The 70,635-nt window shown below is 53.7% G+C and overlaps 1 protein-coding gene across 3 annotated transcripts; it reads right to left on the bottom strand.

The window, feature by feature from the left end:
• Positions 1-15,535: 15,535 nt before the first annotated feature.
• On the bottom strand, positions 15,536-66,037 carry THBS2 (thrombospondin 2). Of its 3 annotated transcripts, none has more exons than XM_075554258.1 (22): positions 65,925-66,037; positions 60,679-60,738; positions 55,461-56,017; positions 53,584-53,668; positions 45,550-45,746; positions 43,007-43,147; positions 42,343-42,439; positions 39,993-40,163; positions 39,431-39,607; positions 38,213-38,386; positions 36,731-36,858; positions 36,486-36,638; positions 35,042-35,260; positions 29,943-30,050; positions 29,099-29,258; positions 26,519-26,637; positions 25,394-25,628; positions 23,119-23,346; positions 22,432-22,703; positions 21,826-21,923; positions 19,360-19,499; positions 15,536-17,612 (listed from the first exon to the last, which is right to left on the bottom strand). In XM_075554258.1, exons 2-22 carry the CDS (start codon positions 60,728-60,730, stop codon positions 17,605-17,607), a joined length of 3,519 nt encoding a protein of 1,172 aa, XP_075410373.1. In that variant the 5' UTR covers positions 60,731-60,738; positions 65,925-66,037; the 3' UTR covers positions 15,536-17,604. The 3 variants fall into 3 exon arrangements, with proteins under 3 accessions (XP_075410373.1, XP_075410372.1, XP_075410371.1); XM_075554257.1 differs by lacking the exon at positions 65,925-66,037 and adding an exon at positions 65,056-65,242 and having other exon boundaries at positions 45,550-45,743; XM_075554256.1 differs by lacking the exon at positions 65,925-66,037 and adding an exon at positions 65,056-65,241.
• Positions 66,038-70,635: the final 4,598 nt, after the last annotated feature.

The raw sequence follows: 70,635 nt of genomic DNA, 5'->3' as shown, positions 1-70,635 counted from the left end.
ACACGATGAATCAATAAATGATAGCTAGATGAATCAATAATGAAAAGATCAGAATTGACCTAGAGAGGGACAGCCTGGAGATGGGGGCATGTACGCCAAAGACCATAAGGAATCAGAGAATGCCTGGGGTTATGATGAGGAAAGAGCCAGTGTCCTAAGATCCAGATCGGCGCTTTTATCCTCAGGACGAAGACAGTGAATTTCAGGTTTTCCCAAGCCACTCCCCGCGGTGCTTGTGTTGCAGAAGCACTAGCTAAGCCCCCACTGCTCACCGCCCCGACTTGTTTGTGCTGAGCGTTGCTAGGAGCTTCTCACGCTCTTCTCTGCGAGAGCACAGAAGCCTGAGTTGTCTTCTTCTATCGTCTGGGTGATGATAACATCTTTGAGGAATGACTAGACTCAGTGAGCATGCCGGACACCTTCAGGATGTGTTGTGAGAGCATCTTTCCCCTCCTTGCTTTCTGGCTAGGCCCAAGGAGCAGCAAGGTGACGCCAAGGACAAGAAAGGCATCTCCTAAACCCTTTGTCTACCCAGCTGGAATGTGCCTTCTGTCTTCCGACTTTGATCCTCAGACCATGGTGCCCTCCACCCCTCATATGTACTTCTTCGTGGAGTTGGCTGACACAGCTGCTTTCAGTGTCCCTTGGAAGTTTAGTGAGAGTTTGATGTGAGGATCCACCATCACCCACTGCCACCCAACCAACTGGGACGCACCACCACCTTCAAGGGCACTCTGCCCAGGCCTCCTGAGGTTGTAAAGTTCTACAGGAACAGACAGCCCCCTCTTTCGCACATGGAGCCACTGATGATCCTGCGCAGTGAATACCCCAAACATCCCCCTACCCCATGGGAGTCCCAGGGCAATGAAACAGAGCCTTGGGTGCAGTGTCAGGCATAACTATTACTATGGCCTGAAGTCAGCCCCGCCCCCTTACCCTGGCTTCTCTCAGCAAACACTACATAACCTGTCTAAGAGTTGAGCAGCCCCTTTGAAGAACAGATTCTGCACAAAGGGACTGCCCTGTCGAACATAAAAGTCTAGCTTGGACCCGGGCTGTAAGGCCCTCAGAAGACTTTCCCAAGTTGAGTTATCAGCCAGAGACCAGCCCTTATGGATGAGTGGCGGTGGCTACTGCACAACACTGCCTGTCATGGTTGAGCTATGGAATGACATGATAGATGTATTGACCCCCAATTAATAATTAACATTTTAAAATAAATAATATTTAAATTAATATTTAAATAATATTTAAATGACTAGTGTCTGTTTGTTTATTTATTTAAAAGGTCAGAGGACACAGTTGGCATTTCCGTGTCACCACTGAAGTTGTTGAGAATTAATCAGCATTAAAAGGGAAGGGCATAAGACCAGGAGGCAGGTCCACTGGTTTGTACACTACTGCCAAGTGGTAAGAACATACATGCAGTGATAGAGAAATAAATTAAAAAGTAGATAGGTAGGTAGGTAAGTAGATGATAGATGCTCAAACGATTGATAGATCATAGGTAGATAGATCAATGATAGATATATTCTAGATAACTACATAATGAAATGGATAGATAGATAAATGATAGACAGATGATAGAGAGATATATATCATAGGTAGATCATTGGTAGATAGACCTGTGGTAGATAGAGAGATAGATAGATAGTCTTTGTGGACTAGAGAAACAAATTCATAGACACTTATATAACAAAGAGCTTTATATACAAGAGCAATTAAATATTGAGAAAACATCCCAGCCCAGTCTAGATCAAGTCCATAAGTCCAATATTAGCCCATATATCTGATACTAATCTATAAATTCCTCTTCAGACTCATGAAACACATGTAATGATGCTGAATGCATGTGTTAGTCTAGATACTTTAGAGAAACAAATCCACAGAAACTCATGTATAAGAGAGAGTTTTATATAAAGGTTAAGTATGCATAATACTTAACCCAGCCCAGTGCGGCCCCAGCCCACAAGTCCAACATTAACCCATTAACCTATATGTCCAGCACCAATCCACAAAGTCCTCCTCCCTCTCACAAAACAGATGCAATGATCCCGACTGCAGGAGGAAAGCTGAGTCAGTGAATGTGTAAAACTCTCAGTGCTGGAAGGGGTCTCCACACGGGTGCTCCAGCACCCAGGACTGCATCGGGGTAGGTCCACATGGCTTCTCCTCAGGGATGTCTTTCAGGAAGTGAGCCTTGCCAGTTAAAGCAAGGAACTGCCTAAGGCACCCTGGTCTGACCTTCAGAAAGCAAGAGACCTGAGAAGTAGAAAGGCGAGGCTCACTGAGCCATTTATCCCTCCGCCCTTCAATTAACCCCACATGTGTTTATCGGCCAGGTTGGCACAATAAACTAACTACCTCAATGCAGGAAGATCACAGGCCAGTGGGTGGAAATTCTTGTGGATCCGGTAGCTGTAGAGGCATCTCAGTGCTGGCAGGAGTCTCACATGGTTCCTTAGCTCCAAGGCTCGAGTGTAGCTCCATGTGTCTTGTCTGCAAGTATGCCTTTCAGGGAGTGAGCATGTGTCCCACTCCAGCGAGCTATTGATCTCCTTAGCGCCTCCAAATGAGGTCATCAGGCTGTGACCTGATTGACAGGCTACCCTCCACCCCTTCACTCTTAATTCTCAAATTGACAACAGATGATGTAACTACCATAGATAGATAGATACATAGATGAAAGACAGATCAATAAGCACAGGCAACCCATAGCACATGCTGTCAGTTTGCTGTGTCAGGCCCCGCACACAGCTCTGACTTGAGCAGAAGACAGGGAGGTGGGCACCCTCAGTGCCCTCCAACTCCTCCCCCAGCTGCTCCTCTCAGCTTTTCTGCCCCAGGTATTCTTGCCCTCACCTGGAGGCAGGTGGAGGGGGAGCTGCGGGCAGGTGTGCAGTCCAGGATGATGAGGCGATTGAAGACACAGGTAGGTGGGAGTCAATGTACCAATAACTGCACACCCCTTCTCACTGGCAGTCATTCCTCGTGGTTCCTCAGAAGGACCCCGGGTAACGAGGACTCCAGGTGCCCTCAGGATGGCACTGGGTGGCTCTCCGAGGCCCCTGCTTCTTCAGCCCAGTCTCTAGCCTCTCCTCCAAAATGAATGGTCCCAACTCCATGTCCTTCTTCTGCTGTGAGGGCACCAAGCTTAAACAAATCCCCGTGTCCACCAAAGTGTCGAGGCTAGCAGAGGAACCACACAAAGGGATTCACTGGGCTGTCATAAAAGGACATAATCACCCAAGTTTGACAAGAAACCCACTATGACCTCTGGTCACCCAAGCATGACCCCGTCTTGGGGCTCCCTCCTGATGAGGAGGTGCTTCCCTCCCTGCCAAAAATTGCACCCAGCCCCTCTTTTTCCTAAGCTTCAGGACTGACTATCCCTCTTCTTCTTCTCTTTAAAATGTCTTCTTTCAGCAAATCGGCCCACAGTGCAATGCATTTGAGCTATTAAAATACAGCCCCTTGGGAAGTTACACCCACATCTTTTTGATCAAGAGTTTGGCTGTTCCTTCAAGTCATCATCCCCATCCGGGTACTCCTGGAGGGCTCCCCTGGGTGGTGGCTGCTCTCGCACCTTCCTCTCCTGACTTCATCGCAGGCTCCCGCCTTGGCGCCCGTTGGCTACAGGGCCCGCGCCACTGGTCGCACGTGTCAGCCTTACCGGGCATCTGGCACCCAGCGGGAGGGTGGGCATGTCTGCTGACTGCAGGCATAGATAGGGAGCTGAGTTCTGGATGCTGAAACAGACGCCACAAACCTTCCAGGGTGCCCTTGTTCCGCAGTACTCCTGCGGCCACTTCGTAGACGCCGTTGGCGAAGTCTTTGTCCGAGAGCAGCACGGAGCAAGCCACAGGGACGCGCACATCTGGGGAGGCGTCCCAAGAAGCCCGAGCAGCTTGAGAGAGAGCTTTGATTCACAAGCTGTTTGCTTAGTTCTTTTAGACGCTCCATCTGAAGAGCTTGAAATTCGAGTTGATGCTCTTCAATAAAAGTGTCCCTCAGGCTTCATAAGCACGTGTGTGTTTGTGCTTGTGTGCACACACGGGGATAATGCTGACGTGGTCCAGACAGAGAGGGTTTTGTGACCACTGCTCTGAGCAGCACAGTGGGGATGGGACTCGAGTACCCCTGGCCAGGCCTGCAGCGCTGTTTATGAATCACTAAATCCAGGTGTTGGGCGTCTGTGATCCACACAATTATTTTTTACTATTATTAATTTTAAGAGATCACTTTATTGGGGCTTTTACAGCTCTTATAACCATCCATATATCAATTGTGTCAAGCACATTTGTACATATGCTTCCATCATCATTTTCAAAATATTTTCTTTCTACTTGAGCCCTTGGTATCAGCTCCTCTTTGCCCCCTCCCACCCTCCCATCCTCAAGAGCCCTCGATAATTTATAAATTACTTTTATTTTCATATTTTACACCATCCACTGTCTCTCTTCACCCACGTTTCTGTTGTTCATCCCCCTGGCAGGGGTGAGGGGATACGCCTATCATTGCGATCCGTTCCCCTTTCTCCTGCTTCTCCCCCCAACCTTCCCCCTACCGTCATGGCATCACCACTCTCATTGTTCCCGAGGGCTATCTGATCTGGATTCCCCGTGTCGAGAGCTCTTGTCTGCACCAGTGTACCTGCTCCGGTCTAGCCAGATGTGTAAGATAGAAATGCGGTCAGGATAGCTGGACTGATGGGCGTGGGGGGGGGGGGGCATTGAAGAGCTCGCTGCTGTGGGTTTCATCGGTGCTGTACGCACAGCTTCTGTGCCTGGGCCTTCTGTTTTCCTGTGGATCAGATGGCTTTCTTATGGGCACCCTGTGGGTGGCAAAGCAGATGCCAAGAATGACAAGGTTGGATGTCTGTCCCTTCCCACCACTTTGGGATGTGTGTCCGCTTTCTCCTCCACTCGCTCGCATCCTCACGGACACTGGACGGCCCTGTTTCTAACAGACGTGCAAACGAAAGGAACATGATGACGGCAGCCTCTATGCGAATGTGCCAACACAGTGGGTGGGTGGATCGTGAAAAGAGCTGCACGAGCCCCTATAAGATGATAAAAGGGAAAAAGGAACACCTGACCATCGAATGTGATCAATTCTTCATCATCCACGCCCATGCATTCACCACAGGCTCAGGTCACGGGTGCGCTCCAAAACCTCGGGTCTGCCTTGTGCCCTCTGTCTGGCTTCACCTTCACAGCAGAGTCCCATCAGTACCCTCCCAGGCCAGAGAGAGCCTCGCCGCCTTCCCAGTGCTGTGGAGAAGAGTGCATTACTGAGCAGGGAGCAGTGGGGTGGGGCCGGTCCGGGTCACAGGATGAGCGCTCCCTGTGGGACTTTGTCTATTTTATTTCTAGGTGGTGGGGTGGATGCAGCAATATATAAGGCAGGTAACGGCCCTCGTGAAACCCAGAGACGTTTGTCCATGGGAGCACTTCTCAACAAAGAGAAGAAACAACCAATCGACTGGGAAGAAAAAATGGGGAGTCATTTTGCCGATAACAATGCAACATATATTTTTTAAAGTCTACAATTCAGCCATGGTAGCGTTTTCAAATAACAAAGCCACCTGTGAACGGTTGCTCAATACCCTGAGCCATGAGGGCAATGCAAATCAAGGCTGTCATGGGTGACCATGTCACTCTCCTCAAGAACACCCCTGGGTGAGGGGCGGGGCTGAGGAGGAGGCAGAGGAACTGCCTGCGGGAAGGCAGGAGATCAAGCCAGTGGCCCGCAGCGTGGCGGTGAGCTTGACCGCGGAATCACCACACGACTCTCTCGCTGCCATCAGTCAATTCCGGCTCAGTGACCCTGTAGGAACTGGCCCTTGGGGCTTCTGAGACCATAACTCTTGAGGGGTGTAGAAAGCCTCATCTTTCTCCTGAGGAGTGGTTGGCCACTTCCAAGTGTTGACCTTGAGGTTAGCAGCCCAACAAGGACCGCCACGCCCCACATGAATAGCACCCCGACCTTAGACACCCACTGAAAATAACAGAGGGCAGGGACGCAAACGGGAAGCCTGTCGGTGTTACTTGAGACACTGCACACTCGCCAGGAGACATGGTGAAGACAGTGGCTTCCCACCAGCCCACGAGTGAGCGCGCAAACGGCATGCATTCAAGCTCAACAGCAAACGCACTGCCATGGAGGCAGTTCCAACTCCCAGCGACTCTGCAGGACAGGGTAGAACTGCCCCTGGGGTTCCTCTAGGGCAGGAGGGGGAGTGGCCGGTCCTTTCAACTGGCTCACCTTGTGGTAGCAGTCAATGTGTGCCCTGAACTACAAAGAGACAATCCTGACACCCACCACCACGTGGCTGGTCCTTGAAGACATGATGCTGAGCAAAATCAACTGATATACAAAGGAAATATCTAGAAGCCACAGCTCATTAAGGTTACCAGGAGTGGGAGACGCACCTGTGAATGGCCATGGGCTAATTGGGGAAAAGGTGGAGGACAGAGGTGGACACAGATGAATGATGAACAGGGAAAAGATGAAGGGGTGGAACAAGAAAAAGGGGGGATTCAAGCTGGTGATGCATGCAAGCTGGAGGGGGAGAACGAGAAGAAGGCGGAGGCTGGCACTCAAGACCAAGACGTGAGGCAGGACCATCTTCACTCTCCCTCTACCCTAGAGTTGGCTCTGATTCTTCGTGACCCTACAGGACAAGATAGAACTGTCTCCGTGGGTTTCTGAGGCTGTAAACTTTTACTCACCCAAGGAATGGCTGAGGGGTTGAACTGTTGACCTTGCAGTCAGCAGCCCAGCACAAACCCCCTGGGCATCAGCACTGGAGCATGGATATGTGATGGATGCAAGGATTCAGGACGACGTGTGGAGGATGAACTGGACACGGCGGCTGGATTCCAGATGGCTGCTGGACAATGCGAGAGAGTGAAGCTTGCTGTGGGGTTTGTCTGACTTCGGGGGATCCTGTGTGTGCCCACATACAACCGCTCCACTGGGTTTTTCTTGGCCACATCTTTACACCCATGGGCAGTCTTCTGTGAAGTCTATGGGTGGATTCAGATCTCCAACCTCCCTGGTCCACACAGGCTGTTGGTGCCACCAGGCACTGGACTTTCAATAATTATATGATAAGCAGTCACCAGCTTTAACCCATTTCTTGCTCAAATGATTACTGAACAGAGGGGGCTAAGCTGCTGAACTGTAGGAGATCCAATAACACCTACACATGCCCAGAATCCCAGGTAAGGAAGGAACCTTCTTCCCAGAGGGCAGGGTGCGGTGCCCCAGAGGAGGCATTGCCCATGATCCCGAGCATGCAGGACAGATGTGTGGGACAGAGGGTAAAGCCATCAAACAGTTCTATGGTGCAGATTTCCAAGCCCCCCCCACATAACCCGCCCCCCTGCCACCCATCCCACCTCCCAGCTGTGTCCTTAATCACAGGGTCCTAAATCAAGCAGAGGCTTATTCTGGCAGGAAACTGCAGTCTCCAAACCCAAATTGGCAATACAATGGAATTTCTTAGAAGATTCCAAATGACGCTTGTGCTTGCCCTCGGCACGTCTGGTCTGCTGTGCTGGATGCAGACAGAGAGAGCATCTGCAGTGAGGTCCAGAATGCACGCACTGTCTGTGCTATCAAACAGCCATTGACCTTGGATCAGTTCGTCCATCCTCTGAGCCCTAGAGGCTCCACACGTCCAAAGAAAACAGATGCTCAGAGCCACAGGGTTCTTCCAGGAATGCCTGTCCCCATGCTGTGCTCTCACGCACACTCACCGCCCACACATGCGCATGTCCACATGGTGTCTCAGGAAACACTCTGGGCAGAGGTTTTCAACATTTTAAGACAAGACGGTGGACCCCTCTAAAGACCACGAGTTCACAGCCTTGCTGGTTCAGGAAAGCGCACACGTGCACAAAAGTCAGGAATAGAAAGCCCCCAGCAACACAAGCAGCCCCGTAGCCCGGAACAGGAGAGGCGTGGGCAGGAGATGCTGTGGGTACTGTGTGGGGAGGCAATGAAAGACTTTCCCAAGTACTGCGCCCAAATGAACACCCAAGTCTGTGGACTGTAGACTCTCTGTACCTTCTTCACTGACAGCCTTTCACACCAGGTGTCCCCTGAGGTCACCACCTCCCCTCTCCATCCTCTGCCTCACCTGCTCCCTCCCCTCCACTGACCTCCATCTTCCTTAGACATCACGGCAGAGTGGAGGGACAGGAACACTTCCCTACAAGGGTGTTCGCACCAGAGGACCACGGTGCAATGGTACAGAGTCGTGGTGGGTCTGGGTGACACCGCCTGCCAGGGATGGACTTAGAAGACCACAGGCATAGTGAATAAGGTCAACATCAAAAGAGTGACTGTCATAGGAGACACGTATAAAAAGTGAGGAAAGAGTTTTCCGAAGAGCCAGATGGTACCCAGAGTCCACTACCAACTCCTCTGAAAGTAATCCAGTTGGAAGGTCATGGACAGAGTGGGAGAAATATGAGGAACTGAAATCAAAGCCATCCACAAGACCAGAGTGACTGGTCAGATAGAGATCAGTGGGATCCCCGGGACGGGGGCCCTCCGTCACCTATCAGGTCTGGAAACCAGCTCACTCCTCAGCTCAACTGCCAGCCAAGCAACAGGCCCACTAGAGGGACCTGCTGAGCCTAAGTGAGAAACACACTCCTTAGAACAATCAACCACTTGAGAACCACCCCAAGGGCAGCATTGACCCACGGATGAAGAAGGAGGAGCACAGGGAGGAAGGGGATAAGTGATGTCACGTCGAGGGAGCTGCAATCAGTGACATGAAACAAAATGTGTATCATTCACCAGATGGAAAACGGACTTGCTCTGCCAATTCCCACCTGATTCACAATACTGTTTTAAAGGGTTTTCATGCTCAGAGACACGTTCACTTAGGGTTCCCAGAGGGTGGAAGGGTTAGTGAGGGGAGTCACTAACTAGAGGACAGACACCTATTCTCTCGGGTGAAGAGAAGACACCAGAACCTGTTGGGTGGCTGCGTGCCTGACACGGGCATGCATGTACACACTCCCATCGAGTGCACGGAAGCTCGGGCAGGCTGCTGATTCTCTGTCCCATTTTATAGATGAGGACATTGAGGCTCAGGGAACCTGCACTACTGATGCAGTGAATCCTGGCAGAGCTAAAGTCAAACAAAGATGTCACCGACTCCAGAATCTGTGTTCCACCCAGATGCACGTCTCTGCTTTCCGCCCAGGGAGCATCCCCATGGAGACTGGGAGGACTGAGACATGGACGGGATGGGAGGAAATGGAGTCAAAAACCAGAGTCATGAAGCAGAATGTAGGGAGTTAGAAACTTCTTTATGGCTTCTTTTTTTTTTTGTCCTGAATCAGTATTTCAAATCTTGACAAAGCAAAACTGTCTTACCCTCGATGTTATCAGTCTCGATACTTGCTGAGTGTGTATGTGTGTTCGTTATGGTAGCGTTTTATCCTATTTTTCTTCTCTTATAAACATGAAATTCCACACACATAAAATTAAACTTTTTTCTTTATGGTGCATGGTTCGGTGGCATTCAGTACGTTCACAATACTGGGCGATGACCACCTCAATCTATTTCTGAGACATGTCCATCTTCACGGACAGGTACCCTGCTCACATGAAGCCATCACACTCCCCTGTGAACACCAGTCTGTCCTCTGTCTTGGTGGATTTCCCTGCGAGGAGTGTGTCAGCCACCACTCCTTTGTCTGTCTGTCCTACTTGGTTGGCCTGCATGCGGCTGTGATGCTACTGATATTTCAAACAGCAGCAGGGGATCCCCAGCACGAGCAGATCTCAGGAGAGCTTCCAGACTAAAACAGGCTAGAAAGAGGGCACAGGCTTTCCACTCCGAGGAACTAGCCACTGAGAATCTGTGAGCAGCGGCAGAAAACTATCTGATAAAAATCACAACCGAATAAACACACAGCACCATGAGACCCAGAGGAAAGTTAGAAGTTGTCAAGGATTTGGTTGAACTTGTATCAACAATCAATGTTTGTAGACCAGCAGGCATGATATCAAAGAACTGCATAGGCCTGTGAAAGCTGCAAGATGAATAAGGAAGACAGGAGTCGAACTGATGCTCTCGATCATGGTGCTGGTGCTCTATGGGATTCCAGAAGAACCAACAACCGGAAAGAAGCACAGCACGATGGCTCCTTAGAAGCGGTGATGGGGAGACTTGGTGTCATGTCCTTCGGGCAGGACCTCTGGAGAGACCAGTAAAGGTCGGTGACAATGAAGACCACCGTCAACGAACTGGATTGACACAGTAGCTGCAACAAGGGGCGCAGGCAGCACGGCTCGCGGGGTGGCACCGGTGGGTCAGTGTTCTGCTCTGTCGTACAGGGAGGGGTTGCTACCAGTTGAGCTGGAACACATTCAGTGGCCCCTACCAGCAGCAAACACCTGTGGCCGTTACACTGTCTCCTGTCAACTTGCGAAGGCGTGGAGTCTGTGGAGTCTAGCCTGTAATCAGGCTGGGTGACCTCATTTGGAGGCACCCTGGAAGCAAATAGCTCAATGGATGCCTAGCTCAATGGATGCCAGATAGACTCTCTCTCTGCTTCATATTCCTGATGACTAGACACAGGGGGCTGCTCTAGAGCCCTGGAGCCGGAGGAGCCACGTGCAGACCCCTGCCAGCGCTGAGATGCCTCTGTCGTCACTGCATCCACAAGATTTTCCACTCGCTGGTCTGTGATCTTCCTGCATTTGGTGTCATTGCATGTGTTTCATGAATCTGAAGAGGAATTTATAGATTGGTATCAGATATATAGGCTAATATCGAACTTATGGACTTGATTTGGACTGGCCTGGGATGTTTTCTTAATAAACAATGTCTCTTTGATATAAAGTTCTCTCTTGCACACATATGAGTGTCTATGAATGTGTTTCTCTAGTTCACCCAGACTCACACACTTCGCAATGAAATCCTAAGATAAGTACTTGTGTGTCTGTCTTCTTTCGCGTCCTGTAGTTTTGAAGTTTGCCGGTGCTGCAGCAATCGTCAGGACCTGGCTTCTCTTTGTGGTTGAGACCCTACTGAAGTTCTGTGCCACATCCTGTCTGTTCATCCATCCACCCGCCGTGCACAATTGAGCGGTTTTCTCCTTTGGGCAATTGCCGGGATAGTACTACGGTGAGCGCATCTGTTTGAATCCCTAGTTCAAATTGTTGGCTCTATCCCTGGTTCATATGGTCATTTCCACTTAGCTGTGTAGCTGATCACTTTCCACAATGGTTGCACCATGTTCACATTCCCTCCAGCCGTGAGCAAGAACTCCAGGTTCTCCACCTCCTGACCACACCCATTATTTCACCCACGTTAGCCTCTTACTCTTGGCTGCTTCGTGATGGCCTGAACCAGCTCTGATTCAGAGGAACATTTCACGAACAATGGGACAAAACCCCGTCTGAGCCATCCTACATTTGGTGTGTTGTTTGCACCCACGGCCACAGCCACAGTGTCCATCCATCTTGCCAAGAGCCCTCCTCTTTCCCTCTGACGCTTCATGTACCTGAGTATGAACACCTCCAAAGTAATTGCAGGGCAGTCTCTGCTGCCTTGCTCCCAACGAGCGCCTGGTCCTGCCTCCAAGTCAGGTTTGTTTGCTTTCCTGGCAGTGCATGGACTTTCGCTATTCTCTGTCAACACACTCATGACAACGCACCAGCTCTGGTTCTAGATTGATCCTTGTGATCAATTCCCCCTCCTACCCCCCACCCTCCCCTAATCCTCTACTCTCATTGTTGGCCCTGCGGGGTTTATCTATCCTGGATTCCCTGTGTTGTGGGCTCTTATCTGTAGCAGTTTGCATGTTCTGGTCTAATCTGATTTGTAAGGTAGAATTGAGGTCATGATAGTGGGGGGAAGAAAGCACCAAAGAGCTGGAGGAAAGTTGTGTGTTTCATTGGTGCTATACTGCTCCCTGACTGACTCATCTCTTCCCTGTGACCCCTCTGTGAGGGGATGTCCAATTGCCTACAGATGGGCATTGGGTCTCCACTCCATGCACTCCCCCCTTCACCTTGGTATGGTTTTGTTCTGGGTTTTAGATGCCTGATAACGTGATCCCATGAACACCTCATGATGACACAGGCTGGTGTGCTTCTTCCATATGGTTTTGTTGCGTCTGAGGTAGATGGCTGCTTATCTTTAACTCTTTAAGACCCCAGACACTATATCTTTTGATAGCCGGGCACCATCAGTTTTCTTCACCACATTTGCTTATGCACCCATTTTGTCTTCAGCAATCCTGTCAGGAAGGTGAGCATCACAGAATGCTGGATTATTAGAACAAAGTGTTCTTGTGTTAAAGGAGTACTTGAGTTGAGGCCCAATGTACATTTACAATCTTAATTCTTAACATATAGATATCAGACTCCTGAAAACACTCATAAAAGCCACACACAAAAAACCATACCTGGAACTATTTATAGGCTTTTCCATTTTGGTCAGTGGTTTTATTTTTGTTATTGTTATTTTGTTCTTGCTTTCTGCTGTTGTTATTGTTTGGTTGGTTTTGACTTCCTTTGTTGTTTTATTTGGCTTTGCCTGGTTTTGCACTTACTAATATATCTGCATGTCTATCTAGATAAGACAGGCAGGATAAATAATTCGGAGAGGAAAAGAACAGGACCAATGCTTCCAGGGGGATACGTGGGAAGGGGAGGTGGGAGAAAGGGAGGGGGGTGGGGAGAACCAGCCCAGAGACAAGGGAACAACAAGTGAACTAAAATCAATGGAAAGAAGGTTGTAGGATGCCTAGTGGGACTCAAACAAGGGCAATGTAGTGGTGAGGAATTATTAAATCCGAATGAAGTCCGAACATGATGGTGGGACAAGAGGGGAGTAAAAGGAAATAGAGGAAAGAACCAGGAGGCAAAGGACATTTATAGAGACCTAAATACAGGTATGTACATATGCAAATACACATACAACGAGAGGGGAATAGAACTATGTAACCGCACTTTGTTAATAACGCTTTCCCCCATCCTGATGACCTGCCCTTCACATAGTCAGCTTCTCGGGTGGTTTGCTCAGCACACAGGTCAAATAAGTGTGGCGAAGGAAGGCTATTACCCTGATGCACACCTTTCCTGAGTTGAAACTATGCATTATGACCTTGTTCTGTTGCGGTGACTGCCTCTTGGTCCATGTACAGGTTCCACACAAGCAGATGGAAGGTGTTCTTAGCAAACCAAACTCACTGCCATCACATCGGCTCTAACCCACAGCGACTCTCTATAGCTCTTTATGGGGGCAGGGAGCCCCATCTTTCTCCTGTGGCGTGGACGATGGCTTCAAAGTGCTGACCTTGCCGTGAACAGCCCAGCATGTGACCACTTTGCTACCAGGACTCCTCACTTAGCAGACACACATGCCTGACCCCGCATCCAGCAGGGGCACTGGCTGACCTCCACCTCGATGCTCTTTAATCATCGAGGCTGCTCCTTCCACTCTGGCTGCACCAGTGTCACCAGCACTGGTGTGGCTGTGTTTGCAGCCAGGATGTCCTTCTAGGGGCTAGTCTCCGCAGACAACGGAGCGGCGATCCAACACACAGCATCAGGGCTGCGGCTGCCGCCGGGCATCCACGCAGGCACGGTTGGATGTAAGCCTGTTGCTGTGATCTGGGATGGCGCTGTTATGTGTTACATGCTTTAGTTATAAATTAGTGTGTGCTGTTACATGCCAAATGCTTTATGAGCTGGGAAGCGTTGTTGCGTGGAAAACATTGAATCTGTAAATTGGCAGTTGCTGTTACATGGTGAGTGTTGCATTTGTGAGCTGAGATGCATTGTTACACATTAAATGCTTTATTTGTGAACTGGCGTACACAGTCATATGTTAGACATGTTATTGTGAGCTGGGATATACTGCTACACATTAATCATGTGTAATATGTGAGTGGAGAGGAAATGTTTCATGTTAAACATTTTATTGGCATGTGTCGTTACATGGTAGACTTTTTATTTGTAAGCTGGAATACTTCATTACATGTTAAATGTTTCACTTGTGAGCTTGGATACACGGGTACATGTCACATGTTTTATTTTTAAGTTGGAATACACTGTTACATGCTACATGTTTTATTTGTGAGCTGTGACACATGGATACACATGATTTACTTGTGAGCAGAGATGTGTTACTACATGGTAAGCATTGTCATTTTAAACCGGTATGTGCTGTTACCTGGCAGACATTTTATTTGTAAGCTGGAATACACGGCTACATGTTAGACATTTTAGCTGTGAGCGAGGTTACAAGGACACATGTTACATGTTCATCTGTAAGCTGGGATGCATCGTTACAATGTAACCATTTTACTTGCAAGCTGGGTAAGTTGACATTAAAAAGATGGTCGAGAGGACAGGACAGTATTGCATAAGCCAGGTGCACTGGTGTTCCCAAGGACTCCCGGGATGCCTACACTGTGGGTCTGTACACCCTGGACTGCACAGGATGCACCTGTCACCTGTGGGAGGACGCTGCCCCACCACATCTGGCTCCATCACTCTGCTGTTCCCTCATCAGGACTCCTCCACGGAGTTACTGCCTCAAGGGACCATGGTAAAAATGCAGCCGCACATTGCCCAAATGGACCCTGTGTGATGGGTGACTGCATGTTTCTCCTCAGAAAGACGTACATCGGAGCTGCTTCCAGCGGTTACCCACTGCCGGCCAGATCCCCTCCTCTTGGCGTCTGTCACCAAACTTTCCCAAGTCAGCCTGGCTCCACGTGTGGCTACAGCCCTCCCCCCACATTTCTGCAGCCTGGCCCCCTCTGCACTGCTGGGCTGGGGCCAGGGCGGGCCTTGCGCTCACTCTGTCACCTCAACCGGTCTTCCCTCTGTCTCACTGCCTCGACAGCTGCCTTCCCTCCTCTCTCCTCCAGCTTGGCCAGATGTGCTCTCTTTCTCTGTGGGCCTCGTCTCACGCAAGCACAGTCCTCCCCTTCTCTCTCTTCCTCTGCTGCTCTCCAGTACTGCCCTGTCCCCACTTCCCCTCCATGGGATTGCACTGCAACCTCAGGAACTGCAGACCACGCTTGGGGTGAGGGGAGACAGGGCTAGGGAGATGCCAGCCCTCTGTGCTGCGTGCTCATCGTGAAGGAGGGGCTTGCTCTGCCCGACCCCCCCCCTAGCTAGGAGTGGGGTCCTGGGAAGCACAGCTTGCTGCTGTCAGTGGGAGGTGCCCCTCCTGCTGTTCCCTCTTTCGGGGTCCATCCCAGGATCCCAGCCAAACTCATGCAGAGGCTGCTCCCTGTCTGATGGTGGGAATGCTGATTCATCAGCCTGGGCTGAGAGCTGGGTGAAGCAGAGCTTCTCAAGGCCCAAAGCCAAGGGCATCCTGAGCCTGCCCTCCAGCCCGAGTGGCCAGCAGAAAACTCTGACCGAGCCGCGGGTTTGCGCACGTGTCAGGAAGCCCCGGGATCATGCCCCATTTGGGTTCACTCCTTCCCCCAGCAGAAACCCTGCCGATTCTCTTTAAAAAAGGGAGAGAGATCCGTTTATAGACACCTTTTTACAGTTTATTTCCTGTGATTGATCCTTGGAGTGTGAAAAGGAAGTTCTAGCTAGAGTTGCCGGGCCTCGTGTTGTGAGGAGGACCATGAGAACAAATAAATTACATTTACAGTCTTCAGTAAACAAACGAGGTTTCAGCCACTTATAGGAGAAGCTTGCTTTAAAAAAACATAAATAATTTACAGGAAAATTATGGTACAGTCTAAACATTAACAGCATGATCTGCTCAGCACTGTATCATTGGCCCAAACCACTCATCTGTTCGGTGGTTTCCCTGAAGGGTGGCTCCCAGTCCTGCGCTGATCTTAGGACTGCAGCTAGAGCAACACACAGAGATGCAGCCACACAGAACAACAACAGCCCCCAAAGTCACTCTCAATAGAAGCAATAGCAATTATCGAAACGAAAATGGAATGTGTCATCGAAACCAATCCAGCAGATCCTTCCCACCCGGCATGGAAGGGAGACCACAGACATGGGGCCTCGCTCCGTCAGACAGGCGTGGGCCCTACCTGGAGCAGGGCTCACCATAATTTCTTGCAGCGAGACCAAGCAACTTAGAGCCAACAGGAAATCGAGTGTGTGTCTGTTACTGCGTGACTGATGGATTGGTGTGTACAGTGAAAGTGAATGTTGGCATTTCTTCAATATCATGTATTTTTAGAAAAAGGACATCCTATATACAGCAGATAGATAACAGAACACCACATTATATTAAAACCGCTGACAAGAATATATATTAAGATTCCATTTATAAACTCTCCATCATTATTTATTCATTCTGCGACATCTCACGGTGCGCTTGACCATGCCAACACACTGTCAGGAGGATTTACAGTTGGTAAGCATCTCTCCGGCTGTAACCATATCTATGCATCATGATACACTTGCTAAAAGATTGTTTCTAGACGTGATCTTCCCCCCAGAGGGCTTGACATGCTTAGAGTAAGTTACTGGCGAGTGGAGTGGAGCCCAAAACTCAGTCAATAAATACTAACAACATGTTGATAACTGGAACCTTACTGAAACGTCTGCACACACTGGGTATTAACAGCTCCCCCCTCGTTTCCAAGTGTCCGGCAGGAGCATCACGGCAGAGTGCGTCTGTTTGCAAGGAGGCTGCGAGGCTCCCTGGGCTCAGAGGTGGGAAAGACGCCCAGGCAGAAATGGCAGCGCTCAGAGAGCACAGCAGTGAGTGGCCGAGGCTGACTCAACGCCAGCACAGCAGAACAGACCCGCCCACCCTAGGGCGCTCCGTGTGACATCCACTCACATGAAATTAGACTTTGCCAGCCCCCCGCTCATGCCTGTGTCACAAGGCACCTGCTCCCTGGATTCAGCCACATCTCGGCAGAATCAGAGGGTTTCATGGGAGGAGGAGAGGAGACGGTGGGGGGAGGACACGTGCTAACTTTAGAAATGATCTTTTTGTGGTCCAAGTGGATCACTGCGGTCATACACCAGTTGAGATCAGGTGATCCTTTAACGTGACTATTGTCTTCTGCCCCCTTTACTAGGGCATCACTTGCAGCGCAGGGGGACCCTGTTGTCTAATCGGCCTCGTGGGATTCTGTGTTCCCGCCTGCTGCTATCGCACTATGACTGAAAACTACTGAGAACTGGAAGCAACGACAGAGGTGGAGCAAAGCTCTTCCTGCTGAATTTATGACAATGGGATATGCACCACATTCCCATATACACAACTCCATATACACATACATACAATAAGTCATTACACTTTATATGTAAACGTCATTCTTGTCAAACACACGAGAGGAAACCACGCGTGCCAAGCTCAGTGCTCACTGCATCGTCTCACACGGGGTCTGACTGTCTTCTTGGGGTGGCGTGGATGGTCCCGCAGGGTCTCTTTCACGTGAACCCTCGAAAGGTTCTTGGACTCAATTGGATGGAGGGAGGTTTGTAGCCACTCAGAGCTAAGGGCTGGGAGCAGGATGTGCGACTGAGAGAGAGAAGCGGCAAGTACCAGGATGAACTGAGGTGTGGGGAACAGCATGTACAGTACGTGGTTGGAAATGCAGCAAAGCTTGATTAGACATCTAAAAGAAAAGGAGAGTGAATTAGCATGACCAAACTATGGATTTTGTTTATTTAACTATAACTTAAAAGTCACTATTTTAATTTAAACATTACATCTATTACGATATGGAGAGACAGATGGATGGATGGATGGATGGATGGATGGATGGATGGATGGATGGGCACATGGATGGATGGATGGATGGATGGGTGGATGGATGGGTGGATGGATGGATGGATGGATGGATGGATGGATGGATGGGCACATGGATGGATGGATGGATGGGTGGATGGGTGGGCACATGGATGAATGGATGGGTGGATGAATGGGCGGGTGGATGAATGGATAGGTGGTTAGATGGTTGGCTAGATGGGTGCATATCCGTGTGGATGGATGGGTAGGTGAATGAATGGTTAGGCTGGAAAGGAGGCTAAGTGAGTAGATAGATTATTGGATAAGTGTATGGATGTGTGGATGGAGGGATAAATGGATGAATAGGATGGTAGGTGGGTGGGCTGATGAATGGGTGGGTGGATGGATAGGTTGGTGGATGTATGGATGGATAAATAGATGAATGGTTGGGTGTCTGGTTGGATAGGTAGATGGATGAATAGATGGATTACTGAATGGATGAAAACACAAAATGTCTCAATAAGCTACCTAACATAGAAAAAGGGAAATGCTGCATCTAAAAGAGAAGTCAAGGAATTATTTTTCTTCCAACACTTTTTTTATCTGTGTGCTTGTCAATGTATGACCTTAAGACACATCTATGAATTCTGCTCGTTTCTATGTGAAGGCAGAGCATTGGACTGGCGCATTCCAAGTTCTCTCAGGTGTGTAGCAGTATGACAAAGATATTCTCTTGAGAAATAATTAAAGAGAAGCCCCTACCTCTTTTCCTCCTTACTTGTCTCCTCCCTTTCTTAACCCTCCCTCCGCTTTGCTCCATTCCCCTTTTTCTCATTTTTCTCAAGAACAGCAATCTACATGTGAGGTGGTTAAGGTTTATTGTGCCAACCTTGCCGATAAACACGTGTGGGGTTAAGTAATGGGCAGAGAGATAAATGGCTCCGTGAGCCTTGCCTTTCTACTTCTGGGGTCTCTTGCTTTGTGATGATTGGACCAGGGTGCAGCTGCCTTAGCTAGTTCCCTGCTTCAGCTGGCAAGGCTCACTTCCTGCCAGACATCACTGAGGAGAAGACACATGGACATATCCCGATGCAGTCCTGGGTGCTGGAGCAGCCGTGTGGAGACCCCTGCCAGGCCTGAGATGCTTACACGTTCACTGATTCGGCTTTCCTCCTGCAGTTGGTGTCATTGCATGTGTTTTGTGAGACTGAGGAGGACTTTGTGGATTGGTGTCAGACATATGGGCTAATGTTGGACTTGTGGGCTTGAGCAGCATTGGGTTGGGATGTTTTCTTGATGTGTACTTAACCTTTATATAAAACTCTCTCTATACATATAAGTTTCTGTGGATTTGTTTCCCTAGTTTACCCAGACTAACACAACATGCCCTTAAGGGCCCAGCAGGGAAGAGAATAGGGCTCTGTAGGATACAATGAACAATGTATACTGGTGGGCCAAGGCACCCAGATCTGATTTAAACAATTAAAAACAAGACAGACAGGCTTGCCAAACAAAACACCTTTCAGAATGGGCTCCCAGTTTATCCTTCCAATGGATAGCTTCTGGGAAAGCAAGCGTAAGCCTGCGACCCATCCCCTCTCACAAGTGGACGGATGTGGCGACAGCACACCTACCTCTGCATTCATATCTGAGGTCCGAGAAATAGACCATCTCTTGAGAGAAGACAAACAGGCCCAGCCTTCCGCCTGCATAGGTGAGGTCGTAGACAGGCCCTGAGTCTGCCATGATCTGCTTCCCTTCATGCACTAACACTCTGCAAAGGTAGAGAAGGGAGGCCGGGAGACAGGTGAGCTCGGAGAAGCAGACTCACAGGGTGTTAGTCATGGTAACAGCTGGAGACACCGCTGGGTGAGAGTCTCCATTCGGAGATGCAGTAAAGCCTTGGTGGGTCGGGCTGCTGAATGTCTCCTTTCACCCACAGGCAGTGGTCCTCTGTGTCTACGCAGCGCTCTCGTCTTAGATAGACCACCATTAACCATGGCCTAGCCATCACCTCTGGAGGGGCTGATCAGTCTTCACGTCTGAGACCTCACAGAGCATGCTGTGGCGGGAAGCCTTTCCTGGTGTCACAGGTGGGCCAGGTGTATCCTTTTAATCAGCCCACCACCATGGTATTCACACACAGGTATGTTTCCTGGGCCTTCCCCTTGTACAAAAACCCAGTGAACTTCTCCCACCAGGAGGAGCTCTTGACAACAGGGACAGGCGCTCCCCAAAGTGGCTCAGCTGAGCCATGATCCTTGCTCCCCCGAGGCCCCGAGACTCCTGCCTGTGCACACCCACACTCCACAGCCTGGGTCCCGTCTTGGAGCAGTGGGACACTACCTGGGATACTGCGAGGAAGCGCACACCCCTACATCACCCGGCCCCCAACCTGTGCAGGTGTCTTTGGACCTACGACGGATGAGTACATTCCAGCATCCATAGAGAGTCCAATAAGTTGTTGTTTCTAAGTGCCTTCAAGTCAGCTCTGACTCACAACGACCCTCTGTACAAGGAATGGAACCCTGCCCCTTCCTCCCGTGCCCCCACCACTATCTGTATGTCTGAGCCATGGCTGCAGCCGCTGTGTCCATCCTTCTTGCTGAGGTCCTCCCCCTGTGCTGCCCTTCTACTTTACCAAGCATGATGTCCACCTCCCCCTCCCCGCCAGGACTGGTCTGTCCTGGCAATATTTCCAAAGTCCATGAAATGATTTCCTGCTATCCAGCCAGGTAAGTAAGTGAAACTTTGCACAAGGAGAATCTCAGTCATCCACATTTCTGTTCTGTTAAACTTGATTACAAATGCCATTGAGCTAAGGGTGCAGCCCATGAGGCTGGTATCGGAGACTGGTTGAAGCTCGAACACTCTGCAACATCAGGACTAGACATGAGAGAGAGAGACTCCCAAGCAGCGCACATGAGCTCATCGCAGAACGGGGGCTGTTTTCCGTGCCCTTCCTCACCCAGCCCGGGTCATGGTGAGGAGAAGACCCCCTGCACCCCACCAGGCGAATCCCCAAATTTCCTTCCCAACCATCTTCTTGCACAGAGCAGAGATGTGGGGCCGAATAGAGAAAGGGGTTCAAAGTGAGGAATCTGGGGGAGAAGAGGCATGTCGGGGGCGGGGGTGTGTGACCACGCCAGAATCCCACCTCTGAGACCCGCCCGGGGAGCAAGGTGCTGCTGGGGGACACACAGGGTCTCGTGTCTCAGAGCCAGTTCAAGGGTGGATGTGCTTTTTCTGTGTGTTCATTCGCAACTCCAGAGCCCTGGCGGGGCGCTGTGTTACAGACTGGCCTGCTGACCACAAGGCCGGCAGTTTGAAACTGGAAGAGGAAGGCTTCGGGTCCTGGAAAGAGTTACAGATCAGCAGGTGCGATGCGTCGCACTGGGTAAATCTGCAGCACGTGAGCTCTTTAACGTGCTGCAAGGCACAGAGCTTGCTTTGAGGGCTAAAGCACACCTGACTCACGCCCCGGTGTTTTCAGTTGCCTCGTATGCAGGTAAAAGCAGGACATTGAATAAGGAAGACCGGGGAACACATCGATGCATCTGAAATACGGTGCTGGCTAACTCTACTGAAAGGATCACAGATGGCCCAAGGAGCACCCAGATCTGTCTCTGAAGAATCACGACCAGAGGGTGCCTTCGAGGCGAGGCTGGAGAGACCTCATCTCACTTTCCTTGCACATGTTGTCAGGACAGACCAGTCCCTGAAGAAGGACATCATGCTTGGTAAACAGGGCCAGTGAAAGAGAGGAAGGGCCTCGAGGAGATGGATGGACGCAGGGCTGCCACCCTGAGCTCCGACAGAAGCAGCACTGTGGGCTCGGAGCAGGACCGGGCAGGGTTCCGTCCCGCCGTGCACAGCGTGACCCCAGGTGGGAGCCTACTGCCAACACAGAGCGCCGTCTCGGCCACCCTCAGGGGCAGGGCTTCTGTCCTGTGTGGTCGCCAGGAGCCGGCACCGGCTCCACGGCCGTGACAGAAAATGACAGGAGGGTCAAACCAGCTGTCAAGGGGGACGAAGGTTCTGGCGTGGGACCCTCTGATGGACACACGGAAGGACCGCCCGACTGAGCGAGATGTCCTCACCTTATGTAACCGGTCTTCGGCCGGTGAGTCAGGTGCCACCGGTAGGCAGTGTAGTCTTTCCAGCCAATGTTCTTGGGGTCGTGCCACAAGGTCCGCACCTGAGGAGGAGGGAGGGAACCATGACTGAGAGCAGCGGGCACCTAAAGTCCAGCAGGGGCACAAAGTCCCCTGCAAATGCATGCTAAGGTGCCTGTCACCACCAACCGCCTCTCTCTCCATTGCCTTTCAGAAAGCAGACAGCACCCTAAGTGCACCCAACACCTGGGGTCGAGGGGCCCCAGCTGTCCCCCTCCTACCTCCCTGGGGATAGCCTGGAAACCCAAGGGGCGACCTGTGCCTCACCGGGAGAGGCTTCCCCCCAGGGGCCCAGATGCAGCAGGCCAGGCCCTCCAAGACCCAGGCCCCCGGGGAAGGGAAGGACACTGAGTGCTGCGGGCTCGGACTTGCCACCCGCCATGAAGATATCTGCTCCTGGGTCACGCTGGCTGCATTGGAGTGAACTAAGGACTGCTAACAACAGAGTGGCGGTGGAGATGGGGGAAACGCCGTGGTACATTCAGGGGCTGGGGTGGCTGTCCTCCGTCCGTCCGTCCGTCCTGCTCTCACCTGTCCCTCTGTGTTCCCCGTGTGCCACAGAGCGTTGCGCAGGTGCTCGCCCGTGCCCGTCGTGGAGTTGACCACTTTGAGGGACACGCCCGAGTAGCCGTAGGCACGGGTGGGCTTGTCCTCCCAGTAGGTCTGCGTGACTTGCTTCCACATCACCACGTAGAACCTGCTGCTGGACTGATAGCCGAAGACAAAGCCGGCGTAATCGTCGTCCCGGTCGGTGTTGACGTAAAACGTGCCGCTGAAGTCGACAGACCCAAACTCATCAAAACCTGCATCACAGGGGAGGCATTAGAAAGCGGGATCGCAGGGTCCCCGGCCTGGGCTCTCCCTCCAACCAGCACGTGGTCAGCGGCTGGGACTTTCAGGCCTGGTTCCATGTGGATTTGGGGGTGGGGGTCGGTTCCATTTCCCAAGTTAGGGGCGCATCCGTGGGATGTGTCCAGAAAGCAATATGCGTGGGGTCACCCCAGGTCAGAGTGGGCTTTGCAAGGGCAAACTCTTGTGTCTGCAAGACCCCCTCCCAGAACTATTTCTGTGGCTGGTTCTTTGCAGCACCAGTGGACGGAGGCTCCCAGAGGGACCACCCTCAACCCATGTCCCCAAGTTTAAGAAGCAGCCTGTGTCCCTGGGGCCACCAGTCCCCAGGGAGGACCCGTGTCCCACTCCAGCCCCTGAGGAGCTCACCCACGGCGATGCCCGGGTCCGAGTTGGCCGTCTGGACGAGCTCCTTGCCTTGGTGACGGATCACCCAGTTGGGGTCGATCTGGGTGGTGCCTTTGGGGTCCAGGGGGACCATCTGGAAGTTCCTGAAGTCAGTCTCGCTGATGGCGTTGTTCTCGGGGCACACGTCGTCAATGTCTGGGACACTGTCGTTGTCAAAGTCGTCCTTGCAGGCATCGCCCCGCCCATCACCTGTCACGGGGGCCAAGCAGAGACCGTAAATCAGAGGGGGTCCACCTTCCCGGCCTAGCCGTGCCCAAGAAAAGTGCTGAAGGTCCAGTGCCTGGTGGCGTCCTGTGGGTCAATGCCCCAGGCTTCGGGACCCACTGCACAGCGAGGAGGGGCTGTGGTGGACGCATTGCATGGTGGACTCATTTCAGCAGGCTCAGATCCCACCTGAGAGATTCCTCACTAGGTTCAGCCACCAGGGAGAACAAGCTCCGTGTCCACAGCTTTCCCTCAGCTTCCCTGGGATGCCCACCCTGACCTTTCTCAGCCATCTCTGCCCCGTCCTGGACATGTATTTCCTGGGAAGATACAGACTTCCTTCCCGTCCTGGACATGTATTTCCTGGGAAGATACAGACTTCCTTCCTTGCAAACTTCTCAAATGTTCAGGGGGGGTCAGGGGCCAGGAGTGCCAAGCTAAGCAGCCTGTGGACTGTCCTGGAAGATGAGAGATGACCCCATCCCTCCGTGGCTGCCTCGCCCCCGGTCCCCAGAGCAGCCTCTCCGAGGGCCTGATCCCCTGAGGGTGCGGCACGAGTCTCCTTGAGCTTCCCATCATGCTCCGTCAACTGCTTTTCAGTAACAAGCCTGCAGACCCACGGAGCGGCAAGCTCCTCGCCTTGCTCACGGGAGCCCTAGACACACCCACCGAGACGCTGCCCGCCACGGGGACTTCTTGCCGATCCGTCCCCGCCTCCCTGGCTGAAGGGCTCAGGGTCTGCTCCCCTGCTGGCAAGCCCACCTGCCTCCACAAGCACCCATCTGCATCCCTATCACCAAACAGCCTCCCGCCTCCTGTCAATTCCCAGGGGGCCCTCTGGGCTGCCCTGTGGATCCTTATGTTTCCCCACATCCTCCGTAGCCCCACCACAGTCCACTAACAGCAGTCCCAGGAGAGCGCTGGAGGCGGCCAGGGAGGCCGGCTGAGATGCTGCAAAGCTCCAACCAGGAGCCACACAGCCCAGGGCCAACCACCCGTCTGCCCTCGTTTGTGACTGAGCGGTGGCATGAAGAGCCACAGCACGTGGTGGTGTTGTCCCCTCGAGCCCCTGTGTTGCTAGGAACCCCTGGCCCTGCTCCGCCCCACGCAGCCTGTTTTCCCACTTCCTCTGAGTGGACCCTTACAAGACAGAGCGCCCAGTGACCTCGCCAGAGCAAAGTTTGACGACGAGCATGGGGCTGGTGGAAATGGCCTCACCCAAACTCACACCAGCAGACCCCAGCCTCTCGCCCACTGGCTCACACAGAGAAAGACCCAGGGACGTGCCCAGTGGGATGGCAGGAGAGGGGGAGCACATCTTGTGGTAGTTAAATAATCGTTTGTCAATTCGAGAGCACTAAGAGGGAAGGGGTGGAGTCTGGCCTGTCAATCAGGTCATCGCCAATGAAGCCTCTGTGTGGGCATGGCCTTCTCCTGAGGATTCTGGGAACTTTTGACTTCCTCCTTGGAGGTGTAAGACACACTCTGTCTCTCTCTTCACTCTCTGAGAGAGACTCATGGGGCTAGACTACCGACAAGACACATGGGGCTGGGCTGATGGAGCCAGTCCTCGGGAGCTGGAGGAGCCACATGGAGACCCCTGCCAGTGCTGAGATGCCTACAGGGCCACTGGATCCACAAGACTTCCCACCCACTGGCCTGTGATCTTCCTGCATTCCAAGTCATTGCATGTGTTTCGGGAGTCTGAAGAGGCCTTTTTAGATTGGTGTGGGACATATGGGCTCCTACTGGACTTATGGACTTGCTCTGGACTGGACTGGGATGTTTTCTCGATATTCAACTGCTCACGTATATAAAGCTCTCTCTTATGCACATATGTGTGTCTATGGATTTGATTCTCCATTCTACCCAGACTGCCACACCTCCCACATGGGGTGCCTGGCCACTTCCAGAGGGGCTGCCCCTCTCCCTCACCCCCCACCCCGTGGCCTAACTATGACGGACGACCCCACCCACCCATGAGGGCTGTTCCCCGGGACCTTTACACTTGACTCAAGGGCTCAGCACCCACCATCGGAGTCCTCCTGGCCGGGGTTGGCCACCAGCCGGCAGTTGTCCCTGTCATCGGGGACGCCATCGTTGTCATCGTCCGAGTCACAGGCATCCCCCTTGCCATCACGGTCATGGTCGGCCTGGTTGGCGTTGGAGATGTAGGGGCAGTTGTCCTGGTTGTTCTGGTGGCCATCCTCATCGATGTCCTCATTGTTGTCACACTGGTCCCCAACAAGGTCATTGTCCACGTCGGTCTGGGGGGCAGAATGAGAGGATGGCAGGGAGGTGGGAAGACCCTGGAGAGGCCTGAGGAGCAGCAGACAGCAGGGCTCAAGACCTGGAAGGGCAAGAGGGGCCACTCGATGTGGGGCCATCAGAGCGGCCAGACCTCTCAGTCACCTCTCCATGGTGCATTCTCCCTGCAGCAGAATGGAAGTCCATCGCCACAGCAGCCCCACAACACGTTCTACAGGTGAGCGAGCGAGCATCCTGTCCTCGCTCACCTCGACCAAAGGCAAATCCCTGTGTTGCCAATTCCCACCTTTCTCTCAGGGGCCAGGGGGTCAGAGAGAAGCAGACTGAGGCCCATCCTTCCCAAGGGAGGCTGCCGTGTCCACACTCCTGGCCCCTAGCAACTGAGATCCTGTAGCCATCCTTGGCCTGGATCCAGTGAACGTGTAGGGTTCGCATCGTTGACACCACCATCATGCCAGGATGAAGGCATGTCTGTCTGTCTGTCTGCCTGCGCACTAAGCTTGTTGCCACCCAGTTGGTTGAATCTGATGCATGGGGACCCTGGCCTCCCAGGGAGCAGGGATGAGCTCCGCAGGGTCTTCCTGGTGGGCTGTCACCTGCCCGTGAGCACTGCCAGGCTCTCTGTGATGTCCCCAGGTAGGTGCAAACTGTGGAACTTCGGGTGAGTGGTGAAGGACATGTGTCTGCACCATCAGCACCTGCGTCTGCATCTGCCTGCATACCTCTACCTCCCCACACACCTGGACTCACAGGGCCCCGGAGAAATGCCACAGACCATTCAGGGGGTGGGAGGTTGGCCAGCTTGTGAAGCACCCTGTACATTTCAACCACTGACGAAGACGTCAGACCGTCTGCCCACTTCTGCTCACAGGCCAAGAAGCCAGCTCACCTGTTCAGGGTTGTGCATGAGGGGGCAGTTGTCACAGTGGTCGCCCACGCCATCACCGTCGGTGTCCCTTTGGTCCGTGTTGTAGACATAAGGACAGTTGTCGCGCTCGTTGAAGACGTCTGGAGGGTCGGGGAAGAGGCGTGAGCCGCGCACGCTCAGGGAGAGCACACCGCTTCCTTGCCACGCCGGACTTTTCTCGAATAACAATCAATACTAGTGACTGAGGGGCCGAAGGTGGCAGTTGGGCTTAAAGAGAATTATATTCACGGGAGGCCATATGTCATATTCCTACATCCAAACTTTTCAAAATGCAATCAGTGCCTGGAGGCCCTTGGGTAAGGCCACATCAGGTCATTAAACTGAATGACTCCCCAAGGAGTCAACCTCTGAACAGGTTGCGTCCTACAGAGATTCAAACCACACACCTTGCCATGAGTCCCTGCCGACTCCCCGAGACCCCACGGTACAGGGAAGAGCTCCCCATGGGCACCCCAGACTGTAACTCTTTATAGGAGCACATCATGCTGTCTCTCTGCCTCGGAGCAGAGAGTGGTTCCGAACTGTTGCCCTTGTGGCTGTCAGTCCAATGTGTAGCCACCACGCCACCAGGGCTCCTGGTTATGAGACAACGGGCATCAGGCGTTCTACAAGGTGAGCTGCTAGATTCCTGGAGCCAATCCAGCAAGAGCTCTGCCCCACGTGCCCTCGGTAAACATTCCTGGGAAGCCTGTCCTCAGGAACCGTACATGTGCCTCCTTCCCCGCTGGCTTAGCGGGGCCATTGCTTCACTCTCGTTAACATTCCTGAAGTCAGGAACAGCCGCACCCAACGTGCACCTGCTCCCACAAGAGCCTCAAACTCACTCAGCCACGCAGTCCGTGCTGACTCCTGGCGACCCTACAGGACAGGAGAGAGTGCCCCTGCGGGCCACTGAGATTGCCACTTTTCCGGGGAGTAGAAAGCCTGATCTTGCTTAGGAGTCCCTGGTGGTTTTGAACTGCTGGCCTTGCACTTTCAGACCAACACGAAACCATGACGCCATCCAGAAATCTGGGACCCGCTCCCCGGGGAGGGACCAGCCACCAGGCATGGTCTCAGCTCTACCGCTGACCAGCACCAGGGAGCAGGCTGTCAGGCAATTGGGAAAGCAGGTCAGGGGTCCTTTTGAAGGAGGTACAAGGAAGGACACCTTGAGAATCAGTTGCCACACCTGCAGAAGCAAGCAGCCTGGGGCCTCAGCACAGTCTCAGGCCCAGAGGGAGGCTGGGGAGCTGAGGTCAGGGAGAGATGTCAGGGAGAGGGGCTGGGAGTGGGAGCTGAACAAGTGGGAGGAGGCAAGCATAGGGGTGGATGTCCAGTGAAGAAACCAAAAGCCCACCACCGTGGGGTCGGTTCTGACTCTTATCTACGTGAAGGACAGAGTAGGATTGCTAAGTCTATACATCTTGACAGGTGCAGGCAGCCTCTTCTTTTGTCCAGAATCTCACAGGTGGTTTAGAACTGCCGACCTCTGAGTTAACAGCCCAATGCTTAACCCACACTACGCAACGAGTACTCCACAAAGAAAGGCAGCCTCCCCCCCACCCCGTGTCCAGCCAGCCCCACCCCTAGGAGCCCTGTGGGACAGAAGAGAAGGGCCCCAGCCTGTGAGTCCTGATGGGAGCACACAGCCTCATCTTTCTCCTGGGGATAAGCTGGTGGGTTTGAACCACCGACCCAAGAGAGGAAAAACCCCGTGCACATCAGGCAGGTGGCCCCACAAGTCCCAGCGTGGCGAGGTTCCCTCCCCTCGCCTACCCCCTTCCCAGCTTCGAGCTTTCCCCAGGGCAGCAGGAGTGGGCGTGTGTCCAGGGAAACACAGGCTGGGGGCGCTCAGCAGGTGCAGAGAGACTGGACCTGGTGACTGGCTGCAAGCCTGGCCAGTGTCCTCCTCTCCTCCAGATGGCACATGTAACCTGCTGCCTTGGAGTCAGTGCTAACCTCTGGAGACCCTTTAGTCCAGGGTAGAACTGGGTTTGGGAGTCAGTCACTGTTTGTGGGGATAGAAAGCCTTGTGGTTCTCCCTGGGAATGGCTGGTGGTTTTGAACTGCAGACCTTGTGGCTAGCAGCCCAGTGTGTAATCATATATCACGAGGGCCCCTCTTAGGAATGGCTAACATGGCAAGAAGTGACTTTGGTGTGTCTATGTAAATCTGGTAAAATCATACCACAGGTCAAAAGAGTCAGTTACAGGGAGGCTGGTAGGCGTGGGGAGCAAGCGAGATGCAGCAGGACCGACGCTGGGAGTCGGGATCCTAGCCAACCTCTGCCAGAGGAGTGGGTGTGTCCCCACTCATCCTGAGCAGGGCAGGTTACAGGAGAGAAAGGAAGAAGCTGTCAGCCCTGAGTCAAGGTGACCCCAGGCCCCATGGACCAGAGCATAGTTCTACGCAGACACATGGCGGGCGGGACAGCACACATGGTGCGGCAGAGGCCAGTATCGGGGCCTGGTTGGGGCTGAGCTCAGCCAAGGGATGCAAAGTGAAGCGTGGGGCCGCCGTCACTCTGGGACGCAGGGATGGCAGCAAGCATGGACTGACCGTCCCCGTCGATGTCCACCGAGCAGGCGTCCCCCTCGCCGTTGTGGTCCGTGTCGATCTGCGCCGGGTTGTGCACGTACGGGCAGTTGTCACAGCGGTCTCCCACCTCGTCCTTGTCGTAGTCGAACTGGCGCGGGTTGAAGAGCAGCTGGCAGTTGTCCTGGGGGCAGAAGCAGTAACATACAGCTCTCTGTGGCGTTGCCTCCAACTCATGCGAAGCAGGGCAGGGCAGGGCAGCCAGCATTCAGAGGAACCACGTGGGGTCGATGAAAGCTGGGGAGATGCTTTGCCGATGTCATGTCACTTTATGCCCCTAGATGCACCTGCCCCCAAGGATGGCGCCATGTACGTCATGGTGGGAAGGCGTGCGCGAGTGTCTGCGGAAGGAATCCCTGAGCCAGAGAATCAGGGGAGCCATGTGCAGGAAAGTGGTGGATGGAAACATGCCCCCCTCTCCCAGCTAGCAACGTAGCACGGACCGATGTCGTGAATCATCTGCGCGCTGCTGTAATTTTCTTAGAAAATGAAAGTCCTTCGGTACTGCCACTGAGTCAAGCATAACCCCAGTGGAGGCCATCGCCCTGTCCACTCCCGCAGGCCACGCCGAGTCAGAACGCACGCGGTGATGCTCCCTTAGTGAGCCACACCATGAGCAACCCTGCTAGCCGAGGGTTCCGGACGGCCCCCTGTGCTACGGAACCAGCTGTGTCCTTGGCTGATGTGCCCTGGTCGTAGCCCTTCAGAACCAGTGAGGCTATTGACCAGGAGCCTCTAGGATGACCACCAGTCACCTTCAGACCTTCCTCCCTCACCTGGCGGAGAGCACGCTCCCCAGCTGGCCTACCTTCTCGTCGCTCACACCGTCGTTGTCATCATCCTCGTCACAGGCGTCGCCAATCCCATCCTTGTCGAAATCTTCCTGGCCAGAATTGGGCAGATGCGGACAGTTGTCCTGTTTAAAGGAACAGAATTTTCACCTAGTTAGCGAAGTTTAATAATTCTTCCCCAAGCTGTGGTGTCTGCAATCGCCTCGTGTGGAATAAGGGCTGGACACTGGCAAACCAAGGCAGAAGAAACGAGGCACGGGGACTGCGGTGCGGTGAAGCTCGCAAACCAAGCCGTGGATGGTCCGGAGAATGAACACACGGATCGTAGAAGAAATACACCCAGAAGGAGGAGGGCGAGATGCTGACCCACGTCCTTTCACTCACCCACCACCAGGCAAGCCCAGTCCTCAAGAGAGAACATCTTGTTAGGGAGAGAGTTGTGGATCACCAGGAAAGCCCTGAAGGGGAGGCCCTGGCACAGAAGCCACACCCTGGGCACAGACGTGCCCCCAGTGCTGGCACAGGTCAGGGTGGCATTGCTCTGCTGCCCATCAGCGGCCTCAACAGAAACTAAGGGCCACAGAAATTCTTCAGGCACTCTCAGTAGCCGCCTCTCCGTCAGCAGCACAGCACTGAGCAGGCAGCCCTCGGAGGAGGGCACATGGTTGCCCAGGGCTCATCTGGGGCCAACGACATCTAGCTCTTGGTTATGTCAAATGTCAGGCAGGAACTCAACTTCAAAACGGCATGCTTGCCATCCTATGAGTGCCAGCTACCCCCAAGGTTCCTTCAACTGTGGTGTCGCATGAGATCTGGGGGGCATAGCCTTCCTTTCCCCGGGCCTCTCTAGAATCTTATCTCTGCTTCAGAGAGCCGAGAAAAACAGAACTTGCTTCTCAGCCCCGGTTGGCTGTCAAGTCGCCAAGCAGCCACAGCAGGAAGTCGAGGTGAGGAGCCAATCCTCGGGGTACAGCCCATCCCTCCCCACACCCGTCACCTCACAGATTGACAGCCAGAGCGACCAACAGGGAGTGGATCTCCACCCACTCCGGGTGAAGGAAAGAGTGTGTCGAAGGGGCCCGATCAGAGAGGGGATGCAGAAGCTGACATCTCCAACACAGCTCTCTGCAGAAGTGGGCAACTCATGGCACGGCAGATAAAAATGAAAAGGTAGTCATTTGGTTTTCTGTCCGATGACATGACATTTGAAGGCACTAGAAGGACGGAGGACTGCCAGAATAACAAACCAATCATGGAAGACTATGAAGCAAGCTGCCCTGAAGAGCAGAGACGGCGAGACTCCGTCTTGTGTGCTGTGGACCCATCACCAGGACAGGCTAGTCCCTGGAGAAGGACATCATGCTGAGTAGAGTAGCCAGCCAGCGACGCAGAGGAAACCCCTCTGCGAACTGGATGGACACTGTGGGCCCAAACAAAGAGCAAATGTGAGGGCAGCATAGGACCACGCTGTGTTCAGCCCAATGGACACGGGGCCCCGCGACGGGCACCCACGGCAGCAAGCCCGTGTGTAGGCGAGACAGAGCAGTGCAGGCGCTAACCACTTGTGGGAATGGAAGCGTTACGAGAGGGAGCGTGGGAAGCCCTTGCTGGAATGACCACAGCGGGGGTCCTCAAACTGGTTAAACAGGGCCCAGTTCACTGTCCCTCAGACCCATTGGAGGGTTTAAAAAAAACTATGAACAAATTCCTATGCACATTGCACGTATCTTATTTTGAAGTAATAAAACAAACGGGGCAGAAACACCCGGCGGGCTGGATAAATGTCCTCGGCGGCCGCATGTGGTTTGAGGACGCCTGGACTACAGGAATGTGTCCAACAGAAACCCAGGTGGTCCCCAGAGAGGCACGTGGACCATTCATCTCCCCAGAAGCCCAGCGCACAGGCGCTGCCCAGACCAGGGCTTCAAACTCCCTGAGGAAGACCAGAGCATAAGGTGCCCGCGGAGGAGAACCCAGAGCCCAGGGCGGAAGGCTCAGTCAGTGTGCATGGGGCCAGAACACAGTCCTGAAACACACGCACAGAGCCAATTGTTCACAGTCTTGCAATTAAATCTCTTTCTCAACAGAGTGCTCAAAATATAGGACAATGTCATTGATAGCTCAGACAAGGGAAATTTTGCTGAAGATCATCCAATAAAGCCTGCCACACTGCATTGACAGGGAACTGCCAGAGGTTTGGGCCGGATTCAGGAGGAAATGGGGAACCAGGAATATCATTGCTGACGACAGAGGATTTTGGCTCAAATCAGAGAAAAGCAGAAAGGTGTTTGCTTGTGTTTTATTACCTATGTCAAGGCGTTCAACTGTGTGGATCATAACAAACTATGGGTGGCCTTGGGAAGACCCGGAATTGCAGGACACGTCATTGCGCTCCCTCGTGCAGGGATCAAGAGGGGACAGGACAGGGAACACTGCACAGTTTAAAATCAGGAAAGGTGTGCGTCAGGGTTGTATCTGCTCACCATACTTGTTCAATCTGTGTGCTGAGCAAATCGTCAGAGAAGCTGGATTGTGTGAAGAAGAGTATGGCACCAGAACTTGAGGAAGGCTTATGAACCACCTGCAATGTGCAGATGACACCACCTTGCCTGCTGAAAGTGAGGAGGACTTGAAGCACTTGCTGACGAAGATCAAGGATTATAGCCTTCAGTGTGAAGTACAACTTAATGTGAGGAAAACCAAACCCCCACAACTGGACCAGTAGGTGATGTCGTGATCAATGGAGAAAAAGTTGAAGTTGTCAAGGATTTCATCTTGCTTGGATCCACAATCGATGCTCATGGAAGCAGCAGCCAAGAGATCAAAAGACCTATTGCACTAGGGAAATCTACCACGCGAGACCACTTTAGAGAATCACAGAGCAAGAATGTTACTTTGAGGGCTAAGATGCACCATGGTATCCTCCATTGCATCATATGCATGTGAGAGTTGGGTGTTGCACAAGAAGAATCCATGCATTTGAACTGTGGTGCTGGGGAAGAACATTGAAAGTACCACGGACTGCTAAAAGGACAAAGGGATCTGTCTTGCTGTCTTTTAGAAGTACAGCCAGAGTGCTCCTTAGAGGCAAGGAGGGTGAGACTTCGTCTTATAGACTTTAGACATCTTGTCAGGAGAAATCAGTCCTGGAGAAGGACATTATGTTTGGTAAAGTAGAGGGCCAGGAAAAAAACAGGAAGGAGATGGATTGGCATAGTGGCTGCCACAATGAGCTCAGGCAAAATAATGATTGTGGAGATGGGGCAGGGCCAGGCAGTGTTTTGTTTTGTTGTACATAATCAGGTTTCTATGAGTCAGAACTGACTCGATGACACCCAACAAGAACAGCAACATCATCATCTTAAATGTTGTGCATCCATCTACCTCCTTATTTATCTCTCACCCATGTACCTACCTACTTACCTCTCATCTCTCGATTACCTACTTACCTATTTAACTGTCTCCCTATTTATCCATCTGCCTATCATCTATCTATCTATCCATCCATCCATCTATCCATCTGCCTATCATCTACCTCTCTCTCTCTGCTTCTTTGGGTCTATCTAGGTTTCTTTGGGTGCTATAGAGATAAGTCTGACTTAGGGAGCCCATGTACAATAGAATGAGACCGATAGACCTATCTGCTCCATCCTTACAAACACTAGGTCTGAGAACAATCTCTGCTGCGTCAGTCCATATCATGAAATGCCTTCCTCCTTTCTGTTGACCTTATAATGTTTCCACAAACTTTTGCACCCACCTACTCACATGACATGTTCAAGAGCATGAGGAAAAAGATTAAAATATTGTGAGAATGATCAAAATGTGTGTGATAGGTAGGTTTAGTGTGCCAACCTGGCCTATAGGAACATGTGGGATTAATCAGGTGGCAGTTTGATTGGAGGGCAAAGAGATAAAGGGCATGGCATGGCCCGCTCCTAACTCTCATGCTTTCTGGTGTATAACTGCTCTAGCTAGTTCTCTGCCTCGACTCGTGAGTTCCACTACCTGTGGAACAGCCAACCTGTGGATCATGTTGCAAGAGCTTGAGGTTCCTTCGAGACCTGCTTTGCCGTGCTGCTGATGTTACATTGCTTGAGTTTGAGGCTGGCGGATCGTGTCGTCTTGCGTTGCTCGGGTTTGCTATCTCATAGGGCCTGCTTTGCTAAGCTTCCGAACTGCTGACTCTTGGTGACCCTGCTGTTTGCTGTCTGATACCTTGACCTTGAACCCAGCAGCCCATATGAGTTGAAGGACTTACAGACTCCTTGAGGCATGTGGGCTGTAACCGGAAGAGACTGGTGTCCCATTGTGCAGGGCAAGGCACCGTCTCACAACGAGTATCATGGATGAATGCTACCTCCACATGCGACTGGGGCAAGGGCTGGTCTAAGCATTGGCATCTCAGTGGTGCAAACAGCACGCTCAACCGTTAAACAAAAGGCGCAGGCTCAAGTCGCCTGGAGGTGCCTCGGAAGAAAAGCTTGCTGTGAGGGCTAGGGTTCCTGTCACGCAGATGCTCCTGGGTAAGGTCGGGGCAGAGCCCAACCTACCACGCGGGTCACCTCCTTAGCGGCATACACCTTTCTGTATAAGAGAGAGAGGGGCTAGCAGGATTGAATCCTCTGGGCCTCTTAACTTCTGCTGGAGATGGATCTTGCGTCTTGTCCATCCATGCCCTGTTGCATCTCAGGAGCCGTCAGCAGACGGCTGATGGCGGATTCATTAGGCTCACTTTGTACCTCGCCATCCACCAGCCCTTTCCCCCTGCTCTCTCTGCTTCCTCATCCTGCTTCCTGGACACCAGCTTCTGAGAGTCCACAGAAGCCTGACCCCACCCCCACCCCCCGCCTGGACTGGCTCCTGGGTGACTCCTATCACCGTGTGAGCCACTCTTGAAGCCAGTCGCTTTCTGTGCAGACACATATCAGAGCGTCACTGGCTTTGATTCTCCGGAGAACCCAACCCAACACACTCAGTGACTGACTTCTAAAAACCTCTTGGAGCACAATTCTGCTAAGATTCACACAAGGACCTCCCGGGTCAGAGCCAGCAACACCAGAGACACTGGTTGTAGTTGCCCCCCACCCCCATCCCATCCCTGCCACCGGCCTACCTTGGTGCAGTGGTAGGTGGCGTTGATAGCACAGGCCAGGTTCTTGTTGGGCCAGCCGTCCAGGTCTGAGTCCTCCCCACAGATGAGACCATCGCCAGCGTAGCCTGTCTGACACTCGCACTTGTACATGGGGTCGCTGAAGTGCCCCAGGTAGATGCACTCGGCGTTCTTGTGGCACCTGTGAGTCTTGTCTTTACACGGGTTCTCGGGCTCACACACCTGCAGGTGAAATGCCGGGTGAGGGCAGAGGCTTGGTGGCCAGAGACATGGGTCCTAAGCCTGCTCACTGGGCTGCCATGGAGAGGCCGTGAGCAGGCAGGACACCTGAAGCCTGGGGTTGTTTCCCGAGGTGGCCGGGAGCCCACTCCACCTGCTACTGAGTAAGAGGCGCATCTCTGCACATCCACAGGAGGCCGGCCGCAGGTGTCGGGGCATCTCACACACGCTGACTGCTCAGGTGCCGCCTGTTTCCCTGCCTCAACGTAACTGACTGGCCACGAGCTCACTGGTGTTTGCACTTGTATTAGTTTATGCAGCTTATAAGCCTGAAAGCAATGCCGGTCTTAATAGGAGCCGGCTGGGCAGGATGGCTGGGCCTCAAATAACCAGTCAGCAGAGTTAATAACCTGACTCAGGTCTAACCCCCTGAGCTCTCTGCCTACCCCCCAGGTCTGGCTCCCAGCTAATCGGCTCGCCCTGAGGGCGCGTTTTCTCAGGGGGTGGGAGGTCAGCACTTCCTGCCCTATGCTCACCAGCAACACTGAATGCCCACCCTGGTCTTCTCTACGCCCTCCCTCCTCTTTTCTGAATCAGTGTTGATAAACAGGGTGGGGGGGGGAGCTGTGGAAGGAGGAGGAAGAGGTTGGAGGTGGAGGGGGGAGAAAATTGTGGTATTACATAGTCTGTTGTCAATTTGAGACTTAAGAGTGAAGGGGTGGAGTTTAGGGTGCAGCTTGATAACCTCATTTGGAGGTGCTAAGGAGATAAATAGCTCACTGGAGGCAGGACACACTGACACTCCCTGTGAGACCTTCCTCTTGAGAAGACACAGGGAGCACTCTAGAGCCCAGGAGCTGGAGGAAACACGTGGAGACCCCTGCCAGCACTAAGATGCTCACAGCGCCACTGGATCCACAAGACTCTCTACTCACTGGCCTGTGATCTTCCTGCATTCAGCGTCATTGCATGTGTTTCATGAGCCAGAGCAGGAATTTACAGACTAATGTTGAGATATGAGCTAATCAGACTTATGGACTTGATCTGGACTGGACTGCTTTCTTAATCACAAATGCTCTTGTATATAACACTCTTTCTGATACACATGCGACTCTCCCTGGATTTGTTTTTCTAGTCTACTCGGACTGACACAAGGTGAACGGAAGGATGTGGGATAGAGGAGCAGGGTAGAGGCCTCAGGGATGCCGCAGCTGGGGGCACCACTCACCTGCTTCTCTGTCCTGGCAGCCTCCAAGCCCACCCCGAAGGGCTGGCTGCCCTTGTAGCGGGGCGGGCAGGGCAGGCAGTGGAAGCCAGGGTTTGTGTTCACGCAGCGGTGCGCCTTGTTGGCGGTGAAGCAGACGTCAGAGACCACAACACACTGTGGAGACAAACAGATGGTGGACAGTGGGTGGTAGGTCCTCCTAGCCCATGCTGAGCCCGTTCCCACCCTGGGCGGGGAGGGGACCCCACCTCATCCAAGTCCTCGCAGTGGGTGCCATTGCCCAGGAATCCAGCCGGACAGGATCCGCAGGACCAGGAGCCATCAGGGAAACTGTCACACTGCGCCCCGGGGAAGCAGGGGTTGGACAGACACCCATCTGTGAGGGAGAGGACACAGTTAGGGACCAGTCAGATGACAGCACTGCTGAGCCCAGAGGGGTGCTCCGTTTCAATGCTGTCCCACAGCCTGCAGGGTCAACACTCAAGCTCCAACCCATGGCCACTGAGACCGTTCCCACTCGCCTGGAGGACAGAGCGGAATTGCCCTGTGGGTTTCCAAGACCCAATCTTAGCGGGAGTAGAAAGCCTTGTTGTCCACCCCGCCCAACTAATAGCCCACTACGCCCCCAGGGCCAGTGAGGGATGCTTGCCGATGCCACCGGGGCCAGAAGCCATCACCGTGACCATCACAGTGACCATCTCTGTAAGTGGTCAAAAACAGGTGTGCCCTGAGGTCCCTGGTCTGCACCCCACCCATGGCCATGGCCCTGGAGACTCAGATGGTCCAGGCGATGTCTACAGGTCTGGACACTCGCTCGTCACTGAGCCGTGTGGTGAAGAAGGCCGAAGCCACTCACAGTGTCTGGTGTGCATGTGCAGCACGGCCAACAGGTGTGAGCGTGGTTATAATGCGGATGACTTTAAAACACACGGCCGCTTCCTTTGCAGAGTGTGACCAGAATCGGTGTCCGTTTCTAGTCTATTCTAGTGGACACGCATTGGGCTGCGATCTGCACGGTTGGCAGTTCAAAGCCAGCAGCAGCTGTGAGGGAGGCGGACTGGGCTTTCTACTCCAGTGCACAGTTACAGTCTCTGAAACCCACCGGGGGTCTCTGTGAGTCAGTACTGCCCCGGTGGCAGGGAGTGAGTCTATACTGATTAGCTGTTTCCCAAAAATGTCTGCACTTTTAGCCAGGAGGAAGAACCAATGATTATTGAAAGTGGGCAGTATGCAGAAGCCACGAGCAGACCGAAGCCCACTGTGCACAGAGGAGGCCCACGGACAAGTCTCCTCCACCCTGGTGCATCCTGCATTCACACGTCCCGTCCACCACCGACATGTCACGTCCACCACCGACATGCCACGTCCACCACCGATGTTCCACATCTACCACCAACACGCCATATCCCCCACCAATATGCCAAGTGCCCCATGCACCACCAGCAGACCTCAGCCCTCACCAGCCCACCCTGTCCATCACCCTCCTCCTTTGTCCGCCACTGACATCCTCCATTTACCCACCTCCATATCCCTAGCCTCCACCCTCACTATGCGGCCTCACCATCTACACACCCCGTCTGCCCATCTACACTCTCTGCTCTCATGCCCTACCCACCATCCATTGGCTCAGATCCACCACTGACCTGGCTCCACCATGCCATGCCCTCCCCTCACTAACATGTCCACACACCCCCAGCCACGCCCCCTCAGGCCACGCTGGCCCCACCCACCGACTGGGCAGCTCCTGCGGTTGCACACATGCTGCTCCGTGGTGTCTCCCACGCAGTCCTTCCCTCCGTGCTGGGGTTCTGGGCTGTTGCAGACCCGAGTCCGCTCACGGATGCCTCCAGCACACGTGACTGTGCAGGCTGACCATGGGGACCAGGGGCTCCACCGGCCGTCAACTGTGGGGACAGCAAACACAGGTCAGAGCACAGAGGCGTCATGAATATGGGGGTGGGGGGGTACCTGGCACTGGGACACGGGGTGGGGGAGACTGATGAGTCACACAGGCTGTGAGCAGGACCCTCAGTGGGCACACAGTTAGTGCCCTGGGCTGCACCTGAGAGGCTGGGCACTCTGGACCATCCAGGCAGCCAGGAAGGAAGGCCTGCCCACCATTTCTGAGAATCCTGTGGTGCGTGGTCCCCCGACGCCGGTGGGACCCTGGGAAGCGCACCATCTCCACGGCAGCTGTTCCATGCCCTCACACCCTGTGCTTTTGGCCATGGTAGTGGGGTGTCTTTGGTTCACGGTGGTGCCAGGGGCCATCTAGCTGGCTCCGATCCATGGCGGCCCTGTGTCTAATCAAACCAAGCGCCGCCCACCCTGTGCCATCCCACAGTCGCTGTCATGTGTGAGCCGTCTGTCCAGGGCCGTCCTCTTCGCTACTTCCCGTGTCCTTTCCTGAGCAGGCGTCTTTGGACCCCAGCACCCTCTCCAGGGACATCTCTACCTTTCCCTCCTTACTGCACCCTCTTCGATGTCTCTTACTCTAAGGAATGAATCCCGTGTCCACCAAGCCAGCCAGCCGGACACTGGGTGGAGTCCCAACCAGAACAGATGTCCCTTCAGAAAGCACCAGCTCCAGGGCCGTTGCCACGGAGCCGAGCACTTGACAGACAGGCGTCCCCATGGGCAGCCCATCCTGAGCCAGGGCCTGGGAGGAACAGTGAGGCTTCACTCTCACACCTAGGAAGAAAGCCAGGTGACTGCTCTGCAGAATCACAGACCTGGCGGCAAAGGGCCACACGTGGCTGGAGCGTCTCGTATCACAGACAAGGTCTCCGTTTCTGGAACGTTAGCTGAACTTGACGATGGTTAGGTATGGCTTGTACCTTGCGATGACATCTTCCCCCACTGCCTGTTGGTGTCTGTGATCCAGCTCCCCTGAAGGGTCATTGCTTGGGGAAGGTGGGGCTTTGTGTGAACTGGACACATGCACGTACCAGGACAGGGGATGCCCTCGCAGGCCTTGGTCTCACGGCCACTCCCCTTGCAGTTCTTGCCACCCATCTGTGGGACGGGCGAGTTGCAGAGCCGGATGCGGGTGATGTTGCCGACACCACAGGTGGCTGAGCAGGAGGACCAGGGTGACCAGTGGCTCCAGCCGCCATTTTGCCGAACTGCAGGAGGGGACGGAGCAGGAGGTCAGTACAGGAGGGGACAGGGCTGGAGGTCAGGGCAAGAGGGAACAGGGCAGGAGGTCAGGGCAGGAGGGGTGGAACGGCCGAGGAGGGGGCCCCAGCCTGCTGCTAGGTGGCTGCCAGATGTGACATAGCTGCAAAGGGAGGCCACTTGGCGGCCACTGTCTCGGCCGACAGGAAACGCTTAGCAGATCATCTGCGCCTGCCTCACAGGATTGATCCAGGACCACCTTCCCCGAGGCTCTGGTGGCTCTAGGAATGGCTGCCCAGAGGAGAGGCCCTGGAATCTCTCTGGTCAGATCCGTGCTGTCTGACATGCGCCATGGTCACCTCCCTGACCAGGTCGGGGCTTCTCCACACTCACTGCGGTCGTCGCATTTGCCCAGGCTGCACAGCCTTGTCTGGATGGAGGGCCCCAGGCAGGTGTTGCTGGTGACGTCACAGGAACGTCCTCTCTGCTGGGTCCCCGAGCCGCAGGTCACGGAGCACTGGGTCCACTCGGCCCAGGGGGACCAGCCCTCCTCGCTGTCGGGGGCTTGGGGGAGGGAAGCAGGGTCCGGTTAGGTCACGCTGGCCACCTCACTGGCCTGGACCCAGCAGCTGCTGAGATCGGAACTCAGGCCTCTGGGCCTCTGGGTGGGCAGCCTTCTGCTCTGGGGGTTCTGAGGGGCTCAGCACTGCCTACAGCCCACCAGGGACTCAATCCGGGAGCTCAGTGGCGGAAGTGGTAAGCCATCTTCCAAGACAGATTGTCCACCCTGCTTCCAGGAGGCTTCCTGGAAGCCACACCAGGGCAGTCCATGTCCATGCCAGTCTTTCTGGGAGTGACCAGCACAGCTCTTGGTTGACATATCGGACAGAACTCAGTGCTGAACAAGCTCAAAAGCCAGGCCAAACCAATTGCCATGGAGGCAGTGCTGGCTCACAGCGACCCCCGTGGGTGTCCCAGACGGTCACCATTCACTCCAGCAGAAAGCCGTCTCTCTCCCGAGCAACAGCTGGTAGTTTTGAACTGCTGACCGTGTGGATCTCAGCCCAACACGTAACCACTATGAAACACCCTCAGTGGTTTCACACGGGCCGTCACAATGCCTGACAGCCAGAAGGGACAGGGCTGGACTACAGGGAGCACCCTGGCTGGCCAGCAACCGGGCCCCTGCCTCTCCACCTGGGCTGCTCTGGCCCCTAAGAGCCCACTGTGCCCCACAAAGGTCCTAGGAGTAACCCAGCGGAGAGCAGGTATGGAGACAGGAAGTGGTCAAGGAGGCCCCTCCCTCTGCTCAGATGCCCTCCCTCAAGTTGGTGGGAGCCCCCGGTGGTCAGATCCCATTGACACTTCTGCACACACGGCCCTGTGCATTTCACCATCGCAATCAGCCCCCAGGAGAGGGGAGACACCCGGGGCTGACGCTGAAACAGAGAAAGGGGACAATCGCCGAGTGCCACCCATCTGTTGTGCACGCCCACTGCTGAGCCATTACAGGACAGCACACACCCTGGCCGCCAACACGAGACAAGCGGGCACTGGCCCAGCCTGAACCACTGCCAAGCCAGAGGCCCGGGGGATCTCCAGGCCAGGCGTCCAAGCACAGCAGGCACTCAGGGCACAGCCAATTCTAGGGGCTTCTCTTCAGAGCCCCAGAAGGGAGCAAGAGCTCTGCACCCAGCACGGGGGGCACCTGCTGTCCACAAAGGAGTCACAAAGGTGCCCCCGCCAGCAGGCTGCAGGGGCCGGCCTGCATGGAGATGTTGCCAGGCCTCTGTCAGGGCCTCTGTGGACTCAGACCTACAGCCTGTCGACTCCAGCATCAGTCAGGGGCCCCGGGGAGACACAGTCCCACACTGAGAAGCCTGGGTTGTCAGAGAACCCCAGAGAACAGGGCCCTAGGCGAGCTCAGAGAAGGGCAAGGGTTTGAAACCACCAGCCACTCCTCAGAAGACAGAGGAAGCTGTCTGCTTCCTACCAGAGATTCTGGCTCAGAAACACGCAGGGCAGTTCTGCCCTGTCCTGCAGGCTCACTGTGAGGGGCATCACCTCGCTAGTGGGGAGCTTGGTTGGTGGGGCGCCCACCGCAGTGGGGAGAAGAGGACTGAAAAGCCACGTGGAGGCGCGGTTGCAAGGAGCTGTTTGGGGGTGCCGGGTGTTTCCTGAGCACTGAGGACATCAGGCACTGGGGTGCTGGGCTGTGTGGCCTGACATTAGGGAGTCACTCGAGAAGACCGACGGGGCACAGGAGCAGCACAGGGACCTGAGAGAGCCCTCTCCCCCAGATCAGGCCCCTGGCTTCCGCCCTCATCCTTCCCTCTGTCCACCCCCCGCAGTGCCTCAGCAGGGGCACCTGGCAGGGGTCCACTTTTTTTCTAGGGGCACAAATGCCATCCTGAGACTAGTCCCTGAGAAAGGGATCAGCCTGTGTCTGATGCTCCACGTGTGTGTTTAGTGTGTTTGTGGTGTGTGAGTATATGTGTTTGTGGTAAGGTGTGTGTGTGCTCTGTACATGTGTATGTTTGTGATGTATATGCTTGCGGTGTGATACGTGTGTGTGTTTATTGTGTGTATGTGTGTGGTGTGATGTGTGTGTGTTTATTGTGTGTATGTATGTGGTGTGTGTATGTGTGGTTAGTGTGTGTCTGTGTGTGGTGTGAGTGTAGGTCTAGGCCCTACCCCTTCCTGTGCACCCATGCCCCCCCACACCCTCTGGCAGGGCACTTACGGTGGAAGCAGGAAGGACAGCATTCGCCCTCCAGGAAGGATGGGTTTGCACACGTCACTGGCGGGCAGGCGATTTGGTGGCAAACAATTTTAAATTTCTACAAGTAAACAGAAGCACAGATACAGCACCCATGGGAAGCAGCCAGCAAACAAAGCTTTGGGAAAGATGAGCACAGGGCTGACTGGCCGAGGGTGGACAGTGTGTTGCCCTGTCCTCCACAGCCGGGGGTCTAATATTTAGATGCAAGAGCCTGGTGGCTGTCTGCCCTCTCTCTCCTTCCAGCCTGCAGGGTGGGTGTGAGGGCCAGCACCCCTGGGTCCAGGCCACTGAGAAGCCAGGGGTCCACATCATCTATCCAATGACTGGAGAGTGACTGGCATCCCCCAGGGTGTCATTTGTTGACCCAAGTGCCCGGCAGCACGGGTGGCACCAAACACACACAGGACAAGCATGGTGTCGCATCACCTGCTGTCTGAACTCCTGTCCTGCGTGGACTGTGGTTTCAGCTGTCCCGTGTGGCAGTCATGTGCCAATGAGCAGCAGGGACACGAAATGATAGTCACAGGGAGTGACCACAATTGGCCACAGAGGTGTACTTGGTACTTGTACACCACAGAGTGGGAACTGCGCCTGACCTTGAGGAGGGGCGGGGGCTGTGCCTGACCTTGCACGTGCAGGTGGTGCAGCTGTCCACCACCCAGGTCTCGTTGTCCGCGAATACCCGGCCCTCCTGCCAGCAGGCAGTCACGTTCCTGGTCCTGGGAGGGCCCCCCACCAGCTCCCACAGGAACTGGTTGTCGTCTGCCTGCAACATGAAGGGAAGCGTTCAGCCACAGATGGGCGCACAGCGCACTCGGGCGTGTTCACCGCACAGCAGGTCGTTCTTTTCTGGGGCGCAGAGGCCGCCAGAATCCACGGGCTGCGTGGTCCTACGGTCTGTGTGGAGCTGACTTGCAGACGAAGCCAGGGAAGGAGGCATTCAGTCAGCGACTGCAAGGAGGAGGTCTCAGCCCTTGCTCTGACTTGCCTGCTTCGGCCCCGTCCATCCATACCTGCCCCGTGAGCATCTCTCTGTGGACTGTCCTGCCTCTCCGCATGCTTTCAGGTGGCCCCTGAGGATGGCCCTGACCCAGAGGGTGAAGGAAAGCCCACTAGTGCTGGGGTTTGTGGGGGGTGGGGTGTCATGGTGGTGCTGGGAGAAGGGAGGTGTCATCTGGTCCTGCAGCTGAGAGCTCAGGCCCAGACAGTGTAGTTCCCTTGTGTCCCCGGCCCATTGCTCAATAGGAGGAAGTATATTCCTATGGCCCTTCTAGCCATCGTCCTTACGAGATGGACAGTAATTGTGGATTGCAGGGGCGGGGAAGACCTAAGATGGGGTTAAGTCCTGAGCGTAGGAGAGGATGTGGACCAAACTGCAGCCTTTGTGGCCTTGGGGGCACCGGTGAGACTACAGCAGAAGGCGGAACTTCATTTCTCTTAGAGCAGTGGTTCTCAACCTTCCTAACGCTGGGACCCTTGAATACAGGTCCTCATGTGGTGGTGACCCCCAACCAGAAAATCATTTTTGTTGCTACTTCATCACTGTCATTTTGCTACTGTTATGAATCATCATGTAAATACCTGATATGGAGGATGTATTTTCATTGTTACAAATTGAACATCATTAAGCACAATTAAAGCATAGTGGTTACTTGCAAAACAATATATAATTATATACAGTGAAATATTTATGTGTTTTCCAGTAGTCTTAGGTGACCCCTGTGAAAGGGTCACTCAACCCCCAAAGGGTTCCCGACCCACAGGTGGAGAACCGCTGTCTTAGGTGGATGGTCAGCTAAAAAGCAAACCACACCTCCATCAAAGCCATTCCTCAGTGAGTAAGAGTCCCCCACCGCCCAACACAGAGAGAACCCCCAGGAGGGTCTAAAGAGCACCTCCCAGCCCCTCTGTGCAGGGCAGAGGCTGCCAGACCAGAGCACCAGGGACTGCCAGGCAGAGACCCGGAGGAACGGCTCTGAGGCCACGGGACTATGGAGTTGTGGGGCCGAGCGAGCGGCAGACGGGCTGGCTTCCGGGCCCACGGCAGCAAGGTCCATGGGCCCAGGAGGCGGAGAGGCCAAGGACGAGGGAGGCATGCACGTGCTGCCGGCTGTGGACCCAGGACCGCCTCTCCCCTCGTCAACGTCTTGGCACTGAATTGCCGCAGCCCAGCGAGCAGGGAGGAAGGGTCAGTGTCAGCAAAGGGTAGGAGGACAGAGCAAGGACGCCTGCCTGACCCGGCCTCGTGGCCACAGGGCAGCCAAAGGACCTCAGCTCGGACCACCTCCGTGGCCATTCACCATCCGGGTAGGGGCAGCAGATTAAGGACTGTTCTGCTAGCCAAAATGTCATGAACCCGAACTCCCGGGGAGAAAGACAGGCAGGCTGTCCCCATAAGGACGGAGTCTCAGACACGCTTGCAGCAGTTCCACTCTCTCCTGGAGGGTCTCCACGAGTCAGAATCGCCTCCGCCGCGGCGGGTTTATATTTGCTCTTGATCGTGGTGGAAAAGAGAGAAACGCATTCTCACTCTCCTGGGGCTACAGATAGAAAGAGACTACTGGGGTCAAAAGACAGCTACACCAGCTGTCCTGAAAAGAGTGCGTGGTTTCTCTTTGTTCTATGAAGTCTCCACGGGAGGCTCCTATGGGGGTCTCTTTTCCCTCCGCCACAGTTTCTAGTTCAGGGTGATGGACCCTCTGAGGATCGGGGGACAGATACCCGCAAAGATGCCCAAGGATCTGCCAGTCTGACTTCTTTCGCAGCTTCGGGAAACTCACATCTCCCGAGTCCAGGTGGAGCAGGCTTGTCCTGAAAGGTCCTTTCTGCCGAGGGCTCTGAGCCCGTCAGCTGCCGAGAGAAGGACCTACTTATTCCCTTTGCTGGGCCCAGCTATGGAGTGGGCTGCTGTACACTGAGGTGCCACCCCAAACACCCGTCAGCTGCTCCACAGGAGAAAGACTTGTTCCCCAAAAGATTGACAACCTCAAAACCCCTACGGAGCGGAGCTACACTGCCCCACGGGTTGCTGAGAGTTGCTTCTTGGGTGCAGATTTCTGCTTCTTTGTTTTTGCTGAAGGTGCTGGGCTAGTCAGCTATCCCCTCCGGAGCACCTACCTCGGATCTCCTTTCACCCCTGCCCTCCCGCCCGCCCTCCCAGACACCTACCACTTGCTTGAGGTTCTTGTGCAGCTGGTCCACGACCACGTGCAGCCCCGAGAGCTCATTGATCATGTGGCCCAGCTCCTCGCATGAGTGCTCGCACACCTGCGGCTTCTTCTCCAGCTGCTGGTCCCCGTACCCTGAGGTGACGTGTGGCGTCAGGTGCAGGGTCTCTGTGTGCTCGCTGATGGTGTTGGCCTCTGCTGTGGGGGAAGCACACCAAGGGGTGAGAGAGAGGTCGAGCCCCCTACTGTGGGAGGTGGTGCCCATAGTAGGTCTGGGATGGCAGACTGCTAAGTGGGAGTCCCCAGGTGGCTCAAAGGATCAAACGCTCCACCACTAGTGGGAAGGTTGATGGTTCAAACACACCAGAGGCTCCCTGGGACCCAGACCCAGTGTCAAGCTTTGGAAAGTACCCACCATTCAGCTCTACGGTTCTGTGGCACTTCTGGGGCTACCATGCACCAGAATCCACCTAGGACAACCACAGGACCTTTCCAGTAGTGACCAAGTTTCAAAATGGACTGTCTACTTCCAAAACAGTATGTCGTGAGCACGTGGAAACAGAACATCACCCCACCCATCGTGACCGCTCCGGTGTCAGGCTTCTTTTGTCTGGTTTCCCAAGCCTGGTGGCCTTTCGCAAGGACTGGGCCCTCTGGGTCACATGTCCTGAGCACGTGAGAACTATCCTATACATCCGTCTAAGGAGCATTCCGGCTGTGCTCCCCAGACAGACCTGTCTGTGCGTCTGGCAGCCCACGACACTGCCAGAAGATTCTTCCCTAGACCACAATCCAAAGATTTCAATCCCGGGGTCTTCCTTGCTCATTGCCAACATTCCCAGGCATAGGAGGTGGTTGAAAATGCCGTGGCTGGGTCAGGGCACCTCAGTCCTCAGAGAGATGCTTCCGCTTGTCAGCATGGCGAAGAGGTTTTTACTCGGGGGACCCCTGCGGATCCAAGCAAGATGCAATCTCTAGTGACTACATTTGTCTTACTGCATTGGTCACAATGCTGTCTCTTTGTCCAGTCGTGAGAGTTTGGGCATCCTTTGCACGGATTTATCATCCACACGGAAGCCTGCAGTCCTTGATCTTCAGAACATTCTTCGGGCCTTGCTCACGTTCAGCAAGGGAGGGGATGCCGTGCACGTATCTCAGGGTGTGGATTACCCTTCCTCCAATCCTGGTGCCCCCATCTATTTCTATTGCCCCCGCTTCTCAGACATGGTCAGCACACTCGCTGAATAAACAATAAACTCTGATACACATCTTTCCTGATGTTAGACCAGGCGGCAGTCTCTCATTTGGCTTGAAGAGCTGCCTCTTGGTCTGTGTGCCTGTTCCACAGGCGCACAATGAAGTGTTTTGGAATTCCCTCCTTCTCCTTGTCATCCACAGAGTCTCTTGAGCCACACAGTCCAATGGTTTTCATAGTCTACAGAACACAAGTAGACATCTTTCCGGCCTTCTCTGCTCTCAACGAGGATCACTCTGATGTCCGCAGGGAGATCCCTCATGCCACAGCCCCTCCGACATCCAGTGAGAACTGTGGGCAGCTCCCTGTTGATGTCGTGCCGCAGCCCTTTTTGAACCATCCTCTGCAATATTATCCTTGCATGTCACATTTGGGTCACCTTTCTTTGGAATGGGCATGAAGATGGGTCTCTTCCAGGATCTTGGTCAGGTAGCTGTCTTCAAAATTTCTCGACCCAGATGGGAAGGTGCTTCCAGTACGTCGTTGGCTTGTTACATTTCCATCAGTATTCCATCAATTTCTGGAGCCTTGCTTTGGATTCATGCCTCCAGGGTACCTTGGGCTTCGCCCTTCAGTGCCATCGGCCTTGATTTGATGCTGTCTCTTGAGGTGGCTGAATACCAGCCAGTCCTTTTTGGGACTGTGACTCCGTACGGCTCCCACCGCCTCTGATGTGTCATATCATTCCAGTTTGCTCGGAGAGTCCGCCAATATTGCAACTGGAGGGTTGAATTTCTTCTTCAGTTCTTTCATCTGGAGAGGAAAGGTTTTCCCTTTTTCAGCTTTAGAGCTCCTGCTCTTCGCCCAGTTAATGATAACACTTTTCGGCGTCTTCTCAAACTTCCCTTTGAGGGTTTCTGCCGGCATGGCTTCCATGTGCTTTTACTGCTCTAGGCTCAAGAGTGGGTGTCAGCTTCTCTCCTGACATCCGTTTTGGTCTCGGATCTCTTTCTTCTTAATGACTGTATGCGTTCTTCATGTGTGGTGTTCTCGGTCCCCTCCGCAGCTCATCAGGCCTTCTGTCCTCCACGTTCACTGTGTCCACTCTGTTCTTAAGATGGTCTCCATATTCAGCGGGGACGGACTCAAAGCCATAGTCTGGCCCTCGTGGCCTTGTTTTCATTTTCTTTGACTCCGGTCTGAACTTACGTGTGAGGAATGGATGATCTGTTCCGCACTCAGCCCATTGCCTGGTGTTGGCTGCTGAGTGTGAGCTTCCCTGTCATCTCCTCCAGTAGACGTAGTCATTTACACTCTCGCATATTCCTCCTGCTGCGGTCCATGCTCGTGGTGACCTTTTATGTTGATGGGGAAAAGGTATTTGTGAAGGAGAAGCCACGGGTCTTGCCAAATTCTATTTTATGATCTCCAGTTTAATTTCTATCACCAAGGCCATATTTTCCAACAACGATTTCCCCCTCTTAATTTCCAACTTTAGAATTCCAATATTCAATAATGAATCAATGAATTTTGATTGCATGTTTGGTCAATTTTAAATTGAGGATGATGGAAGAATTCTTCAATTCCTTCGCACCTGTTTAGTGGTTTGTACATGAATTTTAATAAGAGTTGTATCAGCCCTTGTGGTGTCATGGTTACATGTTGGACTACAACCCACAAGGGCATCAATTCAGAACCACCAGCTGCTCCTTAGAAGAAAGACCTGGCTTTCCACTCCCATGAAGAGCTCCAGTCCAGAAGCTCCCCCGGGCAGGTCTGCCCTCTGCTGTAGGGCTGCCACGGGGCACTGATTGGATGGCAGGGCGTGTGCTTGCTGTGTGCTTCGCCTGAAGGTGCAGAGACCTTATCCTATCACAGACAGCACTGTAGCTCAACACAGAGCTGACATGTCCTTTGTGCGGATGGCTGGGATATCATTCCTCTTGACTCTGTCACCACCACCCCCCATAGGAACCCGTAGAACCATCTCATTCAAAATGGCCAAGACCAGTTCCATTTCAGCTTATCAATGCCTCAAATATCAACCTTTATATATCAATCCCGTCAATACCATCTCGTTTGATGTCTTCTAGTTTGCCTAGATTCCTACTTGGTACATTCCACACCCAGAGATTGATGGATGTCCGATCAACAAATGAAGACCTTGAACACTTTACTCAATGGAAACCAGTTCTTCCCAGTCACATTTTCAGCGCCTTCCAGCCTGGTGGCCTCGGCCCTCACCACTGCGTCGGACAGTGCTCTGGTGCCGTGCCTGAGGTTTCCAGGGGCTAATCCCTCAGAAGTGGACAGCCTAGTCCTTCTCAGTCGGCGCTCAGCCCGGAAGTCTCGCTGAAACCATTTCACCTGGGGGATCCTGCTGGGCGTTGCCATAATAGTGAACAAATTAATTCGTAGAAGCAATACAAAAAGAATGCACCCGAAATTAGGTTAATGAGCTATCGGCACACTGGTTTTGAGCAGGTGATCGGGAAAGACCAACTGTTAGAAAAGGAATCATGCTTAACAGTGTAGCCCAGCACCCAGTGGGTGCATTATGGTGTTGGGAAGTTATATTAAAAGGACTGGACCACCACAGAACAAACAAATCCGTCTCGAAGAACTGCGAGTAGAACGCTCGTTGGAGCCAAGGGTTGTGAGCTGTCAGTTCAGTACTGGGTCCAGTGATCAAGAGAGACCCAAATCAAGAACCCAAATGCACTGCCACAGTCTATTCTGACCCACAGCGACCCCTGGGGCAGGACTGGGCCGGCGGGCTTCCAAGGCTGGAGATCTCCTGTAAAGAGGCTACAGCTTTCTCCCTCAGAGACGCCAGTGGTCTTGAACTGCTGACCTTTTGGTAAGCAGCCCGACTTCTAACCCACTACACCTGCAGGAGGGACTCCTGAGAAAAGACACCGTGCTTGTACAGTGGACGGCCAGCAGAAAAGAGAAAGACCTTGGGCGAAATGATGGACAACCATGAGCTCCGACCCAGAGTGGCTGTGAGGGGCACTGGCCAGGCAGTTTTCTGTCCTGTTCTGCTGTCCGTGGGGTTGCTATGACTCAGAACCGACTCGGCGTCACCCAGCCACAGCCTGCTCACGCAGTCATAGAAAGAGGAGCATGGAAAGGACATGTCCATCTGGGTGGGTACAGAGAGAGGTCATCTTCAGTGGATTCTGAATTCATTCCGTTCTCAGTGAGTCCCCAAATCCCCCACATAGCCAGACACCTTACTTTCCACTTCCTTTAGGAATTATGAGAAAGCAAGTCCACAAATAGAGACCGTATATCTGTCTGCCTCCCTGCTCGGTCATGAATTCACTGACAGAGCGATGAAACTATCCATCATGACTGAGGTCTCCAGCGCTTCTGCCGGGACCCTCAGTCGTGGAACAGGGATGCCTTCTCTAGGCGTCCAGGCTGCAGTGTGTCCGTCCTTGTGCTGCTGAACACAATCTGCGGGAGAAAGACGGGTTGTCTGCTACTCCAGGAAAGGCGCTCAACCTCAGAAACCACAAGGGCAGCTCTGTCTGTCCTTCAGTGTCGCCTGCATCAGGATGGACTTGGGGTAGCAAGTTTGATTCGGGGGGCAACCTGCTCCCGTGTGGACAAGGAGTATGGAGGGCTGTACCATTACCAACGGGAGCAGGTGCTTCTATAAGGTGGTTTTACGTCAATCCCGTGTAACCCCTGAGAAGTGGAAACTGAGGCTTTGGTTCACAAAGGTCGTAAACATGGAAACAGAGCGACAGGCCCAGGTGCTTTGTGCAGGAGACAGAGGCAAGGCTAAGCAGGTGAGCAAGGCTTTGTCTCGGGTTACCCTGCACTGGTGGTGCGTCCGGAGACCCGGGATGTCCACTTCTATGCATGCCGTTTATCACTGACACCTCCTTTAATTGCAAAATGCTTCCAGACGCGCTCCAGGAACTACCGACTAGGGCTGTGCATCTACAGCGTGTCTGTTGTCAGAATATGCTGCTTATTAGAAAGTATGTTAAGAACAAGCACACAAAGCCATTTCCATAAAACGAATTCTTTTTGCCATAGCAAGTTCATTTGAGGTGTGCGTCCGTCCCTGTATGTGTGTATCCATGTCCATGTGTCTGTGTGTACATGTGTCCCTGTGTGTGTCTATGTCGTGTGTATGTGTCTCTGTGTATCCCTGTGTGTGCCTCTGTGTGTGTCCATGTAGAGGTGTGTGTGTAAGTGTCTGTGTGTTCCTGTGTGTGCGTCCGTGTTTGTGTCCATTTGTGTGCGTGTTTCTGTGTGTGTGGAGAGAAAGACAGATTATCTCTGTGGCCACTGACTCCCTTGCTGTGAATGACTTCGCTCCACTGTAGCCCCAAGCCAGCGTTATCCAGCCATCGCGGCTTGACACCCTCAAAGCTTCAAGCAGCACTGCGGCGTCGAGGGCCCTCCTGGCTGTGTGACAGACAGCCATGCTTCTTCCAAGGTGCCTCGGGCCGCCTTCTAAGGCGCAGCTGGGGGTGCTCATTGTTTGCACCCCAGGGTCTCGGGCAACTAGACTTGCTTGAAACGACTGTGTGGGTCTGTGGGGGGGTCGGAACATCTCTGCAGGTCCGTCTGTCTTTGTGTAAATATCTGGCATTTATACAAACAGATGTTTAGCCACCCCAGCCCCGCCCCACACCCTGGGGGAGGAGCAGGTGCTCTTCAAGGAGCAGGCACACCAGGTGGACCCCAAGATGGAAAGAGAGGCGGGCGGGGCATGCCATGGTGGGTGGAGTGCGAGTTGTCATTGGGGCTAGGGTTGGATTGAGTGTCATGGGGTGGGGGCCAGGGCAGCTTCCGGCGTCCTGTGTGGGGGTGTAGTGTCCCCTTCCCTGTATTCTAGCTCAGGGTCGGACAGGACAGGAAGCACTGATGAGGGACCCTCAGCACCTTTCACCACAGCAGAGTCGAGCCCAGGAACTCCGTGCGACCGTCCCCTCCTCGTGCCCATGCTGAACAACAGACTAGGCCATGTCGGCCCAGGCCTCCGGTGGCCAGCCCCGCTGAGCAAGCAGTGGTCTGCTCAGCCCCTCAGGAGGCGGTGCCAACAGTGGGGTCTCCCCTGGAAGTGAGCAGCCCGACCCTGGAGCTGTCATGCTGCACTGATCCCACCAACCATCAGTCCTGAAGCTCTGCCCTCCTCAGGTGGACCCTGGGTGATACCTGCACGTGTGCCGTGGTCCACGGTGGGAACCACAAAGCGACCTTGCTGGGGAGCCTCACACAATGAAGCCATTTACCCTCCACCATCTGCCTCATGCTACGGCCTGCGCGTTGCTGTGAGCATGCAGGAGAGCTGTGTCTCTGGGATTTCAGGACCCTGCCAGTCCTCCACGCAAGAACCCCCACGGATCATAGGCCACTGCCTGGTGAGGGGCCCTAGTGGGGGTGGGGGGTCACCGGGTGGACTCAGAAAGCAGGAGCTGCTCTTTAGGAGAAGGATGGGGCCGGCTGCCCCCTAATGATCTACAGGCTCCTCTCAAGTTGGCAGTGACTCAATGGCAGTGAGGATTGCCGGTCACTGTGGAGGATGAGCCCAGGGCAACAATGGGTTCGAGCCCCTGAGGATCACAGCATGTGGGACCTGGTGACACCGAGGATCACAGAGAGAGCAGGACCTGGTGACACTGAGGATCACAAACAAGGGGACACCGAGATCACAGAGCATGTGGGACCTGGTGACACTGAGGATCACAGATAGCGTGGGACCTGGTGACATCGAGAGCACAGAGAGAGCAGGAACTGGTGACACCGAGATCACAGAGAGAGTGGGACCTGGTGACACTGAGATCACAGAGAGAGCGGGACCTGGTGACACTGAGGATCACAGATAGCGTGGGACCTGGTGACACCGAGATCACAGAGAGAGCAGGACCTGGTGACACTGAGGATCACAAACAAGGGGACACCGAGATCACAGAGCATGTGGGACCTGGTGACACTGAGGATCACAGATAGCGTGGGACCTGGTGACATCGAGAGCACAGAGAGAGCAGGAACTGGTGACACTGAGGATCACAAACAAGGGGACACCAAGATCACAGAGCATGTGGGACCTGGTGACACTGTGGATCACAGAGCATGCAGGAGCTGTGACACTGAGGATCACAGAGAGACTAGGACCTGGTGACATTGAAGATCACAGTGCATGCAGGACCTGGTGGTGCTGGTCCAGTTTTGGACAGAGCTTCCATGAGTGGAGGGTGGCAGCGAGGAGAGGAGAGCTTTTGTCTCAGATTCTGCTGGTCAGACCTGGGCTGGCATCCCGGCTTGCCTGCTTACCAGTAGCTCCACTTTGAAGGCAGTGTAGCCTCTTGGACTCTGTGTCTTTGTGTGCAAAGCAAGGAGACCGGGAATCCCCTCTCATAAAGCTGTTCTGAAAGTCGTGCTGCATTAAAGGGCTTCAGAGCATTCACAAATGAACCATCAGGAGACGGCGGGAACCTTATGTAGGAAGGACCATGGCTGCTGCCTCCGACTGGATTGGGATTTGACTTCTCAAACACTGGACAGAATAAGAACGTGTCCAGAACTGAGCCTGACAAACTTGATAGTCCTCCCACAGTGTCTTCAAACACCACGACTTCTGAGAGCGGCACCATTTCAGATCGGCTTACAGCCAGCGGCTTGCAGTGGTGGGTCAAAGGAAAACAGCAAGACCTTTGGGTGGTTAAAATCTATCCCAAGACAATCCTTCACGCAACGTATCATTCAAGGGCAACAACTATTTGTGCGTGTGCATGTACACACACACACAGACACACACAAGTAGGATGTCAGTTCGAGACAGGGAAAGGTTTACAGTGTCCAAAACACACCTACCTTCCTGGTTCTGCTGACAGCCTTTCTTGCTCAGGACGTCCTCCACGGAATTCTCAAAGACGAGGTACATGTTTTGAAGCAAACCCTGTAACAGTGCACAACGGGAGAGAGACACAGCTCAGGCTGGCTGAGTCACTGCGGAGAAACACAGAGCGCAATCTGTGAGCCACGGCCGCCGTCCCTCCTGGGGGTCACGCAGCACGTGTGAAAGCCCTTGCACTGATTTCCCCCAGCCTGTTGGTTTGGAAGCTTCCTTTTTGGTGTGACCCAGAACGTGGGAGTTCAGAGGAAGAAGCTGGGGGATGATGGTGACCCCCGAGCGTGGCGTGACGTGTCAGGTCCCCGTTCTGGGTATGCTTCTGCGCACATTGCACGAGGTTCTTCCCTAGCCTGGGGAACTGGTGACCACAGGGCCCTTGCATTTGGCTAGCAGTCTCAGAAGCGTCCCATGAACTGTGGGAGCACGGTCCGCAGGTCTCCCAGAGCCTCCCAGGGGTGAGTTGCCAGTCATGGGCTACCATGGGAGCCGGCATTGCAGTGAGCCAGGTGCACTCCCAGGGCCAGCCCGCCCACACTTTTCCAGGGCTCTTGCTGACATGACAGAGTTCAGATGCACCCACTGTAAGAGAAGATGCTCACATGTGGAAGAGAGAATGGTGCTGACCACCCACTGCAGGGCCGAAACTCAGTGCTGCTAGAAAGACCCCCTCCCTAGAAATAGTTTTACCAAATTGAACATAGAACTAACAACCCCCCCCAACAGAAATAAATAGTCCTCTTCTTAGGAATGGACAGTTTGCCTTCCTATCTTTTCAGTGAGAAAGCTGGAGTTTAGGGGCTGTTTTGTGCCCTCCCCCCACCCCACCGTGAGTCCACGCCAGCTCACAGAGACCTTGCAGGACAGAGCAGATCTGTCCATGGGGTTCCCAGACTCAGCTCTTTCCGGGAGCAGAGAATCACATCTGTTTCCTGCAGAGGCCAGTGAACTGCCCACAGCTTAACCCACGGTGCTACCAGGGTTCCAGCTACCATAAAATGATGCTGGGACTAACAGAAACATTTGAATGGGGCTCCCTCCCAGACCATCCCACCAGGCCTGGATGGACATCAGTGACCATCTCTGCAGACAAGGGCTGCCCCGCTGACAACTCGCGATTTTGCTCCCTGGCCCAGAGACAGCTGCATGCGTGGCTGGAGCAGCTGCATGGGGGTCTCAGTGTATGTAAGAATGTGGCTGTGTGTGGTGCTCGGTACATATGTGGGAGTGTGTGGGTGTGAATGAAAAAGTAGTACGGGGTGTAGTGTGTGGTGTGTATGAGCATACACATACATGCTAATGAATGAATGCATGTGTAATGGTGTGCATATGTAGTGTGTGTGGTGTATGTCATGCATGCTACCTAAGTGTCAGCATACATGCATGTGTGGAAGCAGATCACTGGTGTGAGGATGCACTTGCTGTGTGTGTCGGGCTTGAGTGTGTGGTGGGTGTGATGGTATACACATGCATGTGTATGGAGAAACAAGTGTGTAGGCATGATACAGGTCTATGGCATGCATATGCATGTGCGTGAGTGGATGAGTGGTGTGTGTGCTGTATCGCACATGTCCATGGGATATGCGTGCACAAGCATGTGGGTGAGTAAGTGGGTGCAGGGCACACACGGGCAAGTATATGAATGTGTGTGGTGTGTGAGGGTCATCGTATGAAGCGTGTGTTGCGTGGTACGTGTGAGGTATGCACGCGTGTGGGTGGGGGAGAGGTGTATGCAGTGTGTGGTACCTGTGTGTGTCTGTGAGCGTGAACAAACGGGGAACCCGGGCCCCCAGGACACACTGGGCCCCACTCCACGGCGCCGCCCCACGGCCCTGCTAACCCTGAAGTGGCTGTCCCGCGAGGACCCTTTGGCCACAAACATCCTGCTGCCTGCCATCTGGAGCTGCTCGTAGAAAGGCTCCTCGAGCGGGAAGCTGTCCGTCAGGTCGCAGCCCACATACAGGCTGTAGGTCTCGCCCGTCACCCGCACCGTGATGTTCTTCCACTGTGAGTCAGCCAGCCCCACGTCCTCCAGGGAGATCACGTGCTGTGTCCCATCGGTCCAGTACGTGAGGTCCAAGGAGTCGGCCGGGCCATTGGAGACGATCTCAAACTGCCGCGTGCTGCCCGGGCCCTCCAGGGCCAGCAGCGTGCCCCGCGACTTCCGGTCCTGCTTCAGGCTGGCCACCAGGAAGAAGCCCTCCCGCTGCCGCATCAGCTCGGCCACCCTGCTGAGGTCGGCCGCGTTCACCGGAGGGAGGTAGTCGAATCGCACAAAGCGGTAGGCGGGCAGGTTGGGGTCTGGGCCCCGGAACTGCTTGGCACCAATGGTTTTGCGGTTTATGTTGCTGATGCGGAAAAGGTCGAAGGAAGTGTCATCCTCATCCCAGGTGGCAGCTGACAGAGAGGATGATGACAAAGAGGTTACCAGCACGGTCGGCTCTTTACACTCGGAGCACAGCCCCGTGCACAACCGATGTGCACACTCAGCCTGTCTTACACTCAGAGCACAGCCCCATGCACAACCGATGTGCACACTCACTCTGTCTTATACTCAGAGCACAGCCCCGTGCACAACCGATGTGCACACTCACTCTGTCTTACACTCAGAGCACAGCCCCGTGCACAACCGATGTGCACACTCAACCTGTCTTTGCACTGAGAGCACAGCCCCATGCACAACCGATGTACACACTCAACCTGTCTTTGCACTGAGAGCACAGCCCCGTGTACAACCGATGTGCACACTCAGTCCATATTTTATGCTCAGCTCAGTCCCATGCACAACAGATGTGCACACTCATCCTGCACTTTACACTCAGAGTGCAGCCTTGTGCACAACAGATGTGCACACTCAGTCTGCACCTTATTTCTCCACTCTCTTCTTACAAGGATGCCAAAACTATGATGTAAAAGCAAGTTCTGGCTTCCTGGGCTACACAAAGAGGTCACTCTCCAATAGCCACCCAAAGCCTGGTGGTGCAAACACACCCAGGGGTGTCTGGTGGGGAGGACTGTCCATCTGCTTCCAAAAGAACCCCATCGTGAGAACAAGGTTGGTCCCACTTGTGTTCTCCTAACGTGGGGTCGTCGTGGTCAGAGTGAGTGCCACAGTAGTTGGTAGCAAGGTGGAGGGAGGGAGAGGGGCAAGCAAGTGGGTATGTGGCTAGGTGGGTGGTTGGGAGGTGGTAGTAAGTGATAGATAGGTGGGTGACTGAGAGGGTGTGTGAGTAGATGCTACATAGATAAGTGGTAAGTAGGCTAGTAGGTGGGTGGCTAAGTAGGTAGTTAGGTGGTGGGTAGGTAGGTACATGAGTAGATGGGCAAGCATGTAGGTAGGTTGGTGGGTAGGTAGATACATAGGTAAGTGGGTGCATAGGTGTAGGTATATAAGTTGGTAGGTGAGTAAATGGATAGGTGGATAGATAGGCAGGTATGGAGCTGGGCAGGTAGGTAGTAGGTAGTTAGGTGGATAGGTAGAAAGGTAAGTATGTAGGTAGGTGAGTAGGTGGTAGGTAGGTAAGTAGGTGGTAGGTAACTGGGTAGGTAGGTAGCTGGTAGATAAGTGAGTCAGTAGGTAGGTAGGTGAGAAGGTGGGTAAGTTGGTAGGTGAATAGGTTGGTGGATGGGCAGATAAGTAGGTTGGTGGGAGGTAGGTGTGGGAGTGTGTAGTTAGGTAGACAGGTAGGTCAGTAGGTAGGTGGATAAGTATATGTGGCTAGGCAAACAGGCAGATGGGTAGGTGAGTAAGTAGGTGGTAGGCAGGCAGGTAACTGGGTAGGTAGGTAGCTAGTAGATAAGTGATTAAGTCAGTAAGTGGGTAAGTAGGTGAGCAGGTGGGTAAGTTGTTAGGTAAGTAGGTGGGTGGGTGGGTAGGTGAATAGGTAGGTTGGAGGTAGGTAGACAGGTAGGTGAGTAGATGAGTGGGTAGGTGAGTAGATAGGTAGACAGGTGAGTAGATGGGTGGGTAGGTGGGTGGGTGGGTAGGTGAGTAGGTAGGTGGGAGGTAGGTAGACAGGTAGGTGAGTGGATGGGTGGGTAGGTGAGTGGGTAAGTGGGTCGGTGGGAGGTCGGTTTACTCCATCTCAAGTCTGTGAACATGTGCCCATAGAATACCCGCTGTCCTACCATGGTAGTTTCCAATGACGAGAACATAAGGAACCTGAGCCGGGATGTCCAGCAACAGCCTCAGCAAAGACAGAGCCCCACGGGACTGCCATTTCCACGGAGACGTTCTCCATGAGGCTGCCGTGGTCAGTGTGCTCCGGCAGAGGCCCTGGGTCTCCTCACAGTGCAGGCTCTGAGCTCCTCTGCCCACTCCCTCGCTGCGTTTCCTCCCCACCACCGTGCGCCCCTCCTTCCTGCATGGCTATTGCTCAGGGGGAGTTACAGAGAAAAATTCGTATTATTTAACTTGGGGACTGATGAATGTTCAGAAAGCAGCTGCATTACATCAGGGAAGTCCCCTGAAGACCGGTCAGCTCGCTCGGGGACCGTGCTGCCGACAGCAGTGGCGGCAACCTCTGGGCTCAGAGTTCTCAGTGGCGAGGCATGTGGCCAATTTTACATGTCAGCTGGACTGGCTAAGGCCCTCCGCCAGTTGTCCAGTCACTTCTCTGATCGCTGTTCATTGTTTCATGATGTAATCTAGTGTGGGATGAGCTAACTGCTGTCCACAATGTAGCAAAACACAGTCAGTCAGTTGACAGGAGCTTCTTTCTGCCTGGTGAGCTCTGCCTCCAGACCATCAGTGGACTTGTCAAAGCATGCGCGCTCTCTCTCTCTCTCTCTCCCTCTCTCTCTCCCACTCCCCCTCGCTGTCTCCTCCTCTGCACTGTTTCCATTCACCTGATGGACAGATCCAGACAGATCCAAGGGAGCCAGCGGGAGGCCCTCCCACCTGACTCACAATGGTATGAGCTGCTACCTCTGGACAGACCTTGCCCTCTCTCCCTCCCTCTCGAAACCTGTAAGAGAACCTTCAAGAAATGAACTGGTTATGTCCCCTCCAAGCTACTGCCAGGAGGATTAGCAGACCTCACCGAAACCCTAGCAGTCTGAACAACTCAAAAGCATTTACTCGACAAGATGCTTAAGCAAAGCTTAACGTTCCGCCTGGTAGCCGACAAGTTGGAACATCAAGTACACAGTGTGGCTGGGAGAAGGCGGGCGTGCAGCTTTCTGAGAGTGCTGTGCGGGAGCATGCCCAAATCCTTGGAAGTAATTAAGGCATTTGGCTCCGCAGTTCTGTTGGAAAATGTCCTGAGGACATGATCACAAATGTCTAAAGATGTATTCACAGCACATTCTACATGAGAAAGCAAAAGGAGCAATACAGGAGGGTGGATCTGGACGTAGCTGGGGATGGCATATAGTCATTAAAAATAATATGTAGATCCGGTTCTCCCACCGCCCCCGCCGCGGGTCCTAGCAGCTCGGGCAGCGGCGGGCAGAGCGGCATCGAGAAGGCTCTCGGTGCCCCGCCGTCCAAAGGCGTCCTGCAAGCGCCCTCCCCACAGCCACGATGCCCAAGAGGAAGGTCAGCTCGGCCGAAGGGGCAGTGAAGGAGCCCAAGAGGAGATCGGCGAGATTGTCAGCGAAACCTGCACCGGCAAAAGTGGAAACAAAGCCCCAAAAAGGCACCAGGAAAGGATAAATCTTCGGACAAAAAAGTGCAAGCCAAAGGGAAGAGAGGAGCAAAGGGAAACAGGCTGAAGCAGCTGACCAAGAAGCTGAAGAAGATTCACCTGCTGAAAACGGAGAAACGAAAACGAGGAGAGTGCAGCCTCTGATGAGGCAGGAGAAAGAAGCCCAGTCTGATTCATGTTTGTCATGTCTCATCAGTGGGCCCTGTTGCCTCCCTTCTTGTACAATCCAGAGGAATATTTTTATCAACTATTTTGTAAATGCAAGTTTTTTAGTAGCTCTAGAAACATTTTTAAGAAGGAAATCCCAATTCATCCCATTTTTTTGAGTGTAAATGCTTTTTTTAAGACGTGAAATCATTTACTGGTTGCTCATTTTTTAGTACAACCAGGAAATAGTGGGATGTTAAATTGTGGGAAGATCTGACTGTCTTGGGTGTCAACATAACATTCCATGGGAAGGGGGGAAGTTTTTGTATCCCTAATACAAAACATTCTTAATGGCAATTTGGAGTCACTGTCATGCATTTGTATGACTTGAACATTTAAAACTTTGTTTCCACATTTGTTCTCTTAATAGAACCATGTCTGAAACCATTCTGCCATCATGGCTCTGGTCAGAACTGTGCATTCTGTAACAGCTATGGTCGTGGTAGTCCAGTGTTCCTGATCACTTTGTTACGTGCTGTGAAGGATTGAACATTTGAGTGTGTAGTGTGTGACATTGAATTGTGAATTAGTGGGATTTAAGATGTAAGTTTACCAGCATTTGAAGATAATGGTACTTGATTATCTCTTTTTTAAAATTTGCCTCTAAATTTAAAGCTGGAAAGTCACTAGAATTTAGAAACAAATTTTATCTACATGCCATTTTAGAATTTTGGTACATGCATTAAGGATTGTGTACAAATTGTTCATAATGTCTCTGTACTGATCTCAAAACAACCAATAAAAGGCCAGTTACAAAAGAAAAAAAATAATGTGTAAGGAAATTAAATTATGGGAAACCATTTATGGTATGTTTTTTGTTAGAAGAATTCAAATCTCCCAAACTCACAGCTATTGAATCAACTCCAAACTCATAGCTTTAAATTGCTACAGGAGCCAACAGCCTCGTCTTTCTCCAGCACAGCAGCCGGTGGGTTCGGACCACTGACTTTGTGGTTTAGCAGCACATTGTCTCACCTACCACACCATGAGGCCTCCTTGGTGAGGAGACAGTGGAAGGGAGCGAAGCTTGACAATACGAAGTGTTGCGGGTGCTGCGGACACGGGACAGAGAGGACTGCTGGCCTCTCGCAGCATTCTCAGTCGTTTCTCGCGCGTCTGGGGTTAGGGAAAGGCTAGCTGGCAGGTGCAGCTGCTCTGTCCACTCTGGTCTTTGAGGAGAAGGAGAAGGCCGGGCACACTCACCTTGAGAGACTCGGGATGCCCACAGAACCAGCAGGGCCAGCCGCCGGAGCATCCTGCGTCCTAGGAGAAACCACGCTGGTCAGTGCTAAAGCCACCACTCTCCCCTCTGACCACATGCCACAGGTGGCCAGCGCAACTCCCCAAGACCCCCGCTCAAGGGAGCAATGCTGCCAGACCCTGTGCCATTGGCTGTGGGTGGCACCATGGTGTCCCACCGTGTTTCCACTGCAGGTGCTCAGACAGCGATCACCAGGCCTTTCTACCTCATGCACCGAGGCTAGAAGCTCTGCTGAAACCCGCTCAGGGTGATAGCACACCCAAACTGCCCACACACACAGACAGAGAGGTGTCAGGCAAGGCGGAGGGGTCTCGTGCAGGGAAGGTGATCTATCTGCTCCGGTTGTAGAATCCTTACCTAGAGAAGCTACAGTGAAAGGGGTTGTGGGAAACCAGAACGTAGATAAGAATTGTGCTTTTCAAAATCTTCTGGCGGTAGGAATTAGTCATTGGCTAATCCCTCCTGACAGACACTGCTCATCACAGCCTAGGATCTTCCCCACCCAGGCTCCTAAGGACATGCGGGGCACAGTGTGAGCCCCTTGTGCAGAGGAGAAGACGGAGGCTTCGCAAAGCTAAGAGTTCACCCAGAACCGTGCTGCCCATCAGCAGTATGAGGAGGGACCGTAGTCCAGGACGCTTGAATGTGGACTAGGCATTGGATGACTAGCCCCTGGGTCAGCGGTCCAATTCACCAGTCCTTCCACTTGAAAAAAGCTGGAGATAGCTGCTCCCTACCGATGGGTAGTCTTAAAAGCCCCATACAGTATTGCTACCAGTCAGGGTTGGTTTCATAGCATTGGGTTTGCTTGGGCTTGAAGTATTTACACACATACATGTATATAGGGGGGCTTCAAAAATACAAGGGGAAATTCCATGTTTTTAATATGGTTTGTCCATGAACTTGCCGGAGCCCCATTCCGTCATGTGTAGGCAGGCACGGCCCTGGCTCTAACCCAGCTTCCTGCACATACACGCACAGCCAGCGCTCACCGCCATCAGGCTGATCTGACTCACAGCAAGTTTACACAGGGTTTCCAAGGCTAAGCATCTTTATAAGAGCAGACACCCTCATCTTTCTCCAGAGCAGTGGCTGGTGGGTTTGAACCACTGACTTTAGGTTAGCAGATCAGTGCTTCTCCCGCTGCGCCACCAGGGTTCCTTACAAACACACTGGGACATATGTATACACACATCTGCATAGGCACACACGGTCACAAACATCTGCATATGCATACACAGACACACAAAATTGCATAAACATACACAGACACACACATCTGCATATGCATACACATACAGGCATGGATACTGGTGAAAATCCAAGAAAGAGGCTATGTGTAACTTAATTAACTGAAATAAAGACTGCCTGCATTTGAAACTAAGCAGTAACTTAATTTGGTGTGGCATTTTTACGAAAATCATAATGTTTCATTTAGCGATGCTTTTGCCCCAATTGTGCTGTTTCTCTTCCAGGCCTGTTTTCCATTCCTGGGGACTGCGAGCTGGCCTGGGCCCCCGGGCCTCGGGTCTCGGGCCTCAGGCCAGCACACAAGGCAGGAGACTGGGCCGGAGCCAGGCTGCAGCCTCAACCTTGCCCAACTCAGCCCTCTGGTCGGCCCGGGAGGCACAGACTCAACCCCTAGGCCCTTCCAAGAACCGTGTTCCTGGCTCAGTGCTCGTCCACGTTTAAACTATTGACGCTCACTGTCTCTTCCACATGAAAGAAAACCAGCTCTCAGTCTATTCGGGACATTGGAAAGCCAGCCCTCGGGAAGAGAGACTATTCCCAAAAGGCAGGAGGGATCCCTGTAGGACCCCGGGAGCCTCTCGGGTCTTCAGCTGTGTTTGACACAGTGCTAGATGCCAACAAGCCTCCCTGGTGGCACCGTGGGTCAAGTGCCAGGAGTGGACCAAAAGGTCGGCATTTCCACGTCCACAGCATCCCCACCAAAGGATGAGGCCCTCAGCTTGCGAAACGAGCTCATCCTTGGGACCGCACACAGCAGTGGGGTGGGCCGGACCTGGGGGCAATCGTGAAGAAACCTGGGTCCGTAGGAGGTGCTGGTGGGGTTCAGTGCTGGGCTGTTCACCTCAAGATCAGTGTTCTTGACCCGACCCTCAGCCACTGTGGGGAGACAGCCAGGCTGTCAGACACCCAGGGAAACAGCTTTGCTCTGTACTGTAGGGTCGCTCTGCATCGGAGGGGCTGACTGGGCACAAGCAAAGCCCTCATGCACACACAGACAGCGGCAGCAGGAGGATGAAGCCATGCTGTGCCGGGGCCAGCCCTCTAAGCCCCTGTGCCCCAGTCTCCTCCCCCCAGGGAGAGATGGCAAAGGAGAACCCGCCGGTGGCTGGTGGCTGGGGTGAGAGCCTGTCTACTTGAAGTGTCCTGACTTGGATGCTTAACGCCCCGTGTAGTGCAGCCCAACCTGCCAGTCTCTGTGGGAATCCATGCATGCCTGCACACCTCCGATGCATTCATGCTACCACACCATCTGACACGGTCAAAAAACCAGACTCACGCCTCTGAGTCCACCACGACGCATGGTGCACTCATTGTCATGAAATACCGTGCTCTGGCAGAGGGGCAACAGAGGCTGTGCTGGGAGAAGGGCAGCCAGCCTGCTCCTTAGAGGTGAGGATGGACGTGCTCCCGGGAGGAGCCAGGCCCTGCAGGGGTCACCGTGCTAGTTAAGATGGAGGATCGGTGAGCAATAGGAAGGACCCCATGAGAGGGTAGGACATGGTGGCTCCAACACAGGCTCCAAACAGCCCAACTCTGAGGACCGGGCAGTGGTCCCTTCTCTCATGTGTCAGAGCCGACTGGACGGCACCTGATCACAGCGGCTGGAAGAACAACTGTCCATGTGACTTCGTAAGGGGTTGCAGTGAGCCAGGTAAACTGCACCCTCAAGAGCCCCTGGCTCAGCAGAGCGCCGCAGGGTGGTTTTAAATGGACAGTGGGCAGCAGGCGGGCAGGGAGGGGTGTCCTCCTGACCTTCTGCCTTCTGGCTGTCTGGTCAGTTTTTATCTCCCCCTGATAAAATTCCTCTACCCGAAGGCCACCTGGGGTGGCCAGTGGGCACTGTGTGAGCCCCCCAGAAGGCGAGTCAGCGGGGAGCCCGTGAGGACAGTGAGCTCGTCACTGGCCAGGCCGAGCCTCCCTCTGCGGTCCCTCTCAAGCTCTCACGCTGCCGGTGTCAGCGGGCACCACTCGCCAAGTGAGTCACGGCTCTCGGAACTGTCATAACAGCAGCAGTGACCAAGGCACAGGCAGCGTCGTCCCCGGAGCTATGGTGCCCCCTCGGGGCTCCCCAGGCTCTGCCAGCCCCTGCGACCATCGGCTGGCCACAGTGACAGAAGGCAAGAGGGAGTCAGCCCAGGCCTTTCTCCCCCAGACCCTCGTAAAGCTGCAAAGAGCTCTTCCTCCGCCACAAGCAAGAGGGACGTGGCAAAGAGGCACAGAGAACCCCAACGCTACAGGGTTGGGAGAGGGGCGGCCAGGAGGGGCTGTGATGCCCGGGTAGTGGGAATAGAAGAAGCAGAGTGCCCACACGGGTGACACGCACGGTCACCAGAGGCACAGAGCGATCTGTCCAAGAATGTTCCCGCCCCAAAGCCAAGCCCTCTGCCAGGGAGTGAGCTCTGACCCATTGCCAGCCTCACGGGCGCCTCAGAGGCTACAGGTCCATCGCGAAGCCAGCGGCTCACCTTCCTCCTGGGGACAGCCAACTGTTCAGAGAGCAGCCAGGGTCTAACCAGTGTGGCAGCTGAGGAACTCCGCTTGCCATGTAAACCTTCACCTTTCAGACAACGCACAGGGCTTTAAACGGCCCCTGCAGGCGGGTGGACAGGCGCACATCAACTCCCGCTAGTTGGCAGGCACCTCCTGCCGGACCCAGATCTGCTCTAGAGCGGTGGGCAAAGTGCCTCCTGAGAACCCTTACACGGCTGCCCAGGCTGGTCCACGCACCCCCTGCACCCCTGCACGGGCCCCAGCTGAGAATGAACCAGGACTCCCTGGAACCCCGCCCCTCTGAGGGGTCTGCTTGGGTGAGTCCCCAAGGCTCAGAGCCCAGAGGACTAGCCCCAGGCAGCTAGGAGCTCTGAGTGTCAAGTCCACTGCTGTGCTCCGGTCCAGTCCCTTGGTGAAGGGGGACGAGCGCCCTGCCTGGAGCTGGCCTTAGAGGCATCGCCCTCCTCAGGTTGCCCATCTCGGCTGTAAGTAGCCCTGCTTCCTCTTGGACCCAGAAAGGCTTTTGGAAATCACAAGACAGCACCACGGTTTGCTAAGCAAGCCCCGAGCCAGCCTACCTGGTGCTTTGTGGCTGGCGTGTCGAGAAGCAAGCCCGAGAGAAAGCGATGGTGGCAGGCACTCAGGGGCCCCACGGTGCACAGGGCTGGCTCCACACCTTGGCTGCTGCTCCCTTATATGTACCCCGGGTGTGGGGACCCGCTGGATTTACCCCTCCGAGGACTGACATCAGGCCGGCCCTCAGCCCACCATTTGCTCCGGTACCTGCAGCAAGAGGCCAAGTCCAGCCCTCTGCTGGCCGGCCGGCCCTCCCTCTCAGCCAGAGGGGCCAGTGGGGCGGGACACAGGGGCGGGACGGCTCCCTCAGCCGCCTGGTCCCCCTCAGGAAATAAGGGGCTATAAATAAAGCTTGCAGGCTGGTCTGGAACTCCCCTGTGCTCAAGGGAAGAATGCAAGCCTGGGGCTTCCGAGACAGCTGGGCTCAGAGCAGGCTGAGGCGGCCAGGGGCTCGGTGTGGCATAGAAGGATCTGTGTGCTCGGGGAGGGATGGGCTGGGTATCCACAGGGTGGCCCCCAACACACACACACGGGGGACTCCAGTGATCACGTGCAGAAACTGCAGTCGGTCTGGAAGTCTTCTGGCTTCTTCCAGATGTGAGCTGGCTGTGTCCCCCTGCTGCACAGGAAATGGGTCATCCACTTAGCATGGACCCCGGAGCCCTGGGTGCCTGGCTGAGCCTGAGGGGTGTCACATCTCACTGTGACAGCTCTGGCGAGGGGAGGACTCTGTTATGCTGACTTGGGCAGGATAAAGGTGAGAAGCAGAAATTACTCCACCCCGACCCCCACCCCCCACACACCAGCTCTCAAGCAAGGGGTCCCTCCTGGGTGCTGGACAAGGACAATGGACAAGTGGACACAGCCTTACCCAGCAGGGCACAGGCTCCAGGTCCAGGGGCTGGACTGCTCCAGGGTGCTTGTGCAGTAGGGCGCAGGACCGCTCTCAGCCGGAGACGACTGTGAGACTGAGAGAGTGCCCACTGGGTGTGTGCAAGCAGAGAGGCAAAGAGAAAGCAGGCAGAGACCGCGGAGGAGGGGCTCCAGAGACTTCAGAGACGTGTCCTTGGCAGGGATGCATGAGTGGGTGGAGAGAGACAAAGAGCAGGGGAGAGATGGAGCGAGAGGCTGGAGAGAGAGACCGAAAGGAGAGATAAGAGAGTCAGAGCAAAGGAAGGAGACAGAAAGAGACATTAGGGGAGGGAGGCAGAGAGGACAGACAGAGGCAGAGAGGGGCCGCATGAAGGACCACATGCTACTGCCCCCCAAGCGCCCCAAAAGCACGTATTCTGTGGGCAACTGCCTGTCCCCAGCTGCTGGACAGCAGAAAAGCCTCGCACAGAGGGGAGGAGACAGAGCTTGTACCTCCCAGTGAGGTTGCACTGACTGATGGCCAGCAGGCTGGGGCAGCATCCTCGCCAGAATACGAAGTCTGCATCCTAATTGGTGTCACTAACTGGTGGTGATCTCAAATTCCAAAGAAGAATGCAGATCCAGGTCTCCATCAAGAAGTCTCCAAGGAAGAGGACCAGATGGTCTGGTCAGGTCACCTGACTCTGCTCATGGACTGTGGCCAGACAGCGTGGTCCTTGCTACCTGGGATGTTTGCCTGCATGGGCCACGTCCGCGAGGCCATGTTTACTGAGTGGGGCTGTTTGCGGCCAAGCACAACCAAGCCTTTAGGGAAGGAAGTGCTTCTTGGACAGCCTGTGATGTGGCGGCTGTTAACTCGGCCCCAAGTCCTGGTGACTCTATGGACCACACAACAAAACATTGCCCCTCTCCTGCCCCCCAAGGCTCTTGTGTGCTTGAGGGAACCAGGCTTAGTGAAGAGGCCAAGCTAAAGAGAGAGGTTGCCGCTGTGCTCTGTCCAACTGAAAGAAACACAGCCCAGTCATACAACGTGCTCACAATTGTCATGTAAGAGCCACTGTTGAAATCACAGGACTAACCCATCCCATTAAGAATCTCCCTCTTCACAAACAGGTGCATAAGAAAATGTGGTGAAAGAAGCTGATGGTGCCTGGCTATCAAAAGAGATAGTGTCTGGGGTCTTAAAGGCTTGAAGGTGAACAAGCGGCCATCAACCTCAGAAGCCACAAAGCCCACATGGAAGAAGCACACCAGCCTGTGCGATCACGAGGTGTGAAGGGATCAGGTATTAGGCATCATAAGAACAAAATAATCTTACCATAGTGAATGAAGGGGGAAGTGCAGAGTGGAGACCCAAAGCCCATTTGTCGGCCACTGGAGATTCCTTGGAGAGGGGGCTAGGGGAGGAGATGAGTCAGTCAGGGTGTGATGTAGCACCGATGAAGAATACAGCTTTCCTCTAGTTCCTAAATGCTTCCTCCCCCCCGCCCCACTATCATGATCCGAATTCTACCTTGCAAGGCTGGCTAGACCAGAGGATGTACACTGGTGCAGATAGGAGCTGGAGGCACAGGGAATCCAGGGTGGATGACCCCTTCAGGACCAGGGGTGTGAGTGGTGACACTGGGAGGGTAGAGGGAGAGTGGGTTGGAAAGATGGAACTGATTACAAGGATCTACATGTGACCTCCTCCCTGGGGGACGGACAACAGAAAAGGGGGTGAAGGGAGATGTCGGACAGGGCAAGATATGACAAAATAATAATTTATAAATTATCAAGGGCTCATGAGGGAAGGGGGCAAAAAGAGGACCTGATACCAAGGGCTTAAGTGGAGAGCAGGTGTTTTGAAAATGATGAGGGCAATGAATGTACAGATGTGCTTTACACAATTGATGTGTATGTGGATTGTGATAAGAGTTGTATGAGCCCCTAATAAAACATTTTTTTAAAAAAAGCATCTCCCTCTTCCTCACTGACTCTCCACTCTGCCAAGCAGGATGTCCCTCTCCAGGGATGGCTCTCTCCTGACAGCCTGTCCAAAGTACGTGAGGCTTAGTGTTTGAAAATACCCTGGTGTGGGTCAGGCGTGCCTTGGTCCACAAAGTATCTGCCTTTGCTCTTTAACATTTTAATGACATCTCACACAGCCTATGTGTCCAATGTGATGTGCAACGTGATGCCTGGGTGGCTGCTCCTATGAGCACTGGACCGGAGTAAAGTGAAATCGCTGACAGCTTCGATCTTTACCCCATCTGTCACGATGTTGTCAATTGGTCCACTTGTGGGAATTTGCATTTTCTTTACATTGAGGCACAATCCATAGGGGAAAGGATCTTGTTCTAGCAAGTGGGATGTAGGTCTACTGAATGGTGCATTCCAGGACCGGAGACAGCCCATGGAGCGGAGGTTCAGAGGCCTAGGCGGACCAGGGCTGTGCTAGGATGGACAGTGCAGAGAGCAGGACACTGGATCCTAGTGTTGGGAAGAAACTGAAGAAAATCCAGAGGGAAGGCTGAGCCAGAAAAGACAGCACAGGGGTGGATTCCGTGCTGGGTCAGGAAGGGCCGGGCTTTGGTGAGAGAGCCAGCCTGTCCTCAGGGAAAGTGGGCTCATTCACCCAAGGCTTTCTCGGTGGCAATGCAGTGAGGGAGGTGTGCCTCATTATACACAGAGTGCCAAGTCCTCTGTGTGGAACCTGCTCCCCGAGGCTCTGCAGAATGCCATCGACCAACCGGGGTGGCTTCTGAGGGAGCGAAGCGTGTCTGGTGTGTTCGGCACTGATCCTGCAGGGGCCAGCCCATCAGGGTGGGCAGGACGAAGCTTGGCCTCACAGCTTCTTGGAGGGTTTTCATGCTCCCAGGCAGCTGCTAGAATCCAGCTTGGACTCCGTGCAGGATGTGGAACAGGAAATGTCGCGACTGACGTCACATGGGTCTGGGCTGAAAGCAGAGGGTACCGGAAAGAGGCTTAACTGGGCCAAGGCATCGATTGGATCCACTCTGTGGATCTGACCAATGGTGGATAACACTGGGAAGAATGGGCATTCCAGAACACTTCCCTGTGCCCGGGCTGAACCTCTACGTGGACCAAGAGGCAGTCATTTCCACAAACAAGGAGACGCCCATTGCTTGGGTTAAGATCAGGAAACGTGTGTTGGGTTGTATCTTTCCAGCATATTGATGCGCTGTGTATAGTAGGCAATAATCTAAGAAGCTGGACTATACGAAGAAGAGCCTGGTAGCAGGACAGGAGGAAGGCTCAGTGACACCCTGTGATGGACAGATGACCTCGTCTTGCTCCAGGAAAGGGAAGAGGGCTTAATGGGAGACTCCGGCCTTCAGTTTGGATTATGCTTCCAATTACAGGAAGCAAAAATCGTCACAACAGAACCAATAAGCAAGATCGTGACAACAGAGGAAATATCGAAGCTGTCAAAGATTTAATGTTATGTTGATCCACAACTGATACTCATGAATGCAGCAGTTAAAAAAAAAATCAAAGTATTGCATGGGGCAAAAGACCTTGACAAGGAGTTCAAAAACAACGATGTCAGGGCTAAGGGGCACCTGATCTAACAGGGAATTCCTGAACTTGAAGCATGGCCCGGACAAAGAGCATGGTGGCACAGTGAGTTAGGCATTGGGCTGCTAACCACAAGGCCTGCAGTTTGAAACCACCAGCCCTGCCTCTCTCTCCAGCCAGATGAAGCTTTCCACTCCCTAAAGAGTCAGTGTTGGAAACCCACAAGGGAAGTTCTAACGGGTCCTCTTGTAGTCTATAGGGACATGTATCAGTCCGGGTTGACTGGAGAAACAAATCCAGAGACACATGTGTGTAAGAGAGGATTTTATATCAAAGGGTAATTCGTTGTTAAGAAAACGTTCCAGTCCAGTCCAGATCGAGTCCATAAGTCTGATATTAGCCCATATGTCCAATACTGATCTATAAAGTCCTCTTCAGACTCATGCAACACATGCAATGACGCCGATTGCAGGAAGATCACAGACCAGTGGGTGGAAAGTCTAGTGGCAGTGGAAGCATCTCAGTGCTGGCAGAGGTCCCCACGTGACTCTTCCAGCTCCAGGGCTCTGGCTCCATCAGTGTAGCTCCATGTGGTTTGTCAACAGGAATGTGTAGCAGGGAGAGAGTGTGTGTGTGGCCCCCAGTGAGCTATTTATCTCCTTTTCACCTCCAAATGAGGTCGCCAAAGTGCGACCTGATTGACACACTAGGTTCCACCCCTTCACAAGTAAACAGGAGATGGTGTAGCTGCCGCAGGACAGTTCTCTGGGGTCCTAGAGTGCTCCTGTTGGGCCCTGTGAGTCAGAGCTACACTCCCTGCTGGGTGGGAGCCAGAAGGACAAAGGCCCCTATCTCGAAAGAAGCACACTCAGAGTGCTCCCTCGAATGGAAGGGGCAACGCGGCCTCAGCTGCTTTGGACCTGTGAGTGGGAGGGACCAGACCCTGGAGGACATCAGTCTTCACAGGGTAAAGCGTCAGCAGAAAAGAAACCCCTCAATAGGTTGGACGGGCACAGCGGCCACAACAATGGGCTCAAGCAATGTTTGTGAGGCTCATGCCGGGCGGCTGTCAGTGGAGTTGCTATGGGTCGGAACCAAGTGGACGGCATCTAAGGACACCAAAATCACCTACGTGCATGTATTAGAGGAGCCACCCACGGCCCATCACTGACAAATGCGGTCTCCAA

This window comes from Tenrec ecaudatus, chromosome 7 (assembly GCF_050624435.1).
Source record: "Tenrec ecaudatus isolate mTenEca1 chromosome 7, mTenEca1.hap1, whole genome shotgun sequence".
Classification (NCBI taxonomy): Eukaryota; Metazoa; Chordata; class Mammalia; order Afrosoricida; family Tenrecidae; genus Tenrec; species Tenrec ecaudatus.
This window is presented reverse-complemented; position numbering and strand designations above follow the sequence as displayed.

What these genes read in the sequence shown, in the direction of transcription:
- THBS2 (XM_075554258.1), bottom strand. Translation starts at nt 60,730, where the DNA reads ATGCTCCGGCGGCTGGCCCTGCTGGTTCTGTGGGCATCCCGAGTCTCT. An exon ending in ACTGCGAGGACTTGGATGAG is followed by an intron (nt 36,639 to 36,730) that starts GTGGGGTCCCCT and finishes TTGTCTCCACAG; the next exon opens with TGTGTTGTGGTCTCTGACGT. An exon ending in TCATGCACAACCCTGAACAG is followed by an intron (nt 25,629 to 26,518) that starts GTGAGCTGGCTT and finishes TCTGCCCCCCAG; the next exon opens with ACCGACGTGGACAATGACCT.